Raw genomic sequence first — 72,089 nt, 5'->3', positions numbered from 1 at the left:
GTATTCTGTATGTGAATCTCTGTCTGCAATTCCATTTTATTACTCAAGAGTTTTATACCAAGGTTCCTGTGTCATCTATCTGGAAGACTGATTGTTGAAGGAAACTTACATCACCCCATGCAAAGGACCACCCAACAATTCAACTATAAAGCTGGTAATTATAAATGGAACAGTATACCTAGGCTGTGACTTGTTGCATTACAGTTAGAAACAACCAACAGGAAAGGGTTAGAGGCACTGCAGGCAACAAGACATTGGTCAAGAGTTTCACTTCACACCACCTGAAAGTATAATTCACATAAAACCATGAATAAACATGTACAGATTAAATAGTTAAAGTACACACATCAAGTATTTTTTATTGTTAATGTGTGATGTTTAGAAAGATTTTGGATGTAGAATTATACAATGTGATACAATCTGACACATGTACACTATGACCATACAACATAAAGGACCAGATTGAAGATTTCTAGCTTTTACTCCCAGCTGGAAATAAATATTGAAATATAAAAGTTTTAATAAAATAAATAATGACAGTTTTTAGCTTTTTTGTGTGTGTTCTCCTGGTGAGAAAAAATGTGCAAGCTTTGCACCTGGTGCAAACTGTTGGTAAATGTGTCCCTTGGTTGCTCCAGACAGATTTCTCTGGTTTCCACACACTCTCTGCATCATCATCATCATCATCGTTAGTTTTCAATTAACTTCACTACAGCAACGATGGTGCACAGGAGGAAGAGCAGTGTATTGCCAGCTTTCAACAGGTAAAAACGTGTTTGTTCCAATCTCTATAAAGAACATTGTTTTGACATGTCATTATGAAACATTTAGTCAGACAGGGGACAAAGTCAGTACAGCGGACACCTCCTTTTTTTAAAGACTTTCATTCTTACCTGTACTATACCTCCCTTCTTCAGAATATATTTGCATATCTGGTTATTTATTTTTGAACCACTAACATCTTAGTTTTCATAATTTCATTGCAGAAGTGTATTTACTCAGAAGTGTCATCCACAGACCTTGCACTGGCAAGAACTACTTCATTTATCTATAGAAAACATGACATTTACCAATCCAATTTTCAGGCCTCTATATTATTTACATTGAGTTTAACATTAGTGGTGATCTTTTAGGGGTGTTTTTGTACACTTACTGTCACGCCCTGATCTGTTTCACCTGTCCTTGTGCTTGTCTCCACCCCCTCCAGGTGTCGCCCATCTTCCCTACTTATCCTCTGGGTATTTATACCTGTGTTTTCTGTATGTCTGTGCCAGGTCGTCTTGTTTGTCAAGCTTACCAGCGTTTGTCCTGTCAGCGCCTGTCTTTGTCCAGCCGCTCTTTTTATCATCCTCCTGGTTTTTGACCCTTGCCTGTCCTGACCCTGTATCCGCCCGCCTGACCACTCCGACTGTCCCTGAGCCTGCCTGCAGTCATGTACCTTTGCTCCACCTCTGGATAACTGAACTCTCCCTGAGCCTGCCTGTCATCATGTACCTTTGCTCCACCTCTGGATAACTGAACTCTCCCTGAGCCTGCCTGCAGTCCTGTTCCTTTGCTCCACCTCTGGATAACTGAACTCTCCCTGAGCCTGCCTGTCATCCTGTTCCTTTGCTCCTACTCTGGATAACTGAACTCTCCCTGAGACTGCCTGCCATCCTGTTCCTTTGCTCCTACTCTGGATTATCGACTCCTGCCTGCCTTGACCTGTCATTTGCCTGCCCCTGTTACAATAAACATTGTTACTTCACACAGTCTGCAATTGGGTCTTACCTTGATAACTGATACTTACATCTGGTCTCCAGATGTTGTTGACTGAAGCCTGACAGGTAAAAGTGACTGCAGAATCTCCAGTCATAACTGCAGAGACGTCTTGGGTTGCTGGAATTTGCATTGCTGGGAAGGTTTTAAGGAAATAACACTACTTTCAGCATTTCTGTGACTAGCTTCTAAAATAGTAAGTAAAGCATGGATTAAAGTGTGGTTTGTTGTAAATAGTCATTCAGTTCTTACTGTTGTTGGGATTCTGTTTTGTGGTTCGTTGACTGACAGTCATAGGAACAGTTATCAGTAGGTCTCCCAATGCACACTGGTACCAGCATGTGTTCTTCATTTTTAGTCCACTCATAGTCACTGTTACAACTATTTTTACCATCAATGATCCGCTTTAGTTCTACTGATGCTTCATCTAAATTCCCATTTACTACTCTCCACACGAGCCACCCAGCATGCACAACCTTATAGTTCCAGATTTACCATAACAATTGACAGTGACACTCCCTCCTAAAATTCCAGTCACCTGTTGTTGGTCAACATATAGGCCTGGAATATCTGAACTCTCTGAGAGACAAAATGACAGGTTGTGTGAGGAACTATATGATATGGACACCATAACTATTCAATCATATAAGAATTTCTTCAAATTTAAATTACATTTATTGATAAAGTCCTTTTTACAAAAGCAGATGTCACGAAGTGCTTATCCAGAACCCAGCCTAAAACCCTAAACAGCAATCACTGCAGATGTAGAAGCACTCTGGCTAGGAAAACTCCCTAGAAAGGCAGGAACCGAGGATGAAACCTAGAGAGGAATCAGGCTCTGAGGGGTGGCCAGTCCTCTTCTGGCTTTGCCGGGTGGAGATTATGGCCATTAAGCCCAGATCGTTCTTCAAGATGTTCAAACATTCATATATGACCAGCAGGGTCAAATAATAATCACAGTGGTTGTAGAGGGTGCAACAGTCAGGACCTCAGGAGTAAATGTCAGTTGGCTTTTCTTAGACGAGCATTCATAGGTCGAGACAGCAGTAGAGAAGGAGAGAGAGAGGGAGATGGATAGAGAGGGTTGAAAACAGAAGGTCCGGCACAAGGTAGCACATCCGGTGAACAGGTCAGGTTTCCATAGCCACAGGTAAAACAGCAGAAACTAGATCAGCAGCACAATCAGGTGGACTGGGGACGAGGACAGCCAGGAGTCATCAGGTCAGGTAGACCCGAGACATGGTCCTATGTCTCAGGTCCTCCGGGAAGGGAGAGAGAAAGAGATAGATGGAAGAATTAGAGAGAGCATACTTAAGTTCACACAGGACACCAGATACAATAGGAACATTTCACCAGATAGGACAGACTGACCCTAGCCCCCCGGGCACATAGACTATTGCAGCATAGATACTGGAGGTTGAGACAGGGTGGGTCGGGGGACACAGTTGCCCTGTCCCACAATACACCCAGACAGGGCCAACCAGGCAGGATATAACCCCACCCACTTTGCCAATGCACAGCCCCCACACCACTAGAGGGGTATCAACAGACCACAAACGTACTACCCTGAGACAAGGCTGAGTATAGCCCACGAAAGATAACCTCCCCCACACTTGCCCGAGGGTTGCGCAAAACCGGACAAGAAGATCATGTCATTGACTCATCCCACTCAAGTTGAGTAATCGTTTCTGTGAAGTGTTGACAGTATGGGGTGGTGGGAAAAGTAGCATCACATTATATAGGACTGTTTATGTAACATTACTTCATCCTATTCATTCTGCTTCACTGAACAGAGATGCTAGCAATATATAGATCGTATACACTCTTACGTCGTCATCCACTACTCCTTTGATACCAAGGTCACACCAGTAATACCCAGTGTCCCCTGGATCCAGGTCTAGATCACTGTCAAGATTTGCTTGTTGACGTCATCAGTGATTAAGTGTCTGATCACTGCTCATAGGGGTGTCAGTTCATTACTGGGCTTTGATCCTTTCTTATTTCTTTTGATCCTGATAAACTCCCAAGTCCCTGCTGTTGAGGTAGGTTCCTTGTCAATCATTGGCTTATTGGTGAAATCAGTAATCCGACAATATCTTCTTTAACCTGTTACATCTAGGGGGCAGTAATTTCACGGCTGGATAAAAAACGTACCCGATTTAATCTGATTATTAGTCCTGCCCAGAAACTGGAATATGCATATAATTATTAGCTTTGGAGAGAAAACACTCCAAAGTTTCTGAAACTGTTTGAATGGTGTCTGTGAGTATAACAGAACTCCTATGGCAGGCAAAAACCTGAGATGCTTCTGTTCAGGAAGTACCCTGTCTGAACATTTCTTGCCCTTCTTTATTATCTCTGTCGTTTACAAAGGATCTCTGCTCTTACGTGACAATTCTCACGTCAACAATGGAGTCTCACAGCCCGGGAAAAACAGGAATGATGTCATTCAAAGCCCTGGCTGAAGCACACGAGAGCAAATGCTGAGTGGTCAGTCAATGGACTAAGCCTTAGGCGCGTGACACGCCCCGCCCCCGGCTTTTGGTTTTTTCCTCAGTTTACAGACAGGCAGATTCCCGGTCGGAATATTATCGCTTCTCTACGAGATAAATTGCATAAATATTGGTTTTAAACAGCGGTTGACATGCTTCGAAGTACGGTAATGGAATATTTCGAAATTTTTTGTCATATTTTGCGTCATGCTCGTGGCCGAGATTTAGCGTTGGGATAGTGTCTAGAACGCACGAACAAAACGTCGCTGTTTGGATATAACGATGGATTATTTGGGACCAAACCTACATTTGTTATTGAAGTAGAAGTCCTGGCAGTGTATTCTGATGAAGAACAAGCAAGGTAAGAACATTTTTCTTATAGGAAATGTGATTTTGGTGAAGGCTACACTGGGTGGGTGTCTAAATAGCTAGCCCTGTAACGCCGGGCTATGTACTTACATTATTGCAAAATGTGCTTCATCCGAAAAGCTATTTTAAAATCGGACATATCGAGTGCATAGAGGAGTTCTGTATCTATAATTCTTAAAATAATTGTTATGCTTTTTGTGAACGTTTATCGTGAGTAATTTAGTAAAATCACCGGAAGTGTTCGGTGGGAATGCTAGTTCTGAACGTCACATGCTAATGTAAAAAGCTGGTTTTTGATATAAATATGAACTTGATTGAACAGACATGCATGTATTGTATAACACAATGTCCTAGGTGTGTCATCTGATGAAGATCATCAAAGGTTAGTGCTGCATTTAGATATGGTTTGGGTTTATGTGACATGATATGCTAGCTTGAAAAATGGCTGTGTGATTATTCCTGGCTGGGTACTCTGCTGACATAATCTAATGTTTTGCTTTCGCTGTAAAGCCTTTTTGAAATCGGACAGTTTGGTTAGATAAAGGAGAGTCTTGTCTTTAAATAGCTGTAACATAGTCATATGTTTGAAAAGTGTAAGTTTTCGGATTTAGAGGAGTTTGAATTTCGCGCCCCGCCCATCATTGGATATTGGAGCAGACGTTCCGCTAGCGGAACGTGTAGATGTAAGAAGTTAAGTAAATTAATTAAACCTTTATTAATGCAATTGCAGACAGAAGTTGACAATGGAAACATAGCGTGTATGTTTCAGAGTAAGTTCTGCAAAATAAAAAAGGTCAAAGTTGCTTTAATATACTTGCAGTCAATCCCTAGTGATGTAACGGCCTACGTCAACACCTTCTACTCATGAGACCAAGCCCATGCATATACAATTATACAAACTTGCAGGAGAAAACAATATTCCAGTGTTTTCTAAGGGCTCAACAGTATTTGTCTATTCCCGTGTGGCTTACAGTGATGTGTCTGACTTGTCTCTTATCTATTTACTCCCCTGCAGGGGTCAGTGTCTATGTATCTTTTAGCCTTGAGGCAATTTCTCACAGACACCCAGTTTTGACTGCAATGGCTCACACATCTGCTCAGACCGTTTCTTATAAGAGGCAGAGACTAGAAAATAACTGTGGAACAATATTAAACCTTATAATGCACATATTGCTAATCTGTGGTCCAGGACCCTATAAATGTAGTGCGGGAGGGTCTTATAGACCTTCCCCTTCTATTAACCTCTATGGGCTAGGTGGGACGCAAGCTCAACAGCCAGTGGAATCCCGTGGCGCGATATTCAAATACCTTAGAAATGCTATTACTTCAATTTCTCAAACATATGACTATTTTACACAATTTTAACCTCTCTAGGACCGGCGGGACGAATTCGTCCCACGTACGTAACAGCCAGTTGAATCCTGTGGCGCGATTTTCAAATACCTTCAATTTCTCAAACATATGACTATTTTACAGCTATTTAAAGACAAGACTCTCGTTAATCTAACCACACTGTCCGATTTCAAAAAGGCTTTACAACGAAAGCAAAACATTAGATTATGTCAGCAGAGTACCCAGCCAGAAATAATCAGACACCCATTTTTCAAGCTAGCATATAATGTCACAAAAACCCAGAAGACAGCTAAATACAGCACTAACCTATGATGATCTTCATCAGATGACACACCTAGGACATTATGTTATACAATACATGCATGTTTTGTTCAATCAAGTTCATATTTATATCAAAAAACAGCTTTTTACATTAGCATGTGACGTTCAGAACTAGCATACCCCCCGCAAACTTCCGGGGAATTTACTAACAATTTACTAAATTACTCACGATAAACGTTCACAAAAAGCATAACAATTATTTTAAGAATTATAGATACATTACTCCTCTATGCACTCGATATGTCCGATTTTAAAATAGCTTTTCGGATGAAGCACATTTTGCAATATTCTGAGTAGATAGCCCGGCATCACAGGGCTAGCTATTTAGACACCCACCAAGTTTAGCCTTCACCAAAATCACATTTACTATTAGAAAAGTTTGATTACCTTTCCTGTTCTTCGTCAGAATGCACTCCCAGGACTTCTACTTCAATAACAAATGTAGGTTTGGTCCAAAATAATCCATAGTTATGTTCCAACAGCGACGTTTTGTTCGTGCGTTCTAGACACTATCCCAATGGTAAATAACGGTCACGCGCACGGCGCATTTCGTGACAAAAGATTTCTAAATATTTCATTACCGTACTTCGAAGCATTTCAACCGCTGTTTAAAATCAATTTTTATGCAATTTTTCTCGTAAAAAAGCGATAATATTCCGACCGGGAATCTGCAATTAGGTAAACAGCCGAAAGAAAATACTGCACGGGGTCGAATCGGGCACGCGCCTAATTCCATTGTCCTCTGATAGACCACTTGGCAAAGGCGATTATGTGTTTCAGCCTGAGGCTGCCTCGTCATCGTTCAGGTTTTTCCCGGGCTCTGAGAGCCTATTGGAGCCGTAGGAAGTGTCACGTTACAGCTAAGATCCTGACTCAATAAACAGAAGCAAGAACAACAACACCTTGTCAGACAGGCCACTTCCTGCATGAAATCTTCTCAGGTTTTCGCCTGCCATAGGAGTTCTGTTATACTCACAGACACCATTCAAACAGTTTTAGAAACTTTAGGGTGTTTTCTATCCAAAGCCAATAATTACATGCATATTCTAGTTACTGGGCAGGAGTAGTAACCAGATTAAATCGGGTACGTTTTTTATCCGGATGTGAAAATACTGCCCCCTTTCCCAAAGAAGTTAAAGACAAGACCCTTTTTAATCTAACCACACTGTCCGATTTCAAAAAGGCTTTACAACGAAAGCAAAACATTAGATTATGTCAGCAGAGTACCCAGCCAGAAATTATCAGACACCCATTTTTCAAGCTAGCATATAATGTCACAACAACCAAAACCACAGCTAAATGCAGCACTAACCTTTGATGATCTTCATCAGATGACACTCCTAGGACATTATGTTATACAATACATGCATGTTTTGTTCAATCAAGTTCATATTTATATCAAAAACCAGCTTTTATATTAGCATGTGACTAGCATTCCCACCGAACACTTCCGGTGAATTTACTAAATTACTCACGATAAACGTCCACAAAAAGCATAACAATTGTTTTAGGAATTATAGATACAGAACTCCTTTATGCAATCGCTATGTCCGATTTTAAAATAGCTTTTCGGTGAAAGCACATTTTGCAACATTCTGAGTAGATATCCCGGCAATCACAGGGTAGCTATTTTGACACCGACCAAGTTTGGCCCTCACCAAACTCTGATTTACTATAAGAAAAATTGGATTACTTTTGCTGATCTTCATCAGAATGCACTCCCAGGACTTCTACTTCAATAACAAATGTTGGTTTGGTTCCAAATAATCCATAGTTATATCCAAATAGCGGTGTTTTGTTCGTGCGTTCAAGACACTATCCGAAGGGTAAAGAAGGGTGATGCGCCCGGCGCGTTTCGTGACAAACAAATTCAAAATATTCCATTACCGTACTTTGATGCATGTCAAACGCTGTTTAAAATCAATTTTTATGCAATTTTTCTCGTAAAAAAATGATAATATTCCGACCGGGAAACCTTATTTTTGTTCAAAGACTGAAAATGTAAACATGGTGGAGGCTCGTGCACGAGAGCCCCAGTCTCATTGTTCTCAGATCGACCACTATCCAAATGCGCTACTGTTTTTCAGCCATGGCCTGCAAAGTAATCATTTAACGTTCTGGCGCCTTCTGAGAGCCTATGGGAGCATTAGAAAATGTCACGTTATGCCAGAGATCCCCTGTTTTGGATAGAGTTGATCAAGAAGGCCAAGAAATAGTCAGAGAGAGCGCTTCCTGTTTGGAATCTTCTCAGCTTTTGGCCTGCCAAATGAGTTCTGTTATACTCACAGACACCATTCAAACAGTTTTAGAAACTTTAGGGTGCTTTCTATCCAAATCAAACAATTATATGCACATTCTAGTTACTGGGCAGGAGTAGTAACTAGATTAAATCGGGTACGTTTTCTATCCCCAACAGGTTAATAGAACATAAGCATAATCAATTATTATAATACATCAATCATTCACCAAAGTCAGATTTACTATAAGAAAAATGTTATTACCTTTGCTGTCTTCGTCAGAATGCACTACCAGGACTTCTACTTCAATAACAAATGTTGGTTTGGTCCCAAATAATCCATAGTTATGTTCCAACAGCGGCGTTTTGTTCGTGCGTTCAAGACACTATCCTAAGGGTAAATAAGGGTTACGAGCATTGCGCATTTTGTGACAAAAAATTTCTAAATATTCCATTACCGTACTTCCAAGCATGTCAAACGCTGTTTAAAATCATTTTTTATGCCACTTTTCTCATAAAAAAAGTGATAATATTCCGACTGGCAAAGCCTGTTTACATTCAACGAGAGAAAAAGTAAAAGCATGCTATCCCCTCATGCACGAGCCTCGTCTAATGGCCGTTTGATAGAGCACTTGCCAAACGAGCTGGTGTGTTTCAGCCTGGGCATTGAATTACGTCATTCAGCTTTTTCCCGGGTTCTGAGAGCGTATGGGAGCCGTAGGACGTGTCACGTTACAGCAAAGATCCTCAATCTTCAATAAACAGAGGCAAGAAGAACAACCACTTGTCAGACAGGCCACTTCCTGGTTAGAATCTTCTCAGGTTTTTGCCTGCCATATGAGTTCTGTTATACTCACAGACACCATTCAAACAGTTTTAGAAACTTTAGGGTGTTTTCTATCCAAAGCCAATAATTATATGCATATTCTAGTTACTGGGCAGGAGTAGTAACCAGATTAAATCGGGTACGTTTTTTATCCGGCCGTGTAAATACTGCCCCCTATCCCCAACAGGTTAAATATTCAATGGATGAACACTAACTCCGCTGCACCTTGGTCTACTCTCTCTCACGACAGCCGTTACAGAATTACCCACCACAAAAAGACCAAGCAGCGGAGAAGAGGGCAGATGGAAGTCAAGGAGGACTATTGGAAGCAGCGCGCTCGGGAGGAGATGGCATCCTGGTCGCTGGAGGTGTTGGAGTCAAGGATTGACTGGACATGGGAGCAATTGCGGAGCCGCCTGCCTGTCAGGAGCCGCCAGAGCCGCCCGCCTGTCAGGAGCCGCCAGAGCCGCCCGCCTGTCAGGAGCCACCAGAGCCGCCCGCCTGTCAGGAGCCGCCAGAGCCACCCGCCTGTCAGGAGCCGCCAGAGCCGCCCGCCTTTCAGGAGCCGCCAGAGCCGATGTAAAGTACTTAAGTAAAAATACTTGAAAGTAGTTATTGGGGGGTATCTGTAGTTTATTTGACTATTTATAGTTTTGACAACTATTATTTTAACTTCACTACATTCCTAAAGAAAATGATATACTTTTAACTTTTTACTCCTGACACCCAAGAGGACTTGTTACATTTTAAATGCTTAGCAGGACAGGAACATGGTCTAATTCACACACTTAGCAAGAGTACATCCCTGGTCATCCCTACTGCCTCTGATCTGGCAGTCTCACTAAACACATGCATTGTTTGTACAGTAAATGGTGTCTGGGTGTTGGAGCCCCTGGCTATCTGTAAATGAAATAAAATCTTGAAAACGTGGCCATCTGCTTTGCTTAATATAAGGAATTCGAAATGATTTATACTTGTACTTTTGATACTTTAAGTATATTTTAACAATTACATTTACTTTTGATACTTAAGTGTATTTAAAACCGAATACTTTCAGACTTTTACTCAAGTAGTATTTTCTGGGTGACTTTTGCTTGAGTCATTTTCTATTAACCTCTACGGGCCACGGTGGCAGTATTGAGCATTTTGAAAAAAATACGTGCCCATTTTTAACTGCCTCCTACACCAACTCAGAAGCTAGGATATGCATATTATTAACACATTCGGATAGAAAACACTCTGAATTTTCTAAAACAGTTTGAATGGTGTCTGTAAGTATAACAAAACTCATATTGCAGGCAAAAACCTGAGAAAAATAGATTAAAAAAAAAGAGAATTTTGTGGCTGTACTATTTAGTGTCATTGTTTATTAGATACCATAGTGAGAAAGGATTCAGTTCGCAACTCCTACGGATTCCACTAGATGTCAGCGATCTTTATAAAGTTGTTTGAAGCTTCCATGATTAACAGGGAGCAAATAAGAATGCATTGAAGTTGACGTCCGTGGGACGTCGTCACTTCCATTATGGCCTGCACCTGCGCAATCATGAGACACGGGACATTTTTCAAAAACGTTTTTCTAGACACAGGTGAGGTCGGGTTGAAACATTACTGATGTTTCACGTTAAAAATGGCTCTAAAGATTGATGCTAAACAACGTTTTACATGTTTGAACAAACATAAATAGATTATTTTTGTAACTTTTGTAACTTTTTGCCGTGACTTCACACACCCCCCCCGCGCTACTTTTTAGTAGCCACCGAAGCGCTAACAACATGGAACAACTTGGAGTTCTTTGGACATCAATTATGAACTTTGTCAAAAGAAACCACATTTGTTGTGGACCTGGAATTCCTGGAACTGCCAATGGATGAAGATAATCAAAGGTAATGGATTATTGACAATAGTATTATTGATATTACATGGTTACAAGATGATGCTAATCTAATTAGGCTAGCTTATTGTTCTTAGCACAGCACCTGGTTTATTGCAACTTGTGATTTCCCAGTAAAGTTATTTTGAAATCTGGCAAGACAGTATCATTTACGAAATGTTAAACTATAATTATTTGAATGACAATATTATAATTTACCAATGTTTTCGAATAGTAATTTTGAAAATTGTAACGTTGTTCACCGGAAGCATTTCAGAGAAGAAAATGCGGTTTTTGGATATAAATATGAACTTGATGGAACAAAAAATGCATGTATTGTATAACATAATGTCCTAGGAGTGTCATCTGATGGAGATTGTCAAAGGTTGGTGCATAATTTTAGCTGGTTTCTGCTTTTGGTGACGCCTGACCTTGAATTGAAAATGGATGTTTGTACTTTTGTGGCTATGTACTGTCCTAACATAATCTAACTTTATGCTTTTGCCGTAAAGCCTCTTTGAAAATCGGACAATGTGGTTAGATTAAGGAGATGTTTATCTTTTAAATGGTGTAAAATAGTTGATTGTTTGAGAAATTGAAATTATTAGATTTTTGATGTTTTGAATTTCCAGCCTTGCTAGCAATCCCGTCTCAGGGTTCATTGCTAACCCGTGGCCTCAACTTTTTCTCAGTTATGACAATTGGATACTTTTTCCACCACTGCTGTACTGTCGCCTCATGATACATTTTTTGTTTATCAAACCCCAAATTCTGGTGTATAGCTCCAAAATAAAGGTTTTAGCTTCACTGTCCAAATACTTACAGTATGTAGGGGAATGTATACATATACAGTAAATGCATTGATTATAGAAGAGATAATCAAAACACTACTGCTTCTTAATGATGTAAACAGTTTAACCTGACAGTCTGGAGAAGATAATAAGTAGGAGGGAGAGGGATGTATAAGAAACATTTGTGGGTTTTGGGTTTGTATGTCTTGTGTTAATTATGTACACTTGTGTGTGAAGATCTGAGGCACTGAGTAAAATGACTATTTCGTAATCTTTATAGACATCGCTGATTATCTGTTATTCTCTTCCTGCTTTTGTTTGGGTCCCAATGCCCCCCTCAGTGGCAGATAGCAACAATTGCATTCAATAGGCTAGTTTTAACATAAGGCACTTACTCAATATTCTTTAATAAAAATAAAACATTCAGGTTTATTCTGTTTCTTTACATTTTATTGAAGAAACACACATGTACAGTTAAGTATCCACATGGGCATAATTGTGACAGTTTAATGCAAGACGTTCAGTCCAAAAATATATACAGATTAGGGAGTGAACGTTAATTATAACAAGGGTTACATGGAGAAAAGCAGAGCTCTCTGAAATGAAATTGGATGGCCCTCCCTTCAGCTAAATATATTTGACCTAAACCCTAGAAAGAAAACAAGTTACCCTCCCATATACCCAAAATAATAATTTAAACCAAGTGGATGCAGAGAACATGTCTACCATTTACCCTCACTTCTTGGACAGACCAGAGCCTTAGATATCCAGTTTTAGAAACTGTTCTTTGTATTGTAAGCATTACATGGCAATGCAGGAATTTTGATAGAATACATGGCTGTGGGCCAGAAGGTTGAGTTCGCAGGCAACTTTGGACATGTATAGGGGTGGAAAGATCATCTTTATAGTAGAATTATTGCATGAATCTATCATGGTATTTTCAGGTCCATGGAAAAAATAGCCCTTTATATACATTTCATGCAATTTGATTTAATTTTACATATTAGCAGAATTTTTTTTTTAATACCACACAAATTATCTAAATTACAGGCTAAGAATGGACAGATAAGATGAACACATAGGCCTATCATTCTCCAATGCCAAATCAGTGTGTCTTGTTTGCAACGAAACTGTCCCTGATTGCAAGTAATTAAATCAGGAATCTGAGCATTGTACTTTCAAAAGTTTGGCCTGCCTTCCCACTTAAGACAGTCAGCCTACACTCTTAGAAAAAGATGTGCCATCTCGAACATAAAACGGTTATTCGGCTGTCCCCATAGGAGAACCCTTTGAAAAGCCTTTAAGGTTTCAGGTGGAACCCTTTTGAGTTTCATGTAAAACCCTCTGTTTAAATGGTTCTACATGGAACCCCAAAAAGTTCTATCTGGAACCAAAAAGGGTTCTACCTTGAACCAGGAAGGGTTATCCTATTGGAACAGCCAACAAACCCCCTTATGATGGCGCCAGAGGGGAAGGCTGCCGTCTTATCTGCTCTTAACCAACCATGCTATTTTGTTTGTTTTTTCGTGTTGTTCGTAATTTGTTTTGTACATAATGTTGCTGCTACCGTCTCTTATGACCGAAAAGAGCTTCTGGACATCACAACTGCGATTGCTCACCTCAAACTGGACGAAGAGTTCTTCTCCAATGAGACTGACTGGAGGGATATAATACAGACACCCGACCAGGCCCAGATCCCCGTTATTCGCTGGAGAAGGAAACTGAGATTTCGCGGAAAGAGATCAGGGTGCCTTGTGAGGATCAGGCGACGAGTGGCTAATCTGCCCTTGCCTTCCGTCCTGCTAGCTAACGTTCAAACGCTGGAAAATAAATGGGACGAACTGAAAGCACGTTTATCCTACCAACGGGACATTAAAAACTGTATTATCTTATGTTTCACCGAGTTGTGGCTGAACGACGACATTAAGAACATACAGCTGGCGGGTTATACTATAGCAACGAGACTGCATATAGGGAGGAGGTCAGAGGCCTGACCGTGTGGTGCAAGGACAACAACCTCTCCCGCAACATGATCAAGACAAAGGAGATGATTGTGGACTACAGGAAAAGGAGGACCGAGCACGCCCCCATTCTCATCAATGGGGCTGTAGTGGAGCAGGTTGAGCGCTTCAAGTTCCTTGGCGTCCACATCACCAACAAACTAACATGGTCCAAGCACACCAAAACAGTCATGATGAGGGCACGACAAAACCTATTCCCCCTCAGGAGACTGAAAATATTTGGCATGGGTCCTCAGATCCTCAGTTCTACATGGAACTGTACCAACGCAGACAAATGTACATTTTAACTGAAGGTTACAAGTCTTTCCCTAAAAGCTGACTGGGTTTAAACATCTTCTACTGTACAAAAAGTGAATAGCTAAATAAATTGATAGTGACAATTAAATTACCAAGCAAAGTCTATTTTTTGTCTCCTCGACTATAGGTTGTAGCTTAGCCTCTGAATGTCTAAGAAATTAAACAATGACACAGTATCCCCATATGCACCAGTATCACTTCTTTTACGTGTATTTTACAGCTTGTTTCTAGGATAAAAGAATGCTGACCAAAGCGCTTTTGTGGATCACTTTATATAATCAGATCTGTTTTATTTTCTTCAAAATCTTAAGCTAACAAGGGCTAGGCCTGTGCTTTTTGCCATTTTCTTTAATAAAAGGTAGGATTATGGCAATCCCTCTCATACCCTGCAATTTGAGTCTCGGTTTTAACATAACAGTTCATCACTGACATAGAGGTAGGCTATTTAAAGAGTGTATGGTGGGTGGAGGAATTGACTGACAAATCTTTGGATATAACAGCATATAGCCTAATTCCATCTGTCAAACAGGTAGGTCTAAACTAGGAAGAAATAGGCTCCAACACAAAGCCCTCTTGTTGTTAGTAAACTCTAATTTAAACGCAGACTGAATTTGCCTACTTCCGGCACCATGAGCTTTCCATTTCCAAATGTTTGTGCCGCAGCTGCTGCTTCAAGTGTCAGCAGCCAAATGTAAATGACTCCAATCTGGTTTATTGTGAGGTCAATAACTCTGATAAATACATCATTGGCCAGGAACATTGCCGCTGAAGGCCAACACAACACAGCCATTGGTAAGGCAGCCCACAAAAAAAGTATTTGTTTAGCAAGAGCAGAGCATCCTGGGGCTCAGGGTTAGAATATCCATTGCAGTGTGTTTTATTTACACCATCCCAGCTGCTACGGTATCTTAGAAATATAACGTTGCTCTGTGCTTCTCCGAGCATGCACACATTAAATGGCCTTCCCTGTGGCTAAGTTGTTAGAGCATGGTGTGTGCAACGCCAGGGTTGTGGGTTCGATTCCCACAGGGGGCCAGTACAAAAAATGAAATGTATGTATTTACTACTGTATTTACTATTGTAAGTCACTCTGGATAAGAGTGTCTGCTAAATGACTAAAATGTAAATGTCTGTACATTTCGATTCATCCTTGAAAAAGAGACCAATATAAATAATCAAGACAAATGGTTGGGGCAGGGGGTGACAAATAAAAGTATATGTTTACCTGTCAATCTGGACACTTTTGTTCTGATCTCTTAGTACACTGAGATCCTCCAGTATTATCCCCATAAAGCTTGTCTGGGTCTTTGGGACCAAGGATTTAATTGAGTCACTGCTGTGCTGCTTTCCCCTGCTGGAGAGAAAGTGAACCTTTAGTCACTCACCTAAAACCATCATTTGTGTGCAGTATGGTTTCCTACTGGATTCACAATCATAGCAACATGTTGTCAGACGAAGTTAAAAGATGACAGCAAATGAAAAGGCAAACATGCTGCATGACTGAAGAGTTATGTTAATGCTTTACACAGACCTATCTCTGGTGTTGGGCCACTGTGCTATAGACCACATCATCTGGTTCTGCTGCCTGTAAGAGGGGAGGAACACACACAGTCACACACGCAGTCACACACGCAGTCACACACACAGTCACACACACAGTTACTCACAGTTTTAATGGTGATATACAGTGCCTTCTGTATTGATGCAGTAACAGTAGACACATACAGGCACGAATAAGTTAGTCAAGTCATCAACGCAGTAGAGCAGCTTTTTATGTAGGCCTACATTTGGTTTGGTCTTTTTCTTGCTGACCACAGTGCTGTATGTCACTGCATCATCAGGAAATGAGTCCTGTTACACAAGGAGTTATTCAGAAAAAATCTACATCCATTTGACATTCTACAATACATTACAGCTGTCAATAAGTTCTGCTTTTCAAGACATAACAACTCTACAAGACCAGCAGTGCTTATGTGATTATTTAGTTTTAAATGTACCCTTTGTGCTGTCCTGTGCTGCTTAGGAATCACCGTGCTGTGTAAGTCACCATGGCTCTCAGGGTTTAGGTCCTGTGTGATGGAGGAAAGACAGCAACATGATCACATCATCTCAGAGAGAGACAGACACTGTGGACTTTCACTTTAAGTTGGTTTGGGTTGAGTTTGAAGGGGGCCTTAAGTTTGGTTGCAGATGGTTTAGGTTGGGTTGGAGGGGGTTAGGTTGGTTTGAGGGGGGTTGAGTTGGGTTACAGAGGGTTTAGGTTGTGTTGGAGGGGATTGGGTCAAAAGGGGTTTGGTTTAACCTGTTGTGTTGTTCCTCTGATGTGACTCACAGTGCTGTAGGTAATGTCATGCTCAAGGTCAGAAGGCTGCCGAAGGAATGAAACACAAACCTTGTTAACATCAAACAATGTTTTTACAATATGTTATAGAAGGATGTTGTACCTCATGCATACTGACATGAATTAGAAAATGTTTTGCTGTTTCATTTTTCTCCAGTGATAACACAAAATGTGTTATTGTTCAAGTGTCAGTAGTTGTGGTGAGTGATTTGAGGACGTCTGTTCTGGTCAAAGATGTACACTTAGTGCAAGACTAAATAAAAAACTTAAAGTTATCTTTAAACTGTTTTTTTTAAATATTCACATACTGTAAGAGATCGGGTTATAAAGTGTTAGTTATGACTAACTACTAACCAAAGCGAGCCCTAGAATATCAAGAAGAGAAAGGAACAGATGAGTGAGAAGATAAGATGATCATAGCTTACTTGTCACGTCCTGACCATATACTTAGGTATTTTTGTATTATATTTGGTCAGGACGTGGCAGAGTTATGTTTGGTTATGGTATAGTGGGGTTGTGAGTGTTGGGTTAGGTTCTAGGTTAGGTTTTCTATGTGTAGGTGTATGTCTATGTTTGGTTAATTGGGGTTGGGACTCTCAGTTGAAGGCAGGTGTTGTCTATCTGCCTTTGATTGAGAGTCCCATATAGTGGGGTGTGTTTGTGTTTGGTATTTGTGGGTAATTGTATTTTGCATAGGGTTTCGTTTCTCCTGTGAAACTGTCACCTTTCGCTTTTGCGTGTTTATTTTGTTTTGTCGTTTCCATCTATAATAAATATGATGTGGAACAGTCAACCTGCTGCGTATTGGTCATCAAGTGATTTCGACATATCTTCCGATGAGGGAGAATACGAGGATCGTGACATTACTACTGAGGTGTTTGGGGGTTGGTCCTTTGCCTTCTTGTCCTCTGAAATAAAGAAAAGAGGATGACCGTACTAATGATCTTTCATGTCAAACCTTTCATTTGTAGAAGCAACAACTCTACTCTATTTATAATATTCCTGCAAATGACATTAGTCATAAACATGACCATTTTTCTTACATAATTTTAACAAATGCTTACTATGTTTTCTCAACATCTTCCATGTGATCAAGGTAACAGCTATCAACACCACCAACAGGCTCAAAGGAATGAACAGGACTTCCAGTAAACTGGAATATAAAATAAAATGTAATATATAGATAACCACAGGCATAGTGGTAAATGCTTAAGCAAGAACATTTAAGGAAGATGTTTCATTTTGTATACATTTTTCTTTATCTGAAAATGAAACTGGCAGATTTATTTTTGTAATTTGGGGAACTACAGTTATTATTGTTAACCCAGACACTGGTCTCTGGTCTGATCAGCCTTGCTAGTCACAGGTGTCTCCACCAAGGTTATTATAGTTTTGTAATGTGGAGAACTACAGTTAATATTGTTAACCCAGACACTGGTCTCTGGTCTGATCAGCCTTGCTAGTCACAGTTGTCTCCACCAAGGTTATTATAGTTTTGTAATGTGGAGAACTACAGTTATTATTGTTAACCCAGACACTGGTCTCTGGTCTGATCAGCCTTGCTAGTCACAGGTGTCTCCACCAAGGTTATTATAGTTTTGTAATGTGGAGAACTACAGTTAATATTGTTAACCCAGACACTGGTCTCTGGTCTGATCAGCCTTGCTAGTCACAGGTGTCTCCACCAAGGTTATTATAGTTTTGTAATGTGGAGAACTACAGTTAATAGTGTTAACCCAGACACTGGTCTCTGGTCTGATCAGCCTTGCTAGTCACAGGTGTCTCCACCAAGGTTATTATAGTTTTGTAATGTGGAGAACTACAGTTAATATTGTTAACCCAGACACTGGTCTCTGGTCTGATCAGCCTTGCTAGTCACAGTTGTCTCCACCAAGGTTATTATAGTTTTGTGTTTTGATATTAGTTTTTATTTCTATTGGTTTTAATATTTTTATTTGAAATTCAGTTTAGTTTCAGTTAGTTTTCAGATCTGATTTACTAGTTTTATTTAGTTTAAGGTTAATACAAACTTTAACATTTATTTTTTATATTACTTAGATTCAGTTGTAGTGTTAGGGACAGAAAGTAGCCAACGCATGGGAGGTTAGGAGCTGTTTATGTGTTGTATAGTGTTGTGGTTTTTGGGGATGTCACTTCTTGCAACTGTGGGACAGTAATGCACAAGGTGATGGGTCAGGTCGTAGGTTAGGTTGGGTTTAAAGGTAGACTCAGCGAGATGACAGAGATGCACACAGTAAACAGTAGTAGTGTGTCAATAGCCGCAACAACCAGGAACATTGTAGCGAGAGGCTAAACTTCTCAGTAGTTTTGGTCTAGTAGCTACGACGTTGTAGTAGCGTGAAGCGCACCCGTGCACATGGGCAGAAACTCTGTGTGATTGCCAGAACTTGCAACACCTTGAAAGTTATTTTACATATCAGCCAACCACATCATGGCCGCATTCCCCTGCTCAGACATTGCATGTATCAAATCAAAGTTTATTTGTCACGTGCGCCGAATACAACAGACCTTACAGTGAAATGCTTACTTACAGGCTCTATCAACCAATAGATTCATGCCACGTCATCGACTGTGCAGTTAGGCACCAGACTGTTTTACCATATGATGTGGTCAGGTGAGATAACATGTACGTAAAATACCTATCCAGGTGTTGTAAGATCTGGCAGGCGTCAGCAACGTCTGAGCATTGGAATACGACTGACATGTTATAGCGATCTGGTGTCTGACTGCACAGTCGATGACATTGCACGCTACCATTGGTTGATACATGTAATGTCTGAGCAGGGGGACGCGACCAATATCAGCAGTGCTGCTGGTGGCAACAACATTTTGCAGAGTTTACTTTTAAAGGGAAGTCAGTCTCAATGTGACCCGTCAGATTCAGGAGCTTTAAAACAACATTGAAAACCCCATTTAATTTTTGCCCAAAAACTAAAACGAACATGATCGTAATTATTTCTATTATATTTTAGATGGCTTGGAGTCAAATAAAATAATTTCAGTATAGTTTTAGTTTTTTAAACAGGTGTGTTAATTGTTTTTGTCATAAGTTTACTAAATAGTTTTTTCATGATTTGTTTCTATTTACTCTAATAGCCTTGGCCCCCACACCCTTACACTATCATCAACTTTTGGGATGACTAACAGTGAGGGAAATACAGAAGAATGAATACTGACCTCTGGTTCTTCTCACCTGTGTTCCCATCAGTTACGCCATTTTTGCGGTTTGAAACAGAAGGGGTAACTATGGGAGAAGTGTGAGACTCAGCACTGGTTAGTGACGTTTGGTGAGTGGTTGGAGCTTGTGTTGCTGTGAGAGGCAGAAATGATAAAGAAGCTCCAATAAACTGACTGGTATATCATTAATAAATATATTAATAAAATCGGTAATTGTGATGTTGATTGAAACTAATCACTATCAGGCTTCCTTAGCTAACGTGTGACACGCATTTGAATCCAATTCTTAAAATTTTCAGTACTAATTTCAAATCTAGGTGGTAGACATGATCAAAAGTTGTATAAAGAATGTTCATTTGCTCAATGATTTTTAACATGACTGACAGGATCCTCCCAAGGGAATGTGTGGTCCAGAGATTTCCACTTTGTTTCAGAAAAGGCAATTCAATGTTCCTTAATCTCTAACAACACTGGATGAATAAAAGAGAATCATACTTGGTTATATGGGATTGCTCTGTACTTACTTGTGATGGTGGTGGTGCTCTGTGTTGTGGTTGCTTGATTGACAGTGACATGAACAGGCATCTGTAGGTCTCCCTTTTCACACCAGTACCAGCCAGTGTTCTCCATCATCAATCCACTCATAGTCACTATTAAGACATAACCCTTGGTGGTTTCTCTCTGCTCCTGCGCTAACTTCACAAATGTTCCATCTAAATCCACAGAATGTCCCACAGCCACACAAGAGCCTCCCATCCTGCACCACCTCCCGCTGCCTCCAAGTTTACTAGAGTAACAGAGCACAACTCCAGTCAGCTCTTGTTGGTCCACATAGAGTTCTGGAGTACCTGAACACAATGATAGAGGCTGTGATTGGATGAGTCTGACAAAGAATACACCAATATATATATTGGCGACTACCTAGTCATCATTGATATTCATATAACACTGAGAAAGTGTATGTTGAAACACTGGTTCAGTCACTGATAGTATGTACAATAGATATAGTCTAGAGCGTACAGAACAGACAGTGTGTTTGATGATACAGCAACATGTGATTCTATCAAACACACTGTCTGTCCTGACCCAGGAAGTGCACAGAGATGTAGTCTACCAATATAATATCCTCTATGGATTTAATTTGGTGAAAATATGTATGACTGTTTTGTAGAGGGAAAAGTAACACACTCATCAACACAACTATTATGGAACATTACTGAGCACTACTATTAATTCTGCTTTAATAGACACAGCAGTTTTTGGATCTTACCTGGAGTAACAGATATCTGCAGTCTAACCCCATCATCTGCCTTGTTCTTCCTCTCCACAATACACCAGTAATAATCAGAATCACTAGAACTAAGACTTGTCATGGTCACAGTGAAGACTCGCTGGTTGATGTTGTCAGAGATTGTGGTCTTTCCACTGGTTTTAGGATGATCAGTGCGTACAACAGTAGAGCAACCTAACCAATAATATCCCCTACACCAGTATTTCACATTGTTACTATATCTCTGATTATAGAGACATGGGATGGTGATGGAGCCTCCTTGCTTTACAGACACATGACTCACTGTGGACACACTCTGTGTATCTGTAGACACAACAACAGAAAACACATTTAGATTACTTCATTTTACCCAGCTGCTCATAAGTCCCATCATATGATCAGCCAAACAACTTGACATACTGTAATGCTTGAATTTGCGACTTCTGTAAAAAAATAAATAAATGGCAAACTGCAGCCACACCATGTGTTTGTAACACCAGACAGTAACTAAGATGTAACTGCTGGTGTTGACACACCCATGTCCATCCATTAGAACAGAGACAACACTTGAACAATTAAAGTCATATTTAGCTTTCACATTGAAATTACTATACCACTAAACCATGGAGACAATCTCTAATTAATCAACTAAAATATCTATAAAAAAAATAAAGATTCAAATTTGGGAATGTTTAGTATATACAGTTGAAGTCGGAAGTTTACATACACTTTAGCCAAATACATTTAAACTCAGTTTTTCACAATTCCTGACATTTAATCCTAGTAAAGATTCCTTGTCATAGGTCAGTTAGGATCACCACTTTATTCTAAGAATGTGAAATGTCAGAATAATAGTAGAAATAATTATTTATTTCAGATTTAATTTCATTCATCACAGTCCCAGTGCGTCAGAAGTAGTATTTGGTAGTATTGCCTTTAAATTGTTTAACTTGGGTCAAATGTTTCGGGTAGTCTTCCACAAGCTTCCCACAATAAGTTGGGTGAATTTTGGCCCATTGCTCCTGACAGAGCTGGTGTAACTGAGTCAGGTTTGTAGGCCTCCTTTCTCGCACACGCTTTCTCAGTTCTGCCCACGACTTTTGTATAGGACTGAGGTCAGGGCTTAGTGATGGCCGCTCCAATACCTTGACTTTGTTGTCCTTAAGCCATTTTTCCACAACTTTGGAAATATGCTTGGGGTCATTGTCCATTTGGAAGACCTGTTTGCGACCAAGCTTTAACTTCCTGACTGATGTCTTGAGATGTTGCTTCAATATATCCACATAATTTTCCATCCTCATGATGCCATCTATTTTGTGAAGTGCACCAGTCCTTCCTGCAGCAAAGCACCCCCACAACATGATGCTGCCACCCCCGAGCTTCAGGGTTGGAATGGTGATCTTTGGCTTGCAAGCCTCCCCCTTTTTCCTCCAAACATAACGATGGTCATTATGGCCAAACAGTTCTATTTTTGTTTCATCAGACCAGAGGACATTTCCCCAAAAAGTATGATCTTTGTCCCCATGTGCAGTTGCAAACTGTAGTCTGGCTTTTTTCATGGAGGTTTTGGAGCAGTGGCTTCTTCCTTGCTGAGCGTCCTTTCAGGTTATGTCGATATAGGACTCGTTTTACTGTGGATATAGATACTTTTGTACCTGTTTCCTCCAGCATCTTCACAATGTCCTTTGCTGTTGTTCTGGGATTGATGTGCACTTTTCATCTCTAGTAGACAGAACGTGTTTCCTCCTGAGCGGTATGACGGCTGCGTGGTCCTATGGTGTTTATACTTGAGTACTATTGTTTGTACAGTTGAACGTAGTACCTTCAGGTGTTTGGAAATTGCTCCCAAGGATGAACTTGGCTTGTGGAGGTCTTCCATTTTTTTCTGAGTTCTTGACTGATTTCTTTAGATTTTCCCATGATGTCAAGAAAAGAGGCACTGAGTTTGATGGTAGGCCTTGAAATACATCCACAGGTACACCTCCAATTGACTCAAATGATGTCAATTAGCCTATCAGAAGCTTCTAAAGCCATGACATTTTCAGGAATTTTCCACGCTGTTTAAAACCTCTCTGGGATCGTTTGGGACATGAGCGTCCCACCTCGCCAACAGCCAGTGAAATTGCAGGGCACCAAATTCAAACAACAGAAATCTCATAATTGAAATTCCTCAAACATACAAGTATTATACACCATTTTAAAGCTAAACTTTTTGTTAATCCATCCACAGTGTCCGATTTCAAAAAGGCTTGATGGCGAAAGCACACCATGCGATTATGTTAGGTCAGCGCCTAGCCACAGAGAACCATACAGCCATTTTTCAAAAAAAAAGAGAGGTGTCACAAAAGTCAGAAATAGCGTTAAAATGAATCACTAACCTTTGATAATCTTCATCTGATGGCACTCCCAGGTCTCCATGTTAGACAATAAATGTTTGTTTTGTTCGTTAAAGTTCCACTTTTCGTCCAAATACCTCCTTTTTGTTTGCACGTTTAGTCCAGTAATCCAAATGCACAAGGCGCGGGCACAAAGGGCAGACGAAAAGTCAAAAAAGTTCCATTAAAGTTAGTAGAAACATGTCAAACGATGTATATGATCAATCTTTAGGATGTTTTTATCATAAATCTTCAATAATATTCCAACTGGACAATTCCGTTGTCATTAGAAAGGAAACGCGTGAGACTAAACTAATGTCTTTCAGCTTGACCACTTGTTGAAACAGCTCTTATTCGATCACAATACAAGCCTGAAACAACTTCTAAAGACTGTTGACATCTACTGGAAGCCTTAGGCAGTGCAATCTGACCCCACAGATACAGGATATTGGATAGGCAATCACTTAAAAAAACTACAAACCTCAGATTTTCCACTTCCTGGTTGGATTTGTCTCAGGTTTTTGCCTGCCATATGAGTTCTGTTATACTCACAGACAATATTTTAACAGTTTTGGAAACTTTAGAGTGTTTTCTATCCATGCATATCCTATCTTCTGGGCCTGAGTAGCAGGCAGTTTAGTTTGGGCACACTTTCATCCAAAATTCCGAATGCTGCCCCCTATCCTAGTGAAGTTAAAGGCACAGTTGACTTAGTGTATGTAAACTTCTGACCCACTGGAATTGTGATACAGTGAATTATAAGCAAAATAATCTGTCTGTAAACAGTTGTTGGAAAAAATTACTTGTGTCATGCACAAAGTAGATGTCCTAACCGACTTGCCAAAACTATAGTTTGTTAACAAGATACAGTGCCTTGCGAAAGTATTCGGCCCCCTTGAACTTTTCGACCTTTTGCCACATTTCAGGCTTCAAACATAAAGATATAAAACTGTAATTTTTTGTGAAGAATCAACAACAAGTGGGACACAATTATGAAGTGGAACGAAATTTATTGGATATTTCAAACTTTTTTAACAAATAAAAAACTGAAAAATTGGCCGTGCAAAATTATTCAGCCCCTTTACTTTCAGTGCAGCAAACTCTCTCCAGAAGTTCAGTGAGGATCTCTGAATGATCCAATGTTGACCTAAATGACTAATGATGATAAATAGAATCCACATGTGTGTAATCAAGTCTCTGTATAAATGCACCTGCTCTGTGATAGTCTCAGAGGTCCGTTTAAAGCGCAGAGAGCATCATGAAGAACAAGGAACACACCAGGCAGGTCCGAGATACTGTTGTGGAGAAGTTTAAAGATTTGGATACAAAAAGATTTCCCAAGCTTTAAACATCCCAAGGAGCACTGTGCAAGCGATAATATTGAAATGGAAGGAGTATCAGACCACTGCAAATCTACGAAGACCCGGCCGTCCCTCTAAACTTTCAGCTCATACAAGAAGACTGATCAGAGATGCAGCCAAGAGGCCCATGATCACTCTGGATGAACTGCAGAGATCTACAGCTGAGGTGGGAGACTCTGTCCATAGGACAACAATCAGTCGTATACTGCACAAATCTGGCCTTTATGGAAGAGTGGCAAGAAGAAAGCCATTTCTTAAAGATATCCATAAAAAGTGTCGTTTAAAGTTTGCCACTAGCCACCTGGGAGACACACCAAACATGTGGAAGAAGGTGCTCTGGTCAGATGAAACCAAAATCGAACTTTTTGGCAACAATGCAAAACGTTATGTTTGGCGTAAAAGCAACACAGCTCATCACCCCGAACACACCCTATCCCCACTGTCAAACATGGTGGTGGCAGCATCATGGTTTGGGCCTGCTTTTCTTCAGCAAGGGCAGGGAAGATGGTTAAAATTGATGGGAAGATGGATGGAGCCAAATACAGGACCATTTTGGAAGAAAACCTGATGGAGTCTGCAAAAGACCTGAGACTGGGACGGAGATTTGTCTTCCAACAAGACAATGATCCAAAACATAAAGCAAAATCTACAATGGAATGGTTCACAAATAAACATATCCAGGTGTTAAAATGGCCAAGTCAAAGTCCAGACCTGAATCCAATCGAGAATCTGTGGAAAGAACTGAAAACTGCTGTTCACAAACGCTCTCCATCCAACCTCACTGAGCTCGAGCTGTTTTGCAAGGAGGAATGGGCAAAAATGTCAGTCTCTCGATGTGCAAAACTGATAGAGACATACCCCAAGCGACTTACAGCTGTAATCGCAGCAAAAGGTGGCGCTACAAAGTATTAACTTAAGGGGGCTGAATAATTTTGCACGCCCAATTTTTCAGTTTTTTATTTGTTAAAAAAGTTTGAAATATCCAATAAATTTTGTTCCACTTCATGATTGTGTCCCACTTGTTGTTGATTCTTCACAAAAAATTACAGTTTTATATCTTTATGTTTGAAGCCTGAAATGTGGCAAAAGGTCGAAAAGTTCAAGGGGGCCGAATACTTTCGCAAGGCACTGTATTTCTTGAGTGGTTGAAAAACAAGTTTTAATGACTCCAACCTAAGTGTATGTAAACTTCTGACTTCAACTGTGGTAAAACAATTGACTGGATTGTTCTTGACATCTACTGTAGTACATTGAACCCAGCAAAAAAAATCTGCAAAATATGTTACTTGCACATTTGTTAAAATTCATATTGATAGACAGCGGCACTTTTACTCTTCTATTTATTAATAATATGTTAGTTCTCTTTTACTTGAAGTCTTATTTAAATGTGTTATGCAACAACTAGAAATATAGAACTGTTGAAAAGTACAACTATTTCACAAGATAAATCATTAAAAACAGCATTTATCTATCACCTGACCACAAAATGCTGAAATCCATAATGTGACCACAATGTCCATGGGCAAAGTAGACAGAACATTACAAGTGTTATGACTTTAAGCGTGTTTTCACTGATTGACTTGAAGGAACTAAGCCTAATAATATCAAACAACTAAAGGTCTTTGCTCACTTACCTGAGAGTCCAGTGAGGAAGAAAATGATGTCCAGGACAAGGAGGAGATGTGGAGACATGAATGGATGAGAGATAACGTCTCTGGTAGTATTTATGTTTGTGTGGGAGTACTGGTGTGTCAGCAATCAAGGCACCCAGGCAACTGACTACATCCTGATTCTCATAGACATCACTATCTTCAACTCTCTTCCTGCTTTAACAACATAGTTCAACCATTGCCCTGTGCCAGACCTTGTGTGTTCAATGATGTTGAACTGTTGAAAACCTGACCAAGGCTGATATGGTCAAAATGTGTCAAAATGTATGCTAATACATATGCTTGTTTATATGATGATTATTTGTGGACTATTCACCATCCTGAACTAATACACTGATAACCTCATAACCACTTTACACCCTTGCTATAGTCATCGAATGAGTTACAATGGTACAGATAAAGTACATGTAAAATGTCATGTTGCTGGTTGGGTCATTCCTACTTCGCGATGGCTTTTCTGTTTTTAGGAAATCTCACTTCTTCTTCAGTGTAAAATAGTTTCAAATGTGGTTTCCAAAAAGCTTTAAATAGAAAGTCAGGTGTCCTTTACCGTAAAAACACAAAAATATGGATCTTGAAAGAAAGTTTTACTAATTTTAGCACTTTTTTTCAGTGGATGTAGACGCTTGTACCATGTCCCTGGGTGTTATTCATCAACTTCCATGAGAAATGTAAGCCAAAAATAATGTTTAAAATCTTTCTTCATTATTTCATAGTCTTTGTTAAAATAATTATCTCAAGAATGTGTCACCTACTACCACCTTAAAGCTAGGGGATTTCCTCAGTTGAACTTTGGACCCGAACAAGATGGACTCTTATTGTCAGCTAGCCATTCACTGACTTTCAGAGGTACTGCACTGAGGTCTTTCTTCACCACATGTTTGTCTTTGTGGGAAGTAAAGCATGGATTAAAGTGTGGTTTGTTGTACATAGTTTTTAATTATGGTGTTGGGATTCTGTTTTGTAGTTTGTTGATTGACAGTCATATGAACAGTTATCAGTAGGTCTCCCATTGCACACTGGTACCAGCCTGTGTTCTTCATTATAGTCCACTCATAGTCACTATCACAACTTGTTTTCCATTGGCATCAATGATTCACTTTAATTCTACTGATTCTCCATCTAAATTCCAAACACTGCAACAGAACCATAGCACCTCATAGCACCACATCATAGCTCCAGAATTACCATAGTAATAATTGACAGTGAGACTCCCCCCTACAATTCCAGTCACCTGTCGGTCAACATAAAGGCCTGGAATACCTGAACTCATAGAGACAGAAAGACTAATGTAATGTATCAGATAAAGCATATATTATGGACACTATCACTATTCAATCATATAAAATTAATCAATACCTCTGACGACAAAGTACTGAAAATCCATAATGTGACTAGAATGTCTGTGGACAAAGTAAACAGAACATTACAAGTGTTATGACTTTCAGCATGTACTCAGTCTCAGTATCTGACTTGGAGGAAGTGAGCCTAGTAATATCAAACAACAAAATGTCTTCCCTCACTTACCTGAAAGTCCGGTGAAGAAAAGGATGTCCAGGACAAGGAGGTGATGAGGAACCATGAGTGGATGACAGTCTGTTCTGACCCAGGAGATGCACAGGAATGTTTGTAATTACCAATTTATTAATGTGGTGAATATGTGTATGACTGCTTACAAGTAATACCCTCATCAACAGGACTACTATGGGATATTACTTTATGGGACATACGGTACAACAGTGCTGTGGAGACCATATGATACCTTCTGTTGAGTCACTGGCTGTTTCCCAGCTCTTCTCCCAATAGGGGAGGTCTCAGGGCACAGAACCTAGTTTAGAGCTGAACAATCCCTAACCGATTGTCTCAGGAAAACCTTTTGCTCTTAGGATGGTCTGTGAGTTCTACAGTAGAGAAACCAAACCAATCAGATCCTCTCCAACAGGATTTTGAATGGTCGCTCTGATCATAGAGTCATGGGATGGTGATGGAGCTTCCTTTCCTCACAGACACATGACTCACTGTGGATGCACTCTGTGTACCTGCAGACACATCAACATAAAACCCAATTTGACAGTTTAATTTTACCCAGCTGCTCAAGAGTTCTGTGTGGCTCAGTTGGTAGAGCATGGGGCTTGCAACGCCAAGGTTGATAGTTTGATTCCCACAGGGGACCAGTACAAAAACATAAGCAGTCACAACTGTAAGTTGCTCTGTATAAGAGAGTCTGCTAAACTGTTAGTGTCCCATTAGCCAAACATAATGCATGATCTTGTGACGTCTGGAGAAAAATGAGGGAAACTGTTGTTGGTTGCCACACCATGTGTTTGTGACATCAGTTATTGACTCAGAAAGTGCTGATGTTGTGACAAGTCAAGCCATGAGAACAGAGACAACACTTCTACCATTCCACTACATGACCAAAAGTATGTGGACACGTACTCGTCGAACATCTCATTCCAAAATCATGGGAATTAATATGGAGTTCGTCCCCCCTTTGCTGCTATAACAGCCTCCACTCTTCTGGGGAGGCTTTCCACTAGATGTTGGAACATTGCTGCGGGGACTTGCTTCCATTCAGCCACAAGAGCATTAGTAAGGTCGGGCACTGATGTTGAGCGATTAGGCCTGGCTCGCAGTTGGCGTTCCAATTCATCCCGAAGGTGTTCGATGTGGTTGAGATCAGGGCTTTGTGCAGGCCAGTTAAGTTCTTCCACACCGATCTCGACAAACCATGTATGGACCTCACTTTGTGAACGGGGGTATTGTCATGCTGAAACAGGAAATGGCCTTCCCCAAACTCTTGCCACAGAATCATCACGAATGTCATTTTATGTTGTCATTTTATGTTAAGATTTCCCTTCACATCCTTCACACCCAGATTCGCCCTTCGAATTGCCATATGGTGAAGCGTGATTCATCACTCCATAGAAGGCATTACCACTGCTCCAGAGTCCAATGGCGACGAGCTTTACACCACTCCAGCTGACGCTTGGCATTGCGCATGGTGATCTTAGGCTTGTGAGCGGCTGCTCGGCCCTGGAAACCCATTTCATGAGGCTGCCGACGAACAGTACTTGTGTTGACGTTGCTTCCAAAGGCAGTTTGGAACTCGGTAGTGAGTGTTGCAATCGAGGACAGACAATTTTTACGCTCTACTCACTTCAGCACTCTGCAGTCCCTTTCTATGAGCTTGTGTGGCCTACCACTTCGCGGCTGAGCCATTGTTGCTCCTAGACGTTTCCACTTAACAATAACAGCACTCACAGTTGACGGGGTCATCTCTAGCTGCCTCGTTAAAAGTCACTGAACAATTTTTTTGTCTATGGATATGCATGGCTGTGTGCTCGATTTTATACACCTGTCAGCAACGGGTGTGGCTGAAATAGCCAAACACACTATTTTGAAGTGGTGCCCACATACTTTTGTATATATAGTGTAGCTTTGACATTTACTGCACCCCTAAACTATGGTGACAATCTCTAGTTTCAATCAATTCAAAGTTATATTTGAAAAAAATAAGTTACTGGCATGTTTATTAGATACTGAAACACTGAATGGATTATTTTGTAAAATATTGAGTCCCTCAAAAATAATGTGACTAAAATGTCCATGGGCAAAGTAAATAGGACATTACAAGTGTTATAACTTTCAGCATTTATTCAGTCTGTGTCTGACTTGGAGGAAGTGAGCCTAACAATATCAAACAACAAAATGTCTTCCCTCACTTACCTGAGAGTCCAGTGAGGAAGAAAATGATGTCCAGGACAAGGAGGTGATGAGGAACTATGAGTGGATGAGAGCAGGGCCAGAACTAGCTTTTTGGGGGCCCTAAGATGGCGTTAAAGTGACAAAGGGGGGGGAGGGGGACAACACAAATAGTCTGGGTAGCCATTTAACTATCTGTTCAGGAGTCTTATGGCTTGGGGGTAGAAGCTGTTAAGAAGCCTTTTGGAGACATGGCACTCCTGTACCTCTTGCCGTGCGGTAGCAGAGAGAACAGTCTATGACTAGGGTGGCTGGAGTCTTTGACAATTTTTAGGGCCTTCCTCTGACACCGACTGGCATAGAGGTCCTGGATGGCAGGGAGCTTTGCCCCAGTGATGTACTGGGCCGTACACACTACCCTCTGTAGTGCCTTGTTGTCGGAGGCCGAGCAGTTGCCATAACAGGCTAAATCAATGGGGGCTCCCTGGAAGTCAGGGCTCCTGGGCACGTGCCCTGCGTGACCGGTTGTTATTCGATCATGATTAATACAGTAAAAGTTTAGATAGCTGGCTAGACTAATTTACCAATCTAAAAATTGTTAGCTGACATGGCTAATTGAGTGACTGTCAGTGACTGACAAAACAAGAAAAAAACTGTTGATGAACAGCCACATTTTGAACTTGCGCCTTGTGTATTCTCCTATTCTAATTCTCGACAGAAAGTTGAGACCTTGACTGAGTTTTTAGGGGTGGTTGGGGGCTCCCTAGAGGCCTTGGGCCCTAAGCGACCGCTTATGTCACTTATACCTGGAGCCGGCCATGGATGAGAGACAGAGGGTCTGTGAGTGTTTATGTTTTTATGGGCACGCTGGTATGTGTCAGGGAGCAAGAAACCCAAGCAACTGACACTACTTCCTGACCCATCACTTCTTTAAGGCTCTTCCTGTTTTAATGACACAATGCAACCATGTGCACAGTGCAAGACCTTGTGTAAAACTGGTGTTGAACTGTTGAACCTGACTAAGTGTGATATAGTCAAAATGATGCTACTACGTATAGTGGTTAATTTGATGATTGTTTGTGGTTTATTCCCCATCCTCAACACACTGATAACCTCAGTCATGTATTAACTCCTGAGTCCTGTGTTGGTCTAGTTTCTTTATTAACAATGTTTATCAACAATGTAGTTCATTAGCATGGATATATTTATTTATAAAGCTAGAGGAACTATTAACGGAACAGTTCAACCAGGCTGTGATTTGTTACATTAAACCATGAGAAATAACCATCAGGAAAAGGGTTAGAGACACATTGGACAATACTTTAATTCCACAGCACATGTACATAATAATATAATCATTTGAATAAAATGAATCATACAGATAAAGCTGGATATAGAAAATAGAATGTGTTGTTTGAATATAATCTAATACCTTGGTCTTATTCTAAGGGAATTAAGCGTTACAGGTATACAAATATGTCAAATGAAGGTTGTGATAAAGAAAAATACATTAAGGTTAAGCCTAATGACAGCGGCATATTTTATATTTTTCCTCCCTGTACTTGGAAACAAAGGTGCAATCTTTGCATTTGGTGCAAACCGTTGATAAATTTGACCCTTGATCACTCCAGACAAACCTCTTTGGTTTCTATACATCCTTGGTATCATCTTGATGCCGGTTTTTCCTAAACTTCACCACTCCAATGATGTTGCACAGGAGGAAGAGCAGTGCATTACCAACTTTCAGCAGGTAGAAGAATGTACGTTCCAATCTGTAGAAGAGTTAGTGCTGAGCAATTAGTGCTTTTTGAGGCCGGTCGGTTTCGCTTAAATTCTTTAAAAAATATCACGGTTTTCGATTTAGTTTTCTATTTTTTGGTTTGAATGTTGTAACAACACAGAATTAAACAATTCATAAAAGTCCCATGGTGGTAGTGACTGCCCATTACTGCTTATCACATATTAACAATTTATGCACATTACTTTACTTTTAATCAAATATTTCACTTGTTGTGTATATTACATTTTTTCATTCCAAGTCAACATTTCATCTCTGTAGAGCTGCTGCATGTGCTGTGTGACAAAATCACTATTTTTTTAAATCTTCAAAGTAAATAAGGCATACTTTTATGACTGCTGAATACCAGCTATTAATCACTTAGATCACGTATTTTCAGGTAGAGATACCTTGCAAAGCAACATCTGCTCTCTATACCACCTCACGATTGTGCATTATTTTGCCATTTCTTTAGCAGGCGTAAAAGAAACACAGACCGGACAAGTAGATGCACAATGGATTATGGTCATTGTAGTTAATTACCAAGTCTTATGCGCTAAACTTTGTAGAATATTGGCCTGTTGGAAAGTGCACAGTTAGACAGTCCCGGGGATACTTCCTTATTTTCTTTTTAATAGAGATAACGTACACATCACACTATACTTTCCTTCCTCAGAATATTGGCAGCTATTTCATAACCAGTCAACATCTTAGTTTTCATATTTCAATGTAGAAGTGTCAACATTTGCTGTAAAGTCATCCACAGACCTTTTGTAGGCTAGAACAATGTTTTGAAACCATGGTTTTCATCAATCCAAATTTCAGCCATTTACATTTAGATTGAGTGGTGATCTTTGAGGGGTGTTTGTGTACACTTACGTCTGGATGTTGTTGACTGACGGCTGAGAAGAGACTGCAGATTCTCCGGATTTACCAGCAGAGATGTCTTGGGCTGTTGGAATTGGAAAGGTTGTCAGTGTCAAGGTAGAATAAAAAAAAACTACTTTCAGCATTTCTCAAACTAGCTTCTAAGTGGGGAAGTAAAGCATTATTTACTGATAGGTTTGGTTTCTGAGCTTTAACTATAGTTAATCATTAGTTAAAAAAGAGACATGAGGGGTGCCATAATGAAGCTTGGGAGGGGCTGAGTGCAGGGAAAATGGTCACATGTGGCAATACTGATAAGGGAGGAACCGTTTAAGACCCATATACTCAGCTCCCTGCCTAGCAATAATGATACAATGTGTTGATGCAATGTGTAGCGATAAGGAGGAGACTCCACCCTAAGTGGGGTATGTATACTACCACGGGTGAAACCATGTCTTTGTCTAATGCAGCTGTATTGACCCTCGGGGCAGAATAAACTTAGTTTAAAGCTGTCATAGTGTCCGTTGAGTTTGTACTCTGAAAATTAGAAGCTAACATTACCAATAATTGTCCCTCAGTACTTACTGAAGGTGGTGGTATTTTGATTTGTGGTTTGCTGATTGACAGTGATATGAACAGGCATCTGATAGTTTCCCTTTTCACACCTGTACCAGCCAGTGTCCACCATCCTCAGTGCACTCAGTCACCGTTAAAACATTGCCATTGGTGACAATATTGGTCTGCTGGTGTAATGTCACTGATGTTCTATCTAGAAATCCAGAATTCACCAGACATTTCCCACCCCCACCCATCCTGCACCACCTCCCTCTGGCTCCAGCTTCACTATAGTAACAACGCACAGTGACATTCTGTCCTACAACTCCAGTCACTTCTTGTGAATCCACATAGAGTCCTGAAGTATCTGAACACAATGGAGATAGGAAGTTGTGATATGATGAGTCAGATAAAAGCCCACACCCATAAGATTGGGAGATTTCCTATGTTATAAATATTGTCAAATATACACTAGCCCCTATAAAATAACACAGAAGTGAATGATCTCATAACAGCAATATGCAACTGTCTATGGATTTCAATCAAATGCTGAATGAAATTTGTAAGACAAATGTAGTTATTTTGTGCCTTTTTGCATTGAAGCCATTTTTAATATTCAAATAATATATTCAAAATGAAATGAATTATTTGTGTACGCCTGCTGGGTCAGAACACATGGTATGTTTGATAAAGCATATTTTGGAAAAACTAGCAGTGATTGGTATGTTCAATCCTATTTTATAATTCACCAATATTCCTCTATGGATTTAAGGTTGTCCATGCAACATTACTGAGCATTATTCATCCTGCATTACTGGATATGCAAGCAGTGCATCTTACCTGGAGTAACAGATAACTGCAGTCTAACCCCATCATCTGCCTTGTTCTTCCTCTCCACAATACACCAGTAATAATCAGAATCACTAGGACTAAGACTTGTCATGGTCACAGTGAAGATGTGCTGGTTGATGTCATCAGAGATTGTGGAATTTCCACTGGTTTTAGGATGATCAGTGCGTACAACAGTAGAGCAACCTAACCAATAATATCCCCTACACCAGTATTTCACATTGTTACTATGTCTCTGATTATAGAGACATGGGATGGTGATGGAGCCTCCTTGCTTTACAGACACATGACTCACTGTGGACACACTCTGTGTATCTGTAGACACAACAACAAACAACAAATAGTTTTGAATTAAAACATTTTACTCAACAAGTCCCACCAGCTGATCAACCAAATTACTTTGGAAATTTGGCCAAATGTGGTTGTGACAGCAGATAATGACTGAGATATCTACTTTTATGTGCTGATGTTGTCACACCCAAGCCTAGCCATGATCAGAGGCAACACTTTGACCATTAAAATCATACTTATCTTTGACATACTACACCCCTAAACTAAGAAGACATCTCTAGTTTCAATTGATTAATAGTGCTGTTTGAAAAGAATAAGGAGTTGAAGTTGTAATATTTTGTATATTGTAACATACTCTGAATGGTTGTTCTGATACTGTACTACTGTAGTACAACCTTGAACATAAAAAAATGTTAAATGTTAGTGTATAATATGTTACTAAACATTTGTTAGAAAACATATAGGTATGAATATTTGTAATCTACAAATATATTTGTAGACATGGGAGCTATTGCCTTTTCTATTTCTTAATTTTTTACTGAAAAAAAAGTAAAAAAGAGAACTGCTGAAAAATACATATGTTGAATGTGGAGACACATCAGACCAAATATGACAATGCACAGTGTGACTAGCATGTCCTTGGGCAAAGTAGACAGAACGCTACAAGTCCAATGAATGTCAGAATGTACTCAGTGTCTGATTTGGAGGAACTGAGCTCTGATACTAACATCAATGAAGAAATGGCATACCCTGTCTTACCTGAAAGTCCAGTGAGGAAGAAAAGCATGTGCAGGACAAGGAGGAGATGTGGAGCCATGAGTGGATGAGAGTGTGTGTTTTTGTAATGGTGACCTCGTGTCTTCTACTTCCCGATCCACACATAGACATCTCTGTCTTTAACGCAACTCTGTGTCCTGCGCAACATCCTGGTGAAATAGAGGTTGAACCTGACGACGACCAACATGGTCAAAACGTTGTAAATACCTTTTTTTCGGTTGGGAGCATCAAACAAAGATAGGACATTACCTCCTGTAATGATGCAAATGCATGTTGGTTCATATGCAATTGTATATGTAGGGCTTGTAAAATAGACCCTGGACTCAATGGTAACTCCCTGCTTAATTAATGGTAAAATATACAGTGAGGGAAAAAAGTATTTGATCCCCTGCTGATTTTGTACGTTTGCCCACTGACAAAGAAATGATCAGTCTATAATTTTAATGGTAGGTTTATTTGAACAGTGAGAGACAGAATAACAACAAAAAATCCAGAAAAAATGTCAAAAATGTCAAAAATGTTATAAATTAATTTGCTTTTTAATGAGGGAAATAAGTATTTGACCCCCAGTCAATAAGAAAGATTTCTGGCTCCCAGGTGTCTTTTATACAGGTAACGTGCTGAGATTAGGAGCACACTCTTAAAGGGAGTGCTCCTAATCTCAGCTTGTTACCTGTATAAAAGACACCTGTCCACAGAAGCAATCAATCAATCAGATTCCAAACTCTCCACCATTGCCAAGACCAAAGAGCTCTCCAAGGATGTCAGGGACAAGATTGTAGACCTACACAAGGCTGGAACGGGCAACACGACTATCGCCAAGCAGCTTGGTGAGAAGGTGACAACAGTTGGTGCGATTATTCGCAAATGGAAGAAACACAAAAGAACTGTCAATCTCCCTCGGCCTGGGGCTCCATGCAAGATCTCACCTCGTGGAGTTGCAATGATCATGAGAACGGTGAGGAATCAGCCCAGAACTACACGGGAGGATCTTGTCAATGGTCTCAAGGCAGCTGGGACCATAGTCACCAAGAAAACAATCGGTGACACACTACGCCGTGAAGAACTGAAATCCTGCAGCGCCCGCAAGGTCCCCCTGCTCAAGAAAGCCCATATACATGCCCGTCTGAAGTTGTCCTCTGAATCATTCAGATGTTCATTGGCAATCTGGGTGAAAGTGTTGTGGTCAGATGAGACCAAAATGGAGCTCTTTGGTATCAACTCAACTTGCCGTGTTTGGAGGAAGAGGAATGCTGACTATGACCCCAAGAACACCATCCCCACCGTCAAACATGGAGGTGGAAACATTATGCTTTGGGGGTGTTTTTCTGCTAAGGGGACAGGACAACTTCACCGTATCAAAGGGACGATGGATGGGGCCATGTACCGTCAAATCTTGGGTGAGAACCTCCTTCCTTCAGCCAGGGCAATGAAAATGGGTCATGGATGGGGTATTCCAGCATGACAATGACCCAAAACACACAGCCAAGGCAACAAAGGAGTGGCTCAAGAAGAAGCACATTAAGGTCCTGGAGTGGCCTAGCGACCAGACCTTAATCCCGTAGAAAATCTGTGGAGGGAGCTGAAGGTTCGAGTTGCCAAACGTCAGCCTCGAAACCTTAATGACTTGGAGAAGATCTGCAAAGAGGAGTGGGACAAAATCCCTCCTGAGATGTGTGCAAACCTGGTGGCCAACTACAAGAAACGTCTGACCTCTGTGATTGCCAACAAGGGTTTTGCCACAAAGTACTAAGTCATGTTAAGACTGGTGTTTTGCGGGTACTATTTAATGAAGCTGCCAGTTGAGGACTTGTGAGCCGCCTGTTTCTCAAACTAGACACACTAATGTACTTGTCCTCTTGCTCCGTTGTGCACCTCCCACTCCTCTTTCTATTCTGGTTAGAGCCTGTTTGTGCTGTTCTGTGAAGGGAGTAGTACACAGCGCTGTACGAGATCTTCAGTTTCATGGCAATTTCTCGCATGGAATAGCCTTCATTTCTTTTGAACGGTAGTGTATATTTATCATTTTTCCATGACTCTGGTTTAAAATGCATTAATATCTGTGAGGCATAATCAGGTATCTCTTTGGTTAATAATTTGATGCCATTTAGCATTGAGTTGCACGTTATATTGTGAACAGTAGTTAACAATGTTTATTAGCAAAGCATGAATATCTTTCAACTATAAACTGGTAATTATAAATGGAACAGTATACCTAGGCTGTGACATGTTACATTACAATTAGAAACAACCAACAGGAAAGGGTTAGAGGCACTGCAGGCAACAAGACATTGGTCAAGAGTTTCACTTCACACCACCTGAAAGTATAATGCACATAAAACCATGAATAAACATGTACAGATTAAATAGTTAAAGTACACACATCAAGTATTTTTTATTGTTAATGTGTGATGTTTAGAAAGATTTTGGATATAGAATTATACAATGTGATACAATCTGACACATGTACAGTATGACCATACAACATGAAGGGCTAGATGGAAGATTTATAGCTGTTACTTCAAGCGGGAAATAAATATTGAAATATAAAAGTTTATATGAAGTAAAGGTTTTAATTAAGAAAACTACATTTAGGTAAAGCATAATGACAGTTTTTAGCTTATTGTTTGTGTGTGTTTAATCTCCTGCTGAGAAAAAAGGTTCAAGCTTTGCACCTGTTGCAAACTGTTGGTAAACGTGGCCCTTGGCTGCTCCAGACAGACTTCTCTGGTTTCTATATATTGTCTGTATCATCATCATCATCATCGTTGACTTTCCCTGAACTTCATCACAGCAATGATGGTGCACAGGAGGAAGATAAGTGCATTTCCAGCTTTCACCAGGTAGAAAATTGTTTGTTCCAATATGTATAAAGAACATTGTTTTTACGGGTCATTCTGAAACTCAGTCAGACAGACAGTTTTTGGAGAGCGGGTGTACAGGGGACACTTCTTATTTCTAGACACTTATACTTACCTCCTTACTTACCTGTACTCTACCTTTCTTCTCCAGAATATATTTGCATATTTAGTTATTTATTTTCTAACCACTAACATCTTAGTTTTCTTAATATCAATGCAGAACTGTCAAACTTAGAAGTTTCATCCACAGACCTTGTGCAGGCAAGAATACATTTTATTTATTTATTTATTTATATAAAACATGCCTTTTATCAACACTCTTCAGGCATATATATGTTTAAATTTAGTTTAACATCAGTGGTGATCTTTTAGTGGTGTTTTTGTACACTTACATCTGGAGCTTGTAAGTGTTGGCTGAAGCCTAACAGGTAAAGGTGGCTGCAGATTATCCAGTCATAACTGCAGAGATGTCTTGGGTTGCTGGAATTTGCATTGCTGTAAAGGTTTTAAGAAAATAACACTACTTTCAGCATTTCTGAGACTAACTTCTAAATTAGGAAATTATGGATTAAAGCATGGATCGTTGTAAATTATCACTGTCTTTACTTATGGTGGTGGGATTCTGTGTTGTGGTGTGTTTATTGACAGTCATACGAACAGTTACCTGTAGGTCTCCCAATGCACACCTGTTCCAGCCTGTGTTCTTAATTTTTTGTCCACTCATAGTCACTGTTACAACTATTTTTCCACTGGCATCAATGATCCGCTTTAGTTCTACTGATGCTCCATCTAAATTCCCAATTACTACTCTCCACACAAGAGCCACTCAGCCTGCACAACCTCATAGTTCCAGAATTACCATAACAATTGACAATGACACTCCCTCCTAAAATTCCAGTCACTTGTTGTTGGTCAACATATAGGCCTGGAATACCTGAACTCTCTTCGAGAAAAAAAAGACAAAGGTTATGTGTCAGATAAACTATATAATATTGACAATATAACCATTCAATAATATAACAATTTATTCAAATTGAAATTAAATATCAAATCAAATGTATTTATAAAGCCCTGTTTACATCAGCAGATGTCCCAAAGTGCTTATTCGGAAACCCAGCCTAAAACCACAAACAGCAATCACTGCAGATGTAGAAGCACGCTGGCTAGGAAAACTCCCTAGAAAGGCAGGAACCTAGGATGAAACCTAGAGAGGAACCAGGCTCTGAGGGGTGGCCAGTGCTCTTCTGGCTGTGCCGGGTGGAGATTATGGCCATTAAGGCCAGATCATTCTTCAAGTTGTTCAATTATTCATAGATGACCAGCAGGGTCAAATAATAATAATCCCAGTGGTTGTAGAGGGTGCAAAAGGTCAGCACCTCAGGATTAAATGTCAGTTGGCTTTTCAGAGCTGAGCATTCAAAGGTCGAGACAGCAGGTGCGGGAGAGAGGGAGAAAGAGAGAGAGAGAGTCTAAAACAGAAGGTACGGGACAAGGTAGCGCGTCTGGTGAACAGGTCACGGTTCCATAGCCAGAGGCTTACCTATGGTCCTAGGGTTCAGGTCCTCCGGGAGGGGAGAGACAAAGAGAGATGGAAGAATTAGAGAGAGCAAACTTAAATTTACACAGGACACCAGATAGGACAGACTGACCTTAGCCTCCCAGCACATCAAGTCAAATCACATTTTTATTGGTCACATACACGTGATTAGCAGATGTTATTTTGGGTGTAGCGAAATGCTTGTGCTTCTAGCTCCGACAGTGCAGTAATATCTAACAAATTACACAACATATACCCAATAACCACAAATCTAAGTAGGAATGGATTAAGACTATATACATATGTCAGAGCGAAACGGAATAAGATACCGTAGAATAGTATAGAAAAACAGTATATACATATGAGATGAGTAATGCAGGATATGTAAGCATTATTAAGTGAATGAGATACCGTAGAATAGTGTAGAAAACAGTATATACACATGAGATGAGTAATGCCAGATATGTAAACATTAAGTGACTAAGATACCGTAGAATAGTATAGAATACAGTATATACAGTACATATGAGATGAGTAATGCCAGAGATGTAAACATTATTAAAGTGACTCATGTTCCATTCTTTAAAATGGCCAGTGATTCCTAGTCTATGCCCATAGACAGCAGCCTCTAATGTGCTTGTGATGGTTGTTTAACAGTCTGATGGTCATGAGATAGAAGCTGTTTTTCAATCTTCTGGATGATAGCGGGGTGAACAGCCAGTGGCTCGGGTGGTTGATGTCCTTGATGATTTTTTTGGCCTTCCTGTGACATTGGGTGCTGTAGGTGTCCTGGGGATCGGGTAGTTTTCCCCTGGTAATGCGTTGGGCAGACAACATCACCCTCTGGAGAGCCTTGCGGTTGCAGGCGGTGCAGTTGCCGTACCAGACGGTGATACAGCCTGACAGGATGCTTTCAATTGTGCATCTGCAAGAATTTGTGAGGAATTTAGGTGACAAGCCACATAGCCTCCTGAGGTTGAAGAGGCTCTGTTGCACCTTCTTCACCACACTCTCTGTGTGGGTGGTCCATTTCAGTTTGTCAGTGATGTGTACACCAAGGAACTTGAAGCTTTCCACCTTCTCCACTGCGGTCCCGTCGATGTAGATAAGGGGGTGCACCCTCTGCTGTTTCCTGAAGTCCACGATCAGATCATCTCCTTTGTTTTGTTGACGTTGAGTGAGAGGTTGTTTCCCAGACACCACACTCCCAGAGCCCTCATCTCCTCCATGTAAGCTGCCTCGTCATCATTGGTAATCAAGCATACTACTGTTGTGTCATTACCTTGGCCTTCTTGGGTACAGGAACAATGGTGGCCATCTTGAAGCATGTGGGGACAGCAGACTGGGATAGGGAGAGATTGAATATGCCCGTAAACACACCAGCCAGCTGATATGCGCATGCTCTGAGGACATGGCTAGGGATGCCGTCTGGACTTGCAGCCTTGCGAGGGAAATCACATTTAAATGTCTTACTCACATTGGCCATGGAGAAGGAGAGCCCACAGTCCTTGGCAGCGGGCCGCGTCAGCGGCACATAGACTATTGCAGGGGAGAGACTGGGGGGGGGGGGGGGGTCAGAGGACACTGTGCACTGTGTCCCTGTCCGCCGACGATACCCCCGGACAGGGCCAACCAGGCAGGATATAATCCCACCCACTTTGCCAAGCACAGCCCCCACACCACTAGAGGGATATTAATAGACCACCAAATACACCCTGAGACAAGGCTGAGTATAGTCCACAAAATATATCCTCCACTGCACGAGCTCGAGGGGGGCGCAAAACCGGACAGGAAGATCACGTCAGTGACTCAACCCACTCAAGTCGAGTAAGCACTTCTGTGAAGTGTGGACAGTGTGGGGTAATGGGAAAAGTAGCATATTCATCACATTATATAGGACTGTTTGTGGAACATTACTGTTCTTCGTCCTATTCATTCTGCTTTACTGAACACAGATGCTAGCAGTATATAGATCGTATACACTCTTATGTCATCATCCACTACTCCTTTGATACCAAAAGAGGGTCCCCTGGCTCCAGATGTAGCTCACTGTCAATATTTGCTGGATGACATCATCAGTAATTAAGGGACGTACCACTGCACAGTTCATTACTGGGATTTGATCCTTTCTTATTTATTTTCATCCTGACAAACTTCCCAGTCCCTGCCGGTGAAAAACATACCCATAACATGAGTGGTCCAGTCTCAGTTATTACTTAAATTTGCTGGAAGATCAGAGATCAGGTTTGTATAGTGCTGTTGACAAAAACAATGTATATATTTTGTGATCACAAACATATTATTCTATTCTTATTTACAATAAAAGTATCTGTAGTTTACTATTTATATTTTTGACAACTTTTACTTCACTACATTCCTAAAGAAAATAATGTACTTTTTACTCCTTACATTTCCCCTGACACCCAAAGTACTCGTTACATTTTGAATGCTTAGCAGGACAGGAAAATGGTCTAATTCACACAATTATCAAGAAAACATCCCTGGTCATCCCTACTGCCTCTGATCTGGCAGACTCACTGAACACATGCTTCGTTTGTAAATGGTGTCTGAGTGTTAGTGTGTGCCCCTGTCTATCTGTAAATAAAATAAAATCTAGAAACTGTGGCCGTCTGCTTTGTTTATACAAGGAATTTGAAATGATTTATACTTGTACTTTTGATACTTCAGTATATTTTAGCAATTACATTTACTTTTTACTGGGTGACTTTCACTTTTACTTGAGTCATTTTCTCTTAAGGAACGGCCCCTTTTTTTCAATTTTCACCTAAAATGACATACCCAAATCTAACTGCCTGTAGCTCAGGCCCTGAAGCAAGGATATGCATATTATTGGTACCATTTCAAAGGAAACATGTTGACGTTTGTGGAAATGTGAAAGGAATGTTGGAGAATATAACACATTAGATCTAGTAAAAGATAATACAAAGAAAAAACGAACCCTTTTTTGTGTTTTTAAGGACCATCATCTTTGAAACGCAAGAGAAAGTCCATAATGTATTATTCAAGCCTAGGTGAAATGTAGATTTTGGCCACTAGATGGCAGCAGTGTATGTACAACGTTTCAGACTGATCCAATGAACCATTGTATTTCTGTTCAAAATTTTGTATCAAGACTGCCCAAATGTGCCTAATTTGTTTATTAAAACCTGTTGGGGATAGGGGGCAGTATTTGCACGGCCGGATAAAAAACGTACCCGATTTAATCTGGTTACTACTCCTGCCCAGTAACTAGAATATGCATATAATTGTTTGATTTGGATAGAAAACACCCTAAAGTTTCTAAAACTGTTTGAATGGTGTCTGTGAGTATAACAGAACTCATTTGGCAGGCCAAAACCTGAGAAGATTCCAAACAGGAAGCGCTCTCTCTGACTATTTCTTGGCCTTCTTGATCATCTCTAACCAAAACAGGGGATCTCTGGCATAACGTGACATTTTCTAATGCTCCCATAGGCTCTCAGAAGGCGCCAGAACGATGAATGGTGGCTTTGCAGGCCATGGCTGAAAAACATTAGCGCATTTGGATAATGGTCGATCTGAGGACAATGAGACTGGAGGCGCATCCACGAGCTGACACCATGTTTACTTTCTCTCTGTGAACGAAAACAACGACTCCCGGTCGGAATATTATCGCTTTTTTACGAGAAAAAAAGCATAAAAATTGATTTTAAACAGCGTTTGACATGCTTCGAAGTACGGTAATGGAATATTTTTATTTTTTTTATCACGAAACGCGTCGGGCGCATCACCCTTCTTTACCCTTCGGATAGTGTCTTGAACGCACGAACAAAACGCCGCTATTTGGATATAACTATGGATTATTTGGAACCAAACCAACATTTGTTATTGAAGTAGAAGTCCTGGGAGTGCATTCTGACGAAGAACAGCAAAGATAATCAAACTTTTCTAATAGTAAATTGGAGTTTGGTGAGTACCACACTTGGTGGGTGTCAAAATAGCTAGCCTGTGATGGCCGGGCTATCTACTTAGAATATTGCAAAATGTGCTTTCACCGAAAAGCTATTTTAAAATCGGACATAGCGAGTGCATAAAGGTGTTCTGTATCTATAATTCTTAAAATAATTGTTATGTTTTTTGTGAACGTTTATCGTGAGTAATTTAGTAAATTCACTGGAAGTGTTCGGTGGGAATGCTAGTCACATGCTAATGTAAAAAGCTGGTTTTTGATATAAATATGAACTTGATTGAACAAAACATGCATGTATTGTATAACATAATGTCCTAGCATTGTCATCTGATTAAGATCATCAAAGGTTAGTGCTGCATTTAGCTGTGGTTTGGGTTTATGTGACATTATATGCTAGCTTGAAAAATGGGTGTCTGATTATTTCTGGCTGGGTACTCTGCTGACATAATCTAATGTTTTGCTTTCGTTGTAAAGCCTTTTTGAAATCGGACAGTGTGGTTAGATTAACTTCTTTGGGCTAGGGGGCAGTATTTTCACATCCGGACAAAAAACGTACCCGATTTAATCTGGTTACGACTCCTGCCCAGTAACTAGAATATGCATATAATTATTGGCTTTGGATAGAAAACACCCTAAAGTTTCTAAAACTGTTTGAATGGTGTCTGTGAGTATAACAGAACTCCTATGGCAGGTAAAAACCTGAGAAGATTACATGCAGGAAGTGGCCTGTCTGACAAGGTGTTGTTGTTCTTGCTTCTGTTTATTGAAGAGTCAGGATCTTAGCTGTAACGTGACACTTCCTGGCCCAGAGAGGTTAACAACTTTTCATGTTCAAAACTGTGCACTCTCCTCAAACAATAGCATGTTATTATTTCACTGTAATAGCTACTGTAAATTGGACAGTGCAGTTAGAATAACAAGAATTTAAGCTTTCTGCCAATATCAGATATGTCTATGTCCTGGGAAACTTTCATGTTACTTACAACCTCATTTTAATCGCATTAGCCTGCGTTAGCTCAACTGTCCCGCAGGGGACCCACCAACCCTGAATACATTTTAAGGCATCTTTTCTTTTACTCAAATTATGACAATTGGGTACTTTTCCACAGCTTTTCCACCACTTTTTTTCACCTCAAGATTGTTTATAAATCTCAAACCGAAAATGCTGGTGTAGAGAGCTAAAATTAAAGTTTTAGATTCACTGTCCAAATACTTAAGTACAGTTGAAACGCAGAAATACAGGTGAAGTCGGAAGTTTACATACACCTTAGCCAAATACATTTAAACTCAGTTTCTCACAATTCCTGACATTTAATCCTAGTAAAAATTTCCTGTTTTAGGTTAGTTAGGATCACCACTTCATTTTAAGAATGTGAAATGTGAGAATAATTGTAGAGAGAATTACTTATTCCAGCTTTTCTTTCATCACATTCCCAGAGGGTTCCGAAGTTTACATACACTCAAAAAGTATTTGGTAGCATTGCCTTTAAATTGTTTAACTTGGGTCAAACATTTAGGATATCCTTCCACAAGCAATAAGTTGGATGAATTTTGGCACATTCCTCCTGACAGAGCTGGTGTAACTGAGTCAGGTTTGTAGGTCTCCTTGCTCGCACATGCTTTTTCAGTTCTGCCCACAAATGTTCTATAGGATTGAGGTCAGGGTTTGTGATGGCCATTCCAATACCTTGACTTTGTTGTCCTTAAGCCATTTCGCCACAACTTTGAAAGTATGCTTGGGGTCATTGTTGTCCATTTGGAAGAACCATTTGCGACCAAGCTTTAACTTCTTGACTGATGTCTTGAGATGTTGCTTCAATATATCCACATCATTTTATTTCCTCATGATGCCATCTATTTTGTGAAGTGCACCAGTCCCTTCTGCAGCAAAGCACCCCCACAACATGATGCTGCCACGTGCTTCACATTTGGGATGGTGTTTTTCAGCTAGCAAGCCTCCCCCTTTTCTTCCAAACATAACGATGGTCATTGTGGCCACAGTTCTATTTTTGTTTCATCAGACCAGAGGACATTTCTCCAAAAAGCACACAAAAGTATGGCACTGTGATAGACTGCATCCAGTTTGCTGAGAAGAGTATTGGAAGCTATTTTGTCGCCGAAGTCCAGGATCGGTAGGATAGTCAGTTTTACAAGGGTAAGTTTGGCAGCGTGAGTGAAGGAGGCTTTGTTGCGAAATAGAAAGCCGATTCTATGTTTGATTTTGGATTGGAGATGTTTAATGTGAGTCTGGAAGGAGAGTTTACAGTCTAACCAGACACCTAGGTATTTGTAGTTGTCCACATATTCTAGGTTGGAACCGTCCAGGGTGGTGATGCTAGTCGGGCAGGCGAATGGTTGAAAAGCATGCATTTGGTTTTACTAGCATTTAAGAGCAGTTGGACGCCACGGAAGGAGTGTTGTATGGCATTGAAGCTCGTTTGGAGGTTAGTTAGCACAGTGTCCAAGGAAGGGCCAGAAGTATACAGAATGGTGTCGTCTGCGTAGAGGTGGATCAGGGAATCACCCGCAGCAAGAGCAACATCATTGATATATTCAGAGAAAAGTGTCGCCCGAGAATTGAACCCTGTGGCACCCCCATAGAGACTGCCAGAGGTCCGGACAACATGCTCTCCGATTTGACACACTGAACTCTGTCTGCAAGGTAGTTAGGGAACCAGGCGAGGCAGTCGTTAGAAAAACCAAAATGATAAACTTTGATTAGCTAACACAACGTGCCATTGGAACACAGGAGTGATGGTTGCTGATAATGGGCCTCTGTACGCCTATGTAGATATTCCATAAAAAATCTGCTGTTTCCAGCTACAATAGTCATTTACAACATATACAATGTCTACACTGTATTTAAGATCCATTTGATGTTATTTTAATGGACAGAAAATGTGCTTTTCTTTCAAAAACATGGACATGTCTACGTGACCCTAAACTTTTGAACGGTAGTGTATATATATCATTGTGGCAAGTCATATGAACTAACAGGTTATAGAGCAAACAACGCAATTATCACAACACATACTGTAGGTTGTAATATGGCTTTTTTCTTGCCTTGGCTTCCCCAGTGATTTTACCCACGCACAGCTACTGCAGTCATTGATCTACATGTCAAAGGAATCATTTTCTTTGCACTATTGCAACAGAGAGGAAATACTTCATGGCCTAACACATTAACCGTATCATAAAAAGGAACTTGACCAAAAGAGAGAAGAACGCCACAAATGCGTATATACTGTATGTCACAGGATACACAAAAATATATCTAACCATGGGGAAGTGGTAAATGTTGAAACAAGAACAGAGATAAATACAGATTTCTTTGTAATTTGAGAAACTAAAGTATTATTGTTAACCCAGACACCTGTCTCTGCTCTGATCAGTCTTTCTAGTCAGGTGTCCCACACCCTTACAGTATCACCATGAATTTTAAAAAGTGAGAGATATGCAACAGACTGAATACAAACCTCTGGATCCTTTCCTGTCGCCTCTCGTCAGTTCCCCCATTGTTCTGGTCTGTAACAGAAGAGGTGACTATGGGCTGAGAAGTGTTAGACTCAGCACTTGTTAGTGAAGTTTAGTAAGTGGTTGGAGCTTTTATCACTGTGAGAAGCAGAAATTATACAGTAGCTCCAATAAACTGACAGCGTACAATTTAGATTGATATGATTAAAACCTGGTAATTGCGATGTTGATTACAATGAATCCATATGGTACGAGAGTGATACAGATGGTAGATATAACATGGATTGGACATTGGATAAGTGTTTATTCTGTACGTACTCATGGTGGTACTCTGTGTTATGATTGGTTGATTGACAGTGATATGAATAGTAGGTCTCCCTTTTCACACCAGTACTAGCCAGTGTTCTCAATCCTCAGTCCACCCATGGTCACCATAAAGACAAAGTTGCTGGAGTTAATTATTTCCTGCTTTAACATCACAAATGTTCCATCTAAAGTCCCAGAACTTCCCACAGCCACACAAGAGCCAGAGCCATTCATCCTGCACCACTTCCCTATGGCTCCAGGTTCACTATAGTAACATCGAATGTTGACATTCCCTCCTACAACTCCAGTCACTTCTTGTTGGTCCACGTAGAGTCCTGAAGTAACTGAACATAATTGAGATAAAGGTTGTGATTGGATGAGTCAGATAAAGCATATGACCACATGATTTGGAGACTATGTACTGGGTCATTCTACGAATAGAGTGTATTTTGGGTATTTTAAAACTATTTATTTCACCTAATTATGTCATGAAGAGTATGGGTAACAGGGTTGAGGTGTTATGCTCGACCACAAAATGACCAATAGGAGTAGAATGAGCTCACCTGCATTTACACTATGATTTGAATATATGTTAAATGGTTTAAAAACATGTTTTTAAAGGATATCTTCACAGAAGTTGAAAAAAATGTGAGGGACATGTCAAAATGCAGATTCATTGAATGTTCCATATGGTCTATATTAAAAATGGCACATAATTGTGCACCAATGTCAATATTGAGGCATATTTTTGATCATAGCCCAAAAGGTGCTTCATTCATGACTTTGTCAATCAACTTGTTCTTCGTAAATCTAAATAATTGGGAAGCTACACATTTTTTAAGGGAAACATTTATATTTTTGTTTTACATAACATGCAAATTAACTGTAATTTTGCTTATTTTTTATTTAAAGAATTCAATAATTAAGTTGATATTTTGCCATGATTGTTTCTTTTTCCAATAGTTTCTTCTTGGGGTCAAAATGACCACAGTTGTTAATCCATGCAAGTAAAATATGTTGGTAGTATAACACGGAACACAAACCGGCTGCGCGCGTACGCCATCATGCACCATCATGCATACATTTATTTTGTCCCCCCACAACCAAACGTGATCACGACACGCAGGTTAAAATATCAAAACCTCCCCGAACCAATTACATTAATTCGGGGACAGGTCGAAAAGCATTAAACATTTATGGCAATTTAGCTAGTTAGCTTGCACTTGCTAGCTAATTTGTCCTATTTAGCTAGCTTGCTGTTGCTAGATAATTTGTCCTGGGATATAAACATTGAGTTGTTATTTTACCTGAAATGCACAAGGTCCTCTACTCCGACAATTAATCCACACATAAAACGGTCAACCGAATCGTTTCTAGTCATCTCTCCTCCTTCCAGGCTTTTTCGTCTTTGAACTTATATGGTGATTGGCATCTAAACCTTCATAGTATTACTACAACGACTGGCAACACAGTTCGTCTTTCAATCACCCACGTGGGTATAACCAATGAGGAGATAGCATGTGGGTACCTGCTTCTATAAACCAATGAGGAGATGGGAGAGGCAGGACTTGCAGCGCGATCTACGTCAGAAATAGAAAGGACTTGCAGACGCTCGTTGATGCGCGCGAGCAGTGTGGGTTCAATAATTGAATAACATAGATTTCTAAATTTATTTTGCAACGCTCACGCTCGCGCACGCGACGCGACCGGTGTGGTCAGGGTATAAGGGTTAAAATATTAAAGGGACGCAAAAGGCACTATATTCAGGGAACAACCCTACTATAATCATTGATATTTTTTTCCCCAGAACTAGCTCAATATCTTGGTGTCAGATAGGAACAAGACTACAGTGCTCATAAAGTGACCATTAGACTTGACACCTATCGGATTGAATACGTTTTTAGGGGCAACAGTTTTGATGAAATGTATCATTTAAATCACTCTCTCATGCTCATTTCTGTCCATGCAAACATTTTCTTTGTTGCTCAGAGTTCTAACACTGGGTGCATTGCTCAGAAATAGCACAGCTACAGGCACCATGCTTTGGGGTTGTTAGAGTGTTGGGCCAGTAAACGAAAGGTTGCTGGATCGAATTCCCGAGCTGACAAGGTAAAAATCTGTCATTCTGCCCCTGAACAAGGCAGTTAACCCACTGTTCCCTGGTAGGCCGTCATTGTAAAATAAGAATTTGTTCTTAAAACGTCTTATGGATGGTGGCAGTATTGAGTAGCTTGGATGACTGACGTGCCCAGAGTAAACTGCCTGCTACTCACTCCCAGAAACTAAGATATGCATATTATTAGTAGATTTGGATGGAAAACACTCTGAAGTTTCTAAAACTGTTTTAATGATGTCTGTGAATATAACAGAACTCATATGGCAGGCAAAAACCTGAGAAAAAATCCAAACAGGAAGTGGTTTGTAGTTTTTCAAGTGATTGCCTATCCAAACTACAGTGTCTGTGGGGTCATTTTGCACTTCCTAAGGCTTCCACTAGATGTCAACAGTCTTTAGAACCTTGTTTGAGACTTCTACTGTGAAGTGAGGATGAATAAGAGCTGCTGGAGTCAGAACACTGCCAGCAGGGCATGAGGCTCAGCCATGTGCGCTCACCTGAGAGGTAGCTCAGTTCCATTGCATTTCTGAAGACAAAGGATTTCTCCGGTTGAAACTTTATTGCAGATTTACGATAAAAACATCCTAAAGATTGATTCTATACATCGTTTGACATGTTTCTACAAACTGTAATGGGATTTTTTTAGTTTTCGTCTGACCTCCGCGTCGTGAATTTGGATTTGTGAACTGAAGGCGCGAACAAAAAGGAGGTATTTGGACACAAAGGATGGACTTTATCAAACAAAACAAACATTTATTGTTGAACTGGGATTCCTGGGAGTGCATTCTGATGAAGATCATCAAAGGTAAGTGAATATTTATAATGCTATTTCTGACTATTGTTGACTCCAACATGGCGGATATATTGTATGGCATGTTTTTGGGTCTGAGCGCTGTACTCAGAATATTGCTTTTCGGTAAAGCTTTTTTGAAATCTGACACAGCGGTTGCATTAAGGAGAAGTTTATCTAAAGTTCCATGTATAACAACTGTATTTTCGTCAACATTTATGATGAGTATTTCTGTAAATTGATGTGGCTCTCTGCAAAATCACCGGATGTTTTGGAGGCAAAAGATTACTGAACATAACGCGCCAATGTAAACTGAGATTTTTGGATATAAATATGAACTTTATCGAACAAAACATACATGTATTGAGTAACATGAAGTCATATGAGTGTCATCTGATTGTCACGTTCTGACCAGTATGAGGGTTATTTTGTTAGTGTAGGCTGGTCAGGACGTGGCAGAGGGTATTTGGTTTATGTGGTTCTGGGTGTGTGTATTATGTAGAGGATAGTTGATTTAAGTATTCTGGGGTTTTTTGGTCACTGCTCTATGTTAGTCTATTTCTATGTTCTTTCTAGAACCGGGTGAGTCTACCTGTGACCCGGAACCGAGGGAGTCTGCCTGCGACCCGGAACCGAGGGAGTCTGCCTGCGACCCGGAACCGAGGGAGTCTGCCTGCGACCCGGAACCGAGGGAGTCTATCAGCAACCCGGATCTGAGTAAGTCTATTGGTGACCCAGAACCAAAGGAGTCTGCCTGTGACCCGGAACCGAAGGGGTCTGCCTGTGACCCAGAACCGAAGGTGTCTGCCTGCGACCCGGAACCGAAGGGGTCTGCCTGTGACCCAGAACCGGGTGAGTCTGCCTGTGACCCAGAACCGGGTGAGTCTACCTGTGACCCAGAACCGGGTGAGTCTGCCTATAACCCGGAACCAAGGGAGTCTATCAGCAACCCGGAACTAAGTAAGTCTGTTGACGATCCGGAACTAAATAGGATTAACTGTGTATCTAATGAGTCTGCCTACAGTGTGGAACGGAAGAGGTCTGCCTACAATCCGGAACGATGGGAGTCTGCCTACGGCCCGAAACTGAGCAAGTCTGTCTGCATTCTGTAGGACAGTAGGCCGGAGCCAGAACCACCTCCTGTATAGGTGGGTTGGGGGGGGGGGGTGTAGCACAAGTGCCGTCGGTGACGGCAGCTACCCTCCCTTCCCTCCCTTTAGTTTAGGGGGGGGGTGTTGCAGGAGCATCGTCGGTGACGGTGGCCACCCTCCCTTCCCTCCCATGTACCTTTGGGGATTTGTTAGTGTTTTGGGGGTTATTTGTTGTTGTTTTTTGTGTGTGAGGTGCATCCGGGGTCTGCACCTTTGGGGGGGGTAATGTCACGTTCTGACCAGTATGAGGGTTATTTTGTTAGTGTAGGCCGGTCAGGACGTGGCAGAGGGTATTTGGTTTATGTGGTTCGGGGTGTGTGTATTATGTAGAGGGTAGTTGATTTATGTATTCTGGGGTTTTTTGGTCACTGCTCTATGTTAGTCTATTTCTATGTTATTTCTAGTTAGTCTGTTTCTATGTTTAGTTAATTGACCGTCGTTACAGAACCTCCCACCAAATCCGGACCACTTTGAGGAGCAAAGGGAATTTGAGTTGGACCAACGGGAGAAATGGACATGGGAACAGATTATGGCCGGAGAGGGCCCATGGAGAAAATGGAGCGAAGACCGGGAACGCTACAGGGGAACACGACTGGCGTTTAAGCCGGAGAGGCAGCCCCAATAATTTTTTGGTCACTGCTCTATGTTAGTCTATTTCTATGTTCTTTCTAGTTAGTCTGTTTCTACGTTTAGTTAATTGGGGTGTGGACTCTCAATTGAAGGCAGGTGTTGTCTAGTTGCCTTTGATTGAGAGTCCTATATATTAGGACTTGAATTGCTGTCTTTTGCCTTCAAGTCTGTATTCGTCGTCCATCGTTTTGTTTGTGTAAGTGGTTTCATTAAAGTTAATTATGAGCACTCAACCCGCTGCGCCTTGGTCCATTCCTGACGACCGTCGTTACACTGATGAAGATCATCAAAGGTTAGTGATTCATTTTATCTCTATTTCTGCTTTTTGGGACTCCTCTCTTTGGCTGGAAAATGGCAGTTTTTTTGTTTGTAGCCGCTGCCCTAACATAATCATATGGTTTGCTTTCGCCGTAAAGCCTTTTTGAAATCAGACACTGTGGCTGGATTAACAAGAAGTAAAGATTTAAAATGGTGTATAATACTTGTATGTTTGAGGAATTTTAATTATGAGTTTGTTGTTTTGAACTTGGCGCCCTGCACTTTCACTGGCTGTTGTCATATCGATCCCGCTAAAGGGATTCAAGTCATAAGAAGTTAACTGACTTGCCTAGTTAAATAACAATAAAAAATACTACTAGTCGTAAGAAGTGTATGTGAACAAACCTAGCCTACTGTCATGACTGTCCTCCTTGCAGGACAGGCAAATAGGTTAGATCAGGTTTGCAATAAATTACTTCAAACAGACCCCCTCTCAGGGAACTATTGTGGGTTAACAACTCACGCCCGGTTGTAAATCAAGGAGAGAAGATTTAGGTTACCTCCAAATTCACCCAAGGAACGTGCATTGTTTTAAGAAGACTTTTCCAGTCGAAACCCTAACATGTTCTAAAGCAAATACTGGAACAATATACAGTTGAAGTCGGAAATGTACAAACACCTGTGCCAAATACATTTAAACTCAGTTTTTCACAATTCCTGACATTTAATCTGAGTAAATATTCCCTGTTTTAGGTTAGTTAGGATCACCACTTTATTTTGAGAATGTGAAATGTCAGAATAATAGTAGTGATTTATTTCTAAAATCACATTCAGAAGTTTACATACCAAATATTAATTGAGTGTAGCATTGCCTTTAAATTGTTTAACTTGGGTCAAACATTTTGGGTAGCCTTCCACAAGCTTCCCACAATAAACTGGGTGAATTTTGACCCATTTCTCCTGACAGAGATAGTGTAACTGAGTCAAGTTTGTAGGCCTCCTTGCTTGCACACGCTTTTTCAGTTCTGCCCACAAATGTTCTATAGGATTGAGGTCAAGGCTATGTGATGGCCACTCCAATACCTTGACTTTGTTGTCCTTTAGCCATTTTGCCACAACTTTAGAAGTATGCTTGGGGTCATTATCCATTTGGAAGACCCATTTGCGACCAAGCTTTAACTTCCTGACTGATGTCTTGAGATGTTGCTTCAATATATCCATATAATTTTCCTGCCTCATGATGCCATCTATTTTGTGAAGTTCACCAGTCCCTCCTGCAGCAAAGCTCCACCACAACATGATGCTGCCACCCCCATGCTTCACAGTTGGGATGTTGTATTTCGGCTTGCAAGCCTCCCCCTTTTTCCTCCAAACAGAGCGATGGTCATTATGGCCAAACAGTTATATTTTTGTTTCATCAGACCAGAGAACATTTCTCCAATAAGTACGATCTTTGTCCCCATGTGCAGTTGCAAACCGTAGTCTGGCTTTTCCCCCCCTTGCTGAGCAGCCTTTCAGGTTTTGTCAAGATAGGACTCATTTTACTGTGGATATAAATACTTTTGTACCTGTTTCCTCCAGCATCTTCACAAGGTCCTTTGCTGTTGTTCTGGGATTGATTTGCACTTTTTGCACCTAAGTACATTCATCCCTAGGAGACAGAACGTGTCTCCTCCTGAGCGGTATGACGGCTGCGTGGTCCCATGGTGTTTATACTTGCGTACTATTGTATGTGCAGATGAACGTGGTACCTTCAGGCATTTGGAAATTGCTCCCAAGGATGAACCAGACTTGTGGAGGTCTAAAAAAAAATTCTGAGGTCTTGGCTGATTTCTTTTCATTTTCCCATGATGTCAAGCAAAGAGGCACTGAGTTTGAAGGTAAACCTTGAAATACATCCACAGGTACACCTCCAATTTTCCAAGCTGTTTAAAGGCAGTCAACTTAGTGTATACAAACTTCTGACCCACTGGAATTGTGATAGTGAATTATAAATTAAATAATCTGTCTGTAAACAATTGTTGGAAAAATTACATGTGTTATGCACAAAGTAGATGTCCTAACCGACTTGCCAAAACTATAGTTTTTAACAAGAAATTTGTGGAGGGGTTGAAAAATGAGTTTTAATGACTCCAACCTAAGTGTATGTAAACTTCAACTGTATCTAACATAGAATGTGGTGAATGGTAAGAGGCAATCTAAAGGACACTAATGTCATTTGGTTGTTTTTTTTGTGATGTCATAAATGTTATAAAGGAAATACTGTAACTTGAAAAGTACATACACTACATGTGTGAAGTTTCCATCCGATGCGTTGTGAATGAAATATGACAAATTTGTGTTTTTGTTAAGCAGGACATGGTTTTTGGAGTCTTAAGAGAATGGTTTTACATAACTTTCTACAAGTGACAAGTCACGCCCCCGAGTGAGGAAAGAGTGTGTCAGACTGACAGAACCACCCTTCTCGAACAAACTGCATAAATTATTGGTAACGAAACTAACATATCAAACCAGAGAGACGTAGAGCTGCAGCTCACATTTAAAGTGGTTTGAACTCTGAATCTCAACACGAGGTAGATCCAATAAAGTCACCACCCGAACAATCACTGGTACAGCTGATTAGCTGTTCTAAGTATGTAGAAAGCTAATTGAAGTGGGACCATTCTACTACTCTGCTCAAACCACCGTAGTACGCTACTCTCATCACCCCATTGGGAACTATCAACATGCCTGGCTAGCCTATCTTCAATAAGTATCTTCCAAAGCGAATGGAAGAAGAATAAACTCTGTAGTTCTATTCAGGTCCACACGGCAAGTCACCGGGTACCGTGCGACTGAAGAGGAGAACAATAGTAGAAGACGGGTGGGAAACCCTTTTTGCAATCAGGGCCTTACAAGCATAATGCGAAAAGGAATGAGGACTCATTGGTTAAGGATACACATAAATACTTTACTGAGAAACCATAGCCGCAGGATCACAGTGAACTAGAGAAACTCTAAGTCTCGAAAAACTCACTCAGGAAACGAACGCACACGGTAAACAATTCAAGCTTCTGCAAAGGACAACATAAAACACCTCTTTTAACAGGGAAATCATAATAAGTAAATAGGACACACCTGAGTATTGTTAATGTCTCTAGGACAGTCTCTGCCGCCCTCTGGTGACAGGTGGAACCATGACAGGTTCAGAGAGATACACAGCGACCAAAGCATTTTCTTATTCATTTTTTATTTCACCTTTTTTTAACCAGGTAGGCCAGTTGAGAACAAGTTCTCATTCACAACTGCAACCTGGCTAAGATAAAGCAAAACAATGTGACAAAAAACAACAACACAGAATTACACACAAACAAACGTACAGTCAATAACATAAAAGAAATTGAAAAATCGATGTACAGTGTGTGCAAATGTAGGGAGGTAGGTAATAAATAGGCCCTAGAGGTGAAAATAATGACAATTTAGCATTAATACTGGAGTGATAGATGTGCAGATAATGATGTGCAAGTTGAGATACTGGGGTGCAAAAGAGCAATAGGGTAAGTAATAATATGGGGATGAGGTGTGTGCTATTTACAGAAGGGCTGTGTACAGGTACAGTGATCGGTTAGCTGCTCTGACAGCTGATGCTTAAAGTTAGAGAGGGAAATGTAAGACTCCAGCTTCAGAGATGTTAGCAATTTGTTCCAGTCATTGGCAGCAGAGAACTGGAAGGAAAGGCGGCCAAAGGAAGTGTTGGCTTTGGGGATGACCAGTGAAATATACCTGCTGCGGTATATTTCGGGTGGGTGTCGCTATGGTATTTTCGGGCTACGGGTGGGTGTTGCTATGGTGACCAGTGAACTGAGATAAGGCGGGGCTTTACCTAGCAAAGACTTATAGATGACCTGGAGCCAGTGGGTTTGGCGACGGATATTCTAGTGAGGGCCAGCCGACGAGAGCATACAGGTCGCAGTGGTGGGTAGTATATGGGGCTTTGGTGATAAAACAGATGGCACTGTGATAGACTACATCCAGTTTGCTGAGCAGAGTGTTGGGGGCTATTTTGTAAATGACATCGCCGAAGTCGAGGATCGGTAGGATAGTCAGTTTTACGAGGGTATGTTTGGCAGCATGAGTGAAGGAGGCTTTGTTGCGAAATTGGAAGCCGACTCTAGATTTAATGTTGGATTGGAGATGCTTAATGTGAGTCTGGAAGGAGAGCTTACAGTCTAACCAGACACATAGGTATTTGTAGTTGTCCACATATTCTAGGTCAGAACCGTCCAGAGTAGTGATGCTAGTCTGGCGGGAGGGTGCGGGCAGCAAATCAGTTGAAGAGCATGCACTTAGTTTTACTAGCATTTAAAAGCAGTTGGAGGACACGGAAGGAATCTTGTATGGCATTGAAGCTCGTTTGGAAGTTTGTTAGCACAGTGTCCAAAGAAGGGCCAGATGTATACAGAATGGTGTCGTCTGCGTAGAGGTGGATCAGAGAATCACCAGCAGCAAGAGCGACATCATTGATGGCCTTCCCTGTGGCTCAGTTGGTAGAGCATGGTGTTTGCAACGCCAGCATGGTGTGTGCAATGCCAGGGTTGTGGGTTTGATTCCCACGGGGGGCCAGTACAAAAAATGCATGAAATGAAATGTATGTATTCACTACTGTAAGTCGCTCTGGATAAGAGTGTCTGCTAAATGACTAAAATGTAATTGATATATACAGACAAGAGTCGTCCCGAGAATTGAACCCTGTGGCACCCCCATAGAGACTGCCAGAGTTTCACGTAAATACATTCATGATTTCTTTCTCCAAGCATGTGGAAATTTGTGTGCAAGGTATAGGAGTACTAATAAGTGAGAAGTAGTTTCTAAAATGTACCAACGTTAAGTGTTTCTGTCCCTCTCTCTCGCCTGCTCCATGTCTTTGGTAACAAGCAGCCGTATTGTCAGTCCGCTAGGGACCTGTTTTTAATGTATTAAGTGTGTGCTGATCCTGTGTTACCATTTAGTTAGCTAGTAAATAAATAATTGAACCAATTTGTGTAGTACTGAATCATAAGTAAGGCTCGGCGGGTTTTTGCAGATGCAAGGAGGTTATGACTGTTCAGAATGACGATATGATACGAGCTTATGATTAATACGTTGACTGTTTATAGATGTGATAGGTAACTCTTTAAAGAACCGCTCTTGTGGTGCCCCAGATCCTAATGAGTTAATTGTTACATTATTAATTTGTGTAACAATTAAACATATTTAGGTAATTAGATAAATAACAGCCTTCAGATTGAGGTTAAAGTCAAGTCACGACACTAGCTATATGGTGGTATTCAAGCTGAGGTTAATCAATAAATGCAAACAGATATTTTGATTAGCTAGGTAGTTAGCTAACATTAGGTTGCTTGTCCAAAGTCCAGCAGCTAGCCTCTTTAGCTAGCTAACACCAGTCAGATGAAAGTTAACTAGCTAACAAACAGGCAAAGGTAGCTAGCCATTTCATGTGTTTTTATTTTGATTAGCTAGCTAATGTAACGTTATATAAGAGCTAATCTGGCTAGATAGCTAACCATCAAGTGAGAAAAGCTAGCTATATTTTGTCTAGTAAGGTTTTTCATATAAGGCTGAAGTCGTCATGTGTAAACTGTTGACCTAGACATTAGCGTGTAATCAGAGCACAAATAAATACGCTAGTGAACGTCCCTGGCTGTTATGATAGCCAGTTAACATTAGCCATCATGAGACTGTAACATTAGCTAATGCATATGACCAGTTCATGCACCACAATATATCATACTTTCTTACACAAAACATAGTTACAGTGAGGGAAAAAGGTATTTGATCCCTTGCTGATTTTGTACGTTTGCCCACTGACAAAGAAATGATCAGTCTATAATTTTAATGGTAGGTTTATTTGAACAGTGAGAGACAGAATAAAATAAAAAAAATCCAGAAAAACGCATGTCAAAAATGTTATAACTTGATTTGCATTTTAATGAGGGAAATAAGTATTTGACCCCCTCTCAATCAGAAAGATTTCTGGCTCCCAGGTGTCTTTTATACAGGTAACGAACTGAGATTAGGAGCACACTCTTAAAGGGAGTGCTCCTAATCTCAGCTTGTTACCTGTATAAAAGACACCTGTCCACAGAAGCAATCAATCAATCAGATTCCAAACTCTCCACCATGGCCAAGACCAAAGAGCTCTCCAAGGATGTCAAGGACAAGATTGTAGACCTACAGAAGGCTGGAATGGGCTACAAGACCATGGCCAAGCAGCTTGGTGAGAAGGTGACAACAGTTGGTTTGATTATTCACAAATGGAAGAAACAAGGCAGAGAATATACTCAGCTCATCTCTCTCTATATATATATATATATATATATATATAGATAGACAGAATTTCAGTGCTAAAAAGGATTAACATATCTGAGTCCTTTTAGTAGTGGGCGTCACAGACAAAGAACTCTCTCAAAAGTTGCAGTTTATGCCGGCATTGACGTTAGCACAGGCTATTCAACAAGTGTGAAAGTCTGAGGATGTTGCTAGGCAGACGGGGGAACCGCAGCATGGGCTAATACAGTATGTAGCTAGCAGCAGCTCCACTAGGATGAGAGAGGGCTACTGGGAGAAAAAGGGTGCGAGTTAAGGACATGGCGACGCTAAAACAAGCCACAATGCAAGAAACTGTAAAAGCAGGAATGCTAACCAGGAAAGATGTCCAGCATTCGAAAGCACTTGCAACAAGTGTAATAAGAAAAGACATTGGGAAAGTGTGCGTAAAAGTAAACCACAATCTGAGGGAGATCACAGAAGAGATGGATCAAGTCCATTTTCTGGGCTCAGTTAGCAAGCAGGCTAGCTGTACTGTACTGCTCAACATAGGGGACACCCCTACAAGCTTTTAAATGGACACAGGCACAGACACAAGCATTGTTAGTTAAGAGACTTAAGCAGCTCTCACCAAGGAGACAGTTGCACCCCGCTGAAGCGTGTCTGAGCAGCCCTGGGGGGAGTTAAATTGTCTAGGCCAGTTTCAGGCTAACACTAGCTACAAGGGACAACAGCACAGTTTCCTTGTGTACGTGATACCAGGAGGGGGTGTCAATCTGCTTAGCCATGTAACTGCTGCAGATATCGACCTGGTTACGCGCATAAACCAGGTCAGTGACGTTTTCGGGTCCTGTGGGAGGCCAAGAACTGAACCAGTGAAAATAGTCCTAAAAGAGGATGCCCAGCGTTACGCAGTACATGCAGCTAGGCGAGTACCTCTGCTGCTAATAGCTAAAGTGAAAATGGAGCTAAATCGCATGGAAAACGAGAACATAGTGGTAAAAGTAACAGAGCTGACAAAATGGTGTGCCGCTATGGTGCCAGTGCTAAAGCCAAAAGGCAACGTCCGAATTGGTGTCAATCTAAAACCATTGAACAAAGTAGTGGAAAGGGAAAAGAACATTCTTCCCACGATGGAGGAAATCGTGTCGAAACTGTCAGGAGCCAAAGTGTTCACCTCACCAGATGCAGCTAGCAGGTTCTACCAATTCCCTCCACACGAGGAAAGTAGCAAGCTGACTACTTTCATCACACCTTTTAGAAGATACCGCTTCAAACGTCTCCTGTTCAGAATAACCAGTGCCCCTGAGATTTTTCAAAGAAAAATGACGGAAACTCTGCAAGGGTGTGGCTACAGTATAAACATGGACAATGTATTGATCTATGCCAACTCTGAGCAGGAACTTGACGAGCGCCTGGGAAATGCGCTCAAAGTCATCGAACAAGGACAGGTGTAAGTTCAAACAAAACCAGCTTCGCTTCCTGGGGCACATCATTGACGCAAAAGGTGTCGGGCCAAACCCAGAAAAGGTCATGGGAATAAGCAACTTCCTTCAGCCCCAGAACGTCAGCGAGCTGAAGCGTTTTCTCAAGATGGTACAGTATCTGGGGAAATACATTCCGGAGCTATCTACGCCGCTCTACGAGCTCCTCAGAACAAAGGTAGAGTGGGCCTGGGGACACACACAGGAGCTAGCATTTCAGAGACTTAAACACTCACTAACCACTGCTCCAGTGTTAACTTATTATGATTCCAGGAAGCCTACAGCAGTGTCAGCTGATGCCAGCAGCTACGGAGTAGGTGTCCTACTTCAACAGCATGGTGAGGACTGGAAAGCAGTTGCCTACTGCAGCAGGCATCTGAGTGATGCAGAGACAGGGTACGCTCAGATTGCGTTTCAGTGGAATCGCAGATTACGCACCAGGAAAGACATTCACCATAGCTGATGCTCTGTCCAGGGGTCCACTGAGAAACCACAAGGGTGGAGCAGCTCACACAGCGACGTGGCCGTGTATGTCACATCAGTTGTAAGTAATCTACCTGCTTCCCCACAGTGAATGGAGGACATCAGACTGGACACAGAATTCAACCTACAGCTGCAGTCAGTGCTGTGGTTCATCAGAAATGGGTGGCCTGAATCGATGAGACTTATCAGGTGAGAGGGGAACTATCAGAGACGCATTCGCTAGTGATCAGGCGAAAGCCCATAGTCATTCCCACATGCATGAGGAAAGAAGTCCTACATGGGATTCATGATGGACACCATGGGCTGGTTAAGTGCAGGGAGAGAGCTAACCAGTCAGTGTGGTGGCCTAAAATCTCACAGGAGATTATCACAGAGGTGCAAATGTTTGCATTTTGCTGTGAAACTTGGAGCACACAGAGAAAAGAGTGATTAATGTTCAGTGAGCTTCCCTCCAGACCATGGCAGAAAATAACAACAGAGCTGTGTGAGTACAAAAAGAAAAACTACTTAATCCTCCACCTTCCAACCATGAGCAATAGCCAGGTCATAGCGAAGCTCAAAGCAACCTTTGCTAGCTTCGGAGATCCTGGTTAGCGATAATGGCCCCCAGTTGGCAAGTACAGAGCTAAAAGAACTCAGTAAGGAGCATGACTTCATAAATGTGACAAGCAGCCCCCACTTCCCACAGAGTAATGGACATGTGGAGACATACTGTTGATAAACAATGTTTTATTGAAAGGGGGGGAGATGTGATGCATGTGTTAATTCATATTGTTTATTGTGCGCATGCGCTAGAGCATGTGGGCAGTTAGGAACATGACTACTTAGCATTCAGTCGAATGTTGTTTGTTATTATAGGTGGTAACATATTGAAAATAACCTACGGATAAAAGTATTTTATATCTGAGATATAACCACGACTGCCAGCATCACGGTTTCAAACATGTAATGTTATGTATGTATAATAAATTCCAGCTCCTGCCTTGTCATTATTATAATCCAAATGTGTGGTAACTGATTAACACAGTGTCAAGTTAGTTTTCAGTGTACTCCCAGAAAATCTGAAGTCACCATCCACAAGTAAAAAGTAGTCAGGGGGTGTGGGTGCTGCACATGGTGCACCCTTGTAAAACATCAGTCATTGAGGGGGTTAGATTAATCTCTCCTGGTCTCCCGTGTTGGTGTGTTTTTGTGCTGGCTGAAAGTTGATTGCGTTCGATCTTGAGCCCTGTCTGACGGCGAAGTCGGCTCAGAACAAAAGTGACGTAATAAGCATGTGTAGTAATGAGTAGGATACTGTGTTTTCACGTGTAAAAGTGATTGCTTTTTGATAAAAACACTATACCTTCCCTCCCTGCTTTCGCCCGATGAAGTGAAGGGCCATAGCCCGGTGCACCAGGGCCAGATTAATCGAACCCCCTCTCTGCCAAAAGGTAATGACATGCTTGCTAACTTGGTGAGTCTGTTAAATTTGTCTGTTTTAGACTATTGTATTTTAACCAAGCAAGATAAATAAACATTCAAACAGTACTGAGTGAATGAACAAAATCATTTTGGAACGAACACTTCTAGACTGTCCATTAACTATAAATAGTCTTTCAAAACTAATGTTTTAGAACAGTGTTCGTATTGGAATGGTTAGTTACTGCTTGTGGATCTGAAGATTGTGGGTTCGCCTCACGGAGGATACATTTGAACCATTATTTTGTTGATAGTTTTGACAGCCCCCTCCCGACACACACACGCACTGATTTTAATTAATTTGGTGGCTCTTAAAATAGCATTTAGGTTTGTGTGTGCGTCTTGCAAGAACAGAGGAGAGACCAGCTATCAGACTCTCAAGGAAAAAAAGGTTGCTGCCCTCATCATTGAGATGCACGCCATCCCTACGGTACTGCCAGGGACACAGTGCTTTATGGCAGTGTGGCGGATTGTAGGCATTGGCCGGTCACAGAGAAATGCAAGCTGGCCCATGTAGAGCTGACAAACGATTTATGCCAATTCAAATGCACACAGTACACATGTTTACACATGTTACTTAACACACTATCAATATTTAAATGTTCTGTTACAAATCTTGGAGTGCTCCCATCTGTTTTCATATTTATACAGCCATTTATAAATGTGGGAATGTATGCTATTTTACTGGAGTTGGACAACTGTGTACAGAAGTACTAACAACATTTGTAGCTAAAGAACTTAGAGCACCTATCCAATTTCAGATTTGTAAATATGTACAGTGCTTTATTAGAATTTTTCTTAAGAGTGTTTTGTACTTGTCTAATGACTTTGTACTTTACATGTGTTTCTCAGCAGTGTTTGTATCAGGAGCTACTGTACCAAATTTGCTCTTGATAATCCACAGGGTTATGCATGTTCTTTTTTTATTCAAGCCCAGCGCTACCACACCTGATTCTACTACTCAGCTGTTCATCAAGACCTCAGCTGTTCATCAATACCATGAATAGTAGAATCAGGTGTGTTAGAACTGGGCTTGAAAAAAATGCCTGCATAAACCTGTAGCTTGTCAAGAGCAATTGTGGCCACCGCTGAATTGTATTTACAAAGTTGACTACATCTGGTGAATGTGTGTTTGGTTGTAAGTGTTATATTTAGTGATGAATCACTTTGGTTAGTTCATAACGTAATACTAGGCCTTTATTCAGTAAACTTTAAGGAACATTTTCATGAAAATAGTTAATGGGAACATGTTAATTATTTGTATATTTTCCAGGTGCTTGCTCGATTGTTTAAATATTTCCTGGTTTACTCCATATTGGCTTAAATGGGTTTTTGGTTGCTTGCATCCCACTGGAGAATCAGCTGTTCATATTAAATAAATACTAACAACTACATTATTTTGTCATTGTTTACTTTTACTTAAATTGTATTGCTTTGTTATGCTGTATTATAATGTTGCATAATCACCTTCTGGTGTCAAACCATGGAAATTAAAAACAGAAAACAACGTTTTAAGTGAGCATAAGCATTGGCCTGAAGCTGAAATAAAAGGAAATTCATGAGCACTACATTGCCTATTCCACCCATGCTCTACCAAGATTCTCCAGCACACAGCTTTGACCTACTACAGTAGCTATGTTGGTATCGTACTTCAACCTACGTGTAGGAAAGTTGCCTTCTCAAACAGCCTAATTCATTCTGTTCAGAAGGATAATGGACTTTACATTGTCCTGCTATTCAAATGATATATATATATATATATGTACATGCATATCATTTGGCTGCATGTTTTTTTTAGACATAGAGCTAATGTGTAATATTGTTGCATCAACATCTTTGTTGAAAACATGTATTCAAGTACAAACAACTTTAATATACATATTTTTTTGGACAGAGGTAATGAACTCTCCATTGAGCACCACATAAAAAAAAACAGGACCATGTTTGAAACACAAGTGGTCCTGAGTTTATGTCAATATTACATAGGTATGCTAACAGTTACAGAAATCAGGAAGGCAGACAGATAGAGCCTGTCTGAGGTACTGTGTCCAACACAACTCCACCTGCTGTTATGTCAGGCACCTACTAACCTAAAATATTTTATTATATTTTTATTCAATGACATGTATTGCTAAAATAAACGTTTAAGGAAATACAGGCATGCACCACATTACTACAGCTCAATCAAGCCTGATGGTCTTGTAAGTATAAAAGCAAAGCTTACTTTCATTAAATAAAAAAGCATGACAAGGTAACATAATGGGATAATGTCTTACTGTGGTGTGTGAAGAATCCAAACTTTACCTTGTATATGGTACAAATCACATTATTGTGGAAGTATTCCTGAGAAGGTTTGAATCCCAAGCAACCTGCCGAAACACAGTTTGAAGTATAATACCAAAAATAGCTACTGTTGTAGGTCAAAGCTGTGTGCAGGAAAACCTTGCTAGAGCTTGGGTGGAATAGGCATTACGGTGCTTGTTAATTTCCTTTCTTTTTCAGCTTCAGACCAATGCCGATTCTCAGTTAAAACATATTTGTAGTTTTTTAATAGAGCATGTGACTTTCTTATTCTTGCAGATGTATAATGGCTCAAATGCTGTACTTTCATTTAGCCTTTTTGCATTTTAGCAATTTTCAATAATCAAATTGAATATGAAATAAAAAAGTAATATGTATTTGTGCCTCCTGGGTCAGAACAGACTGTATCTGAAAAACCAGAAGTGACTGATATGTTCAATCCCATTTTATAATATAGCAATATTCCACTAAGGAATTCATTGGTGAAAGTATTAGCCTCTTCCAGGTACAGGAGGAGAGGTAACATACTCATCAACAGGACTATTATGGGACATTACTGAGCACTACTATTAATTCTGCTTTAATAGACACAGCAGTGTTTGGATCTTACCTGGAGTAACAGATAGCTGCAGTCTAACCCCATCATCTACCTTGTTCTTCCTCTCCACAATACACGAGTAATAATCAGAATCACTAGAACTAAGACTTGTCATGGTCACAGTGAAGATCGGTTGGTTGATGTCATCAGAGATTGCGGTCTTAGGACCAGTGCGTACAACAGTAGAGCAACCTAACCAATAATATCCCCTACACCAGTATTTCACATTGTTACTATATCTCTGATCATAGAGACATGGGATGGTGATGGAGCTTCCTTCCTTTACAGACACATGACTCACTGTGGACACACTCTGTGTATCTGTAGACACAACAACAAAAAACATGTAGATACTTTTTATTTTACCAATCTGCTGATCAGCCAAACAATTTGACATAATGTATGAACTCATGTCGTCTGGAGAAAAGTTCTGCAAACTGTGGTTGTCACACGATGTGTTCGTGACACCAGTCAGAGGACTAAGAAAGTCCAGCCATGAAAACAGAGGCAACACAGTAGCCCTTTCCTGCAGTCAAATGCCCAAATCGCCCTCTAGTGGCCTCATTGGTCGAATGTTATTAATATTTTTCATAATTTCATAATCCCCTCTCTCCACTGGGATTCTCTGCCTCTAACCCTATTACGGGGCTGAGTCACTGGCTTACTGGTGCTCTTCCATGCCGTCCCTAGGAGGGGTGCGTCACTTGAGTGGGTTGAGTCACTGACGTGGTCTTCCTGTCTGGGTTGGTGCCCCCCCTTGGGTTGTGCCGTGGCGGAGAGCTTTGTGGGCTATACTCGGCCTTGTCTCAGGATGGTAAGTTGGTGGTTGAAGATATCCCTCTAGTGGTGTGGGGGCTGTGCTTTGGCAGAGTGGGTGGGGTTATCCTGCCTGTTTGGCCCTGTCCGGGGGTAACATCGGATGGGGCCACAGTGTCTCCTGCCCCCTCCTGTCTGAGCCTCCAGTATTTATCCTGCAGTAGTTTGTGTCGGGGGGCTAGGGTCAGTCTGTTTATATCTGGAGTATTTCTCCTGTCTTATCCGGTGTCCTGTGTGAATTTAAGTATGCTCACTAATTCTCTCTTTCTCTCTTTCTTTCTCTCTCTAGGACCATGCCTCAGGACTACCTGGCATGATGACTCCTTGCTGTCCCCAGTCCACCTGGCTGTGCTGCTGCTCCAGTTTCAACTGTTCTGCCTGTGGCTATGGAACCCTGACCTGTTCACCGGACGTGCTACCTGTCCCAGACCTGGTGTTTTCAACTCTCTTGAGACAGCAGGAGCGGTAGAGATACTCTCAATGATCGGCTATGAAAAACCAACTGACATTTACTCCTGAGGTGCTGACTTGTTGCACCCTCGACAACTACTGTGATTATTATTATTTGACCATGCTGGTCATTTATGAACGTTTGAATATCTTGGCCATGTTCTGTTATAATCTCCACCCGGCACAGCCAGAAGAGGACTGGCCACCCCTCAGAGCCTGGTTCCTCTCTAGGTTTCTTCCTAGGTTTTGGCCTTTCTAGGGAGTTTTTCCTAGCCACTGTGCTTCTACACCTGCATTGCTTGCTGTTTGGGGTTTTAGGCTGGGTTTCTGTACAGCACTTTGATATATCAGCTGATGTAAGAAGGCCTATATAAATAAATACATTTGATTTGATAATTTCACAATTAATCAACTATTTGTTGATCAGTCTTATGTGATGTATATAAAGTGTAATATTGGGATGCAAACTCAAAATGTAATATGTTTCAACTCAACACTACCGTTCAAAAGTTTGGGGTCACTTAGAAATGTCCTTGTTTTCCATGAAAACATACATGAAATGAGTTGCAAAATGAATAGGAAATAGGTTATAAATAATGATTTTTAATTGAAATAATAATTGTGTCGTTCAAACTTTGTTTTGTCAAAGAATCCTCCATTTGCAGCAATTACAGGCTTGCAGACCTTCGACATTCTAGTTGTCAATTTGTTGAGGTAATCTAAAGAGATTTCACCCTATGCTAACTGAAGCACCTCCCACAAGTTGGATTGGCTTGATGGGCACTTCTTACGTACCTACGGCCAAGCTGCTCCCACAACAGCTCAATAGGGTTGAGATCCGGTAACTGTGCTGGCCACTCCATTATAGATAGAATACCAGATGACTGCTTCTTTCCTAAATAGTTCTTGCATAGTTTGGAGTTGTGCTTTGGGACATTGTCCTGTTGTAGGAGGAAATTGGCTCCAATCAAGTGCTGTCCACAGGGTATGGCATGGTGTTGCAAAATGGAGGGATAGCCTCTTCACTGTAGACGTTGAGACTGGTGTTTTTTTCAATCAAGTTCATATTTATATCAAAAAACTGCTTTTACATTAGCATGTGATGTTCAGAACTAGCATACCCACCGCAAACTTCCAGTGAATTTACTAAATTACTCACGATAAACGTTTACAAAAAACATAATTATTTTAAGAATTATAGATACAGAACTCCTTTATGCAATCGCGGTGTCAGATTTTAAAATAGCTTTTCGGCGAAAGCACATTTTACAATATTCTGAGTAGATAGCTCGGCCATCACAGGCTAGCAAATTTGACACCCACCAAGTTTGGTGCTCACTAAACTCAGAATTACTATAAGAAAAATTGGATTACCTTTGCTGTTCTTCGTCAGAATGCACTCCCAGGACTTCTACTTCAACAACAAATGTTGTTTTGGTTCGAAATAATCCATAGTTATATTGAAATGGCTCCGTTTTGTTCGTGCGTTGAGGTCACTATCCGAAGGGTGACGCGCGGGCGCATTTCGTGACAAAAAAATTCAAAATATTCCATTACCGTTCTTCAAAGCATGTCAAACACTGTTTAAAATCAATTTTTATTCTATTTTTCTCATAAAATAGCGATAATATTCCAACCGGGCGACGTTGTATTCATTCAAAGACTGAAAGAACAAAATGGAGTAGTCTCGTGGACGCGCATCTCCAGTGTCACTGTCCCCAGGCAGGCCAGTAACAAACAGAGCTGCTGTGCTTAGACCAGAGACTGCAGAGCTCTCATTCCACTTTCTGGCGCCTTCTGAGAGCCAATGGAAGCCTTAGAAAATGTCACGTTACAGCACAGATGCTGTATTTTCGATAGAGAGGCTACAGAAGGACAATAAATTGTCAGACAGGGCACTTCCTGTATGGAATCTTCTCAGGTTTTGGCCTGCCATATGAGTTCTGTTATACTCACAGACACCATTCAAACAGTTTTAGAAACCTGAGTGTTTTCTATCCAAGTCTACTAATTATGCATATTCTAGTTTCTGGGCAGTAGTAGTAACCAGATTAAATCGAGTACGTTTTTTTATCCGGCTGTGAAAATACTGCCCCCTATCCCAAACGTGTTTTAAGGGACCATTTTTTTTAATTTTCTTTCAAAAACATGGACATTTCTAAGTGACCCCAACCTTTGAATGGTAGTGTATATCTGACATGGTACAGGTGTCTTTGTTTTGCCGATAACCATGTGTGTGTGTGAGGTGTATACCTTTGTTTCAAAGTAGATTTGTTTAAGACTACCGAAAAACACTGTGTGACCTGGATTTAGCACACTGCAGTAAAAGTTTAACCACAACTCATATTTAGCTTTGACATGGAATTTACAGCACCACTAAACTATGGAGATATAGTTTCAATCAATTCAACAACAACAAAAAAGTGAGTTATTGTAATATTTATTATATACCGAAAAATTGACTGGACTGTTGTGTGCAAAAATGTTTGTGCAAAATATTTTACTGGCACATTTGTGCAGGAGGAGTGGAGGAGGTGGAAAGCTTCAAGTTCCTTTGCGTACACATCACTGACAAACTGAAATGGACCACCCACACAGAAAGTGTGGTGAAGAAGGCACAACAGAGCCTCTTCAACCTCAGGAGGCTGATGAAATTTGGCTTGTCACCTAAACCTCTCACAAATTTTTGAAAGCATCCTGTTGGGCTGTATCACCGCCTGTTATGGCAACTGCACCGCCCGCAACCGCAAGGCTCTCCAGAGGATGGTGTTGTCTGCCCAACACATCACCGGGGCAAAACTTCCCACCCTCCAGGACACCTACAGCAGCCGATGTCACAGGAAGGCCAAAATGATCATCAAGGACATCAACCACCCGAGCCACTGCCTGTTCACCCCTCTTTCATCCAGAAGACGAGGTCAGTACAGGTGACTCAAAGCTGGAACCGAGAGACTGAAAAACAGCTTCTATCTCAAGGCCATCAGACTGTTAAATAGCCATCATTAGCACATTAGAGGCTGCTGCCATTAGGCATAGACTAGGATTTACTGGCCACTTTAAGGAATGAAACACTTGTCACTTTAATAATGTTTACATATCTGGCATTATTCGACTCATATGTATATACTGTATTCTATACTATTCTATGGTATCTTAGTCACTTAAATGTTTACATATCTTGCATTACTCATCTCATATGTATATACTGTATTCTATAATATTCTACGGTGTCTTAGACAATTAATGTTTACATATCTGGCATTACTCATCTCATGTGTATATACTCTTTTCTATACTAATCTACAGTATCTCATTCACTTAATAATGCTTACATATCATACATTACTCATCTGATATGTACAGTATATACCGTTTTTTTCTCTATACTATTCTACTCCATCTTAGTCCGTTCCGCTCTGACATCGCTTGTCCATATGTACAGTTGAAGTCGGAAGTTTACATACACAACCACTCCACAAATTTCTTGTTAAAACAAACTATAGTTTTGGCAAGTCATTATTTTAATTAAAAAAATGTAATTCATTTGGAATTTTTTATTATATATATTTTTTTTATTTTTTTATTACCAATGTAGAAAAGTCTGTATACATACAATAAGTACATAAATAGACAATGATAACATATGCTAGGGGGTACAACAAATTAGAAATTATACAAAGACCTTAAAAGAAACACATATTGATTGTTTTAAGAGCTTTCTTATTAGAAGAATGTAGAATGGTCTTAATGTACTGCTCGAATTCCTTATAGAAAACAAGGAAGAGTGTTTTTTTTATTAGTGAATTTACATTTATGAATATGAAACGTTGCCATTAGCACAATTAGATTTATGAGGTAAAATTGTTTTTCTTTATCTTTATTATGGCTAAGGAAACCGAGCAGCACATTCTCCCATAAACAAAAGTCATGAAGAATATTAACAATTATAAAACTGTGAATATCTTTCCATAATTGTTTTACATGTAGCCAATGCCAAAATAAATGTGAAACGGTTTCTGGATGCTCAACACAAAAAGTACAATCAATGTTATTGTCTTTTTTGAGTTTCTTCAGGTAATGACTCGCAGGGTAATACTTATGGATCATTCTGAAAGAGACCTCTTTGACCTCGTCAACAAGCAAGTATTTGTGTGGTAATAACCATACCTTTTTCCAACAGATATTAGTGACCCATGTATTCCAGTAACTTGTGACATAAGGAATGGATACAATATCCCTTTGAAATAAAGCACGTATAGATCTGTTGTTCTGAGGGAGCAAGGGGAAACATATTTTCCCTATTGGAGAGTCGACTGGATTAAGCGAGGGTAGGTCAAGAAGGTGAGGTCTGGCTACACCTCTAAATAACATGAGAGTTCCAGATGGAATAGCATCAAAGACTATGGCGAACTCTCTAGGTGTTACAGGGATATTGTAATGAGATAAAAATCCTCATAATTGAGTAACAATCCTTCTGCATTAAAAAGTTGACTCACCAGCAGGATATGATTATTGAACCAGTTCTTAAAAAATAAATACTTTTTTCTATACAAAATGTCCTTATTGTTGCAAATGAAATACCTTTGCGGGGAAAACTTATGTTTATATATTAACGACCAAGCTATGAATACTTGTCTATGAAAAGCAGATAATTTTGCAGGAATCTTATCAATGTTATAGTTATAAAGTAACATTAAAATTGAGACCACCAAAACGGGAGAAGATATAATGAGGGATGAAATTCAAAATTGAAGTTGGATTCTTTAAAATATGTTTAGCCCAATTTATCTTAAGTATTATTCAAAGTAGGAAAATCCCAAAAATTGAGACCAAAATATTCATATAAGTTCATAACTACATATTTCATAATATAATGGTAACGAATTTTCCAGATGAAGTTGAAAAGCACCTGGTCAACCGCTTTACCTATTTTGTTGTCAAGATATAGGGACTGGGCTGCATAAGTAAGTCTGGAGATACCTTTAGCTTTAGAAAGCAATACTCAACCTTTCATGGATAAATCTCTCTGCAACCAATGACTCAACTTCTTTTTTGTTTTTTCAATAATAGGTATAAAATTGAATGAGCATCTTTCCTCTGGATCCTTAGATATGGTAATCCCAAGGTATGTAAGGTAAGGCGAAATAGGCAACCTTGCCTAATTCCTCTTTTCAAATCAAATCTAGGAGAAGTGCCATGCTTTAATTTAATTGAACTGTTCCCATTCATGTAAAGAGTTTTAATAGTACTACAAAATAATTCCCCAAAATCAAATTTCTCAAGGGAGAGAAATAGAAACTCATGTTCCACTGTATCGAAGGCTTTATAAAAGTCTAGGAAGACAATAAAACTATCTTCGAAGATTAAATCAGAATAGTCAATAAGGTCTAACACCAGTCGGATAATATTAGATATATGTCTATTCCTCATGAAGCCAGATTGGGTCTCTTCAATACTGCCTTCATTCTTTATAGAGGCTAATATTTTGTAGTCATTATTGAGCAGACAGACTGGATGCCAATTATTGAGTAGAAGCAAGTCTTTCCTGGCCTTATGTATTAATGTAATCAGACCTTGAGTCAAACTGGGAGGGAGAGCATTATTTGTAATGCATTCAGAAAAGACCTCCAACAGAAATGGGGCCAACTGTTGAGAAAAAGTTAGTTTTGGCAAGTCGGTGAGGACATCTACTTTGTGCATGACACAAGTCATTTTTCCAACAATTGTTTACAGACAGATTATTTC

At 40.5% G+C, this 72,089-nt stretch overlaps 3 protein-coding genes across 3 annotated transcripts; all 3 read right to left on the bottom strand.

The window, feature by feature from the left end:
• Positions 1–16,618: 16,618 nt before the first annotated feature.
• LOC115193464 (polymeric immunoglobulin receptor-like) lies at positions 16,619–26,712 on the bottom strand. The gene is made up of 7 exons (XM_029752150.1): positions 26,517–26,712; positions 21,147–21,470; positions 20,401–20,724; positions 19,877–20,009; positions 17,743–17,831; positions 17,480–17,586; positions 16,619–16,705 (listed from the first exon to the last, which is right to left on the bottom strand). Exons 1-7 carry the CDS (start codon positions 26,572–26,574, stop codon positions 16,619–16,621), a joined length of 1,122 nt encoding a protein of 373 aa, XP_029608010.1. The 5' UTR covers positions 26,575–26,712.
• Positions 26,713–31,404: 4,692 nt separating this feature from the next.
• Positions 31,405–35,480, bottom strand: LOC115193775 (CMRF35-like molecule 1). Its single transcript, XM_029752746.1, has 4 exons — positions 35,356–35,480; positions 34,297–34,620; positions 32,914–32,986; positions 31,405–32,029 (listed from the first exon to the last, which is right to left on the bottom strand). Exons 1-4 carry the CDS (start codon positions 35,411–35,413, stop codon positions 31,906–31,908), a joined length of 579 nt encoding a protein of 192 aa, XP_029608606.1. The 5' UTR covers positions 35,414–35,480; the 3' UTR covers positions 31,405–31,905.
• A 3,322-nt stretch (positions 35,481–38,802) lies between these two features.
• LOC115193463 (CMRF35-like molecule 3) lies at positions 38,803–65,424 on the bottom strand. Its single transcript, XM_029752149.1, has 2 exons — positions 65,091–65,424; positions 38,803–39,038 (listed from the first exon to the last, which is right to left on the bottom strand). The coding sequence occupies exons 1-2, from the start codon at positions 65,422–65,424 to the stop codon at positions 38,803–38,805; spliced, it is 570 nt and encodes a 189-aa protein (XP_029608009.1).
• Between the last annotated feature and the right edge of the window lie 6,665 nt (positions 65,425–72,089).

The sequence above is a fragment of the Salmo trutta genome, chromosome 5, assembly GCF_901001165.1.
Source record: "Salmo trutta chromosome 5, fSalTru1.1, whole genome shotgun sequence".
Taxonomy (NCBI): Eukaryota; Metazoa; Chordata; class Actinopteri; order Salmoniformes; family Salmonidae; genus Salmo; species Salmo trutta.
The sequence above is the reverse complement of the archived record's forward strand: the minus strand, read 5'-3'. Positions and strand labels throughout refer to the sequence as shown.

Bases quoted from the DNA above. Each gene is read 5' to 3' on its own strand.
- LOC115193464 (XM_029752150.1), bottom strand. From the start codon at position 26,574: ATGTCTCCACATCTCCTCCTTGTCCTGGACATCATTTTCTTCCTCACT. The intron at 20,010-20,400 runs GTAAGTACAGAG...TGCCTCTCACAG, and splicing joins GAGCACCACCACCATCACAA to CAACACAAGCTCCAACCACT. The intron at 17,587-17,742 runs GTAAGCATTTGT...TCTTTATTTCAG, and splicing joins GAAGATGTTGAGAAAACATA to AGGACAAGAAGGCAAAGGAC.
- LOC115193775 (XM_029752746.1), bottom strand. From the start codon at position 35,413: ATGGCTCCACATCTCCTCCTTGTCCTGCACATGCTTTTCTTCCTCACT. The intron at 34,621-35,355 runs GTAAGACAGGGT...TTGTGTCTACAG, and splicing joins CTTCCTCACTGGACTTTCAG to ATACACAGAGTGTGTCCACA. The intron at 32,030-32,913 runs GTAAGTGTACAC...ACTCTTCTACAG, and splicing joins TCAGTCAACAACATCCAGAC to ATTGGAACGTACATTCTTCT.
- LOC115193463 (XM_029752149.1), bottom strand. From the start codon at position 65,424: ATGTTTTTTGTTGTTGTGTCTACAGATACACAGAGTGTGTCCACAGTG. The intron at 39,039-65,090 runs GTAAGATCCAAA...TGTGGAGAGTAG, and splicing joins GCAGCTATCTGTTACTCCAG to TAATTGGGAATTTAGATGGA.